This window comes from Equus przewalskii, chromosome X (genome assembly GCF_037783145.1).
Source record: "Equus przewalskii isolate Varuska chromosome X, EquPr2, whole genome shotgun sequence".
Lineage (NCBI taxonomy): Eukaryota > Metazoa > Chordata > Mammalia > Perissodactyla > Equidae > Equus > Equus przewalskii.
Window position 1 is genome coordinate 104,246,538 of NC_091863.1, and position 59,691 is coordinate 104,306,228.

The 59,691-nt window shown below is 52.8% G+C and overlaps 2 protein-coding genes, 1 long non-coding RNA gene and 1 other non-coding gene across 5 annotated transcripts; 3 read left to right on the plus strand and 1 right to left on the minus strand.

Annotated features, from left to right (window-relative positions):
* The first annotated feature begins 9,972 nt into the window (after nucleotides 1-9,972).
* Nucleotides 9,973-36,549, plus strand: XPNPEP2 (X-prolyl aminopeptidase 2). The gene is made up of 21 exons (XM_070604735.1): nucleotides 9,973-10,337; nucleotides 12,694-12,767; nucleotides 14,210-14,320; nucleotides 15,654-15,717; nucleotides 16,724-16,828; nucleotides 17,084-17,161; nucleotides 18,035-18,181; nucleotides 20,763-20,864; nucleotides 21,485-21,566; nucleotides 21,863-22,058; nucleotides 22,855-22,944; nucleotides 24,055-24,164; nucleotides 24,885-24,962; nucleotides 26,074-26,145; nucleotides 28,174-28,234; nucleotides 29,593-29,662; nucleotides 30,178-30,282; nucleotides 30,690-30,749; nucleotides 31,272-31,348; nucleotides 33,801-33,890; nucleotides 34,537-36,549. The coding sequence occupies exons 1-21, from the start codon at nucleotides 10,289-10,291 to the stop codon at nucleotides 34,729-34,731; spliced, it is 2,016 nt and encodes a 671-aa protein (XP_070460836.1). The 5' UTR covers nucleotides 9,973-10,288; the 3' UTR covers nucleotides 34,732-36,549.
* Nucleotides 11,677-11,738, plus strand: LOC139081236 (U7 small nuclear RNA). The gene has a single exon (XR_011536358.1). It is a non-coding gene; the product is annotated as a U7 small nuclear RNA (small nuclear RNA).
* Nucleotides 20,727-24,396, minus strand: LOC139081032 (uncharacterized). The gene is made up of 4 exons (XR_011535976.1): nucleotides 24,085-24,396; nucleotides 23,772-23,847; nucleotides 21,909-22,039; nucleotides 20,727-20,862 (listed from the first exon to the last, which is right to left on the minus strand). It is a non-coding gene; the product is annotated as an uncharacterized lncRNA (long non-coding RNA).
* A 7,834-nt stretch (nucleotides 36,550-44,383) lies between the features above and the next one.
* Nucleotides 44,384-57,510, plus strand: SASH3 (SAM and SH3 domain containing 3). Of its 2 annotated transcripts, XM_070604755.1 has the most exons (8): nucleotides 44,384-44,760; nucleotides 51,212-51,307; nucleotides 51,647-51,793; nucleotides 53,274-53,415; nucleotides 54,671-54,819; nucleotides 54,970-55,179; nucleotides 55,334-55,484; nucleotides 55,991-57,510. In XM_070604755.1, exons 1-8 carry the CDS (start codon nucleotides 44,704-44,706, stop codon nucleotides 56,179-56,181), a joined length of 1,143 nt encoding a protein of 380 aa, XP_070460856.1. In that variant the 5' UTR covers nucleotides 44,384-44,703; the 3' UTR covers nucleotides 56,182-57,510. The 2 variants fall into 2 exon arrangements, with proteins under 2 accessions (XP_070460856.1, XP_008509639.1); XM_008511417.2 differs by lacking the exon at nucleotides 51,212-51,307 and having other exon boundaries at nucleotides 44,511-44,760.
* The last annotated feature ends 2,181 nt before the right edge of the window (nucleotides 57,511-59,691 follow it).

A 59,691-nucleotide genomic window follows, 5' to 3' on the forward strand; every position in this document is an offset into this window, starting at 1 on the left:
GCTGGTGGCTGACCAGTATCTCTCTGTCTTCATCATGTCTCATCATATGGTCTCAGGGCCTCTCCAAACCACCTTTCTGCATGGGCTACTTTGGGCTTCCTGAAAGCCTGGAGGTCTCAGGGTAGGCGGACTGCTTACATGGCAGCTGAAGGCTTCAAAACTGAGAATCTCATGTTTCTAGACAATGGCAACAAATAATCCAAAAAGAACTTAAGAAAGCAATTCTATTGATAATAGCAAACAAAATAATAAAATATCTATCAGTAAATATAACCAAGGAAGCGAAAGACTCGTATACTGAAAAGTATAAAACATCGCTTACGGAAATTAGAGAAGACCTAAATAAATGGAAAGATATCTTGAGTTCAGGGATTAGAAGACTTGACATTGTTAAGATGACAATACTGCCCAAAGTAACCTCAAGATTCAATGCGATCCCTGTCAAAATGCCAATGGCCTTTTTTGCAGAAGTGGAATCGTTGAGCATCAAATTCATGTGGAGTTACAAGAGGCCTCAATAGCCAAAACAATCTTGCAAAAGAATAAAGTTGAAGGACTCACACTTCTCGGTTTCAAAACTTCCTACAAAGCAGCAGTAACCAACACAGTGCGGTACTGGCATAAAGACATACGTATAAACCAATGGAATTGAATCGAGAGTTCAGAAATAAACCTTTACATCTATGGCCGATTGATTTTCGACAAGGGTGCCAAGGCCACTGCACAAAAACTAGCTCAACATGGATCAATGATCTAAATATAAAAGGACAAATTATAAAACCCTTAAAAGAAAACATGAGGGTAAATCTTCATGACCTTAGATTTGGCAATGGATTTTTAGATATAACACCAAAAGCACAAGCAACAAAAGAAAAAAATAGATAAATTGGATTTCATCAAAATTTAAAACTTTTGTTCATCAAGGGAATTACCAAGGAAGTAAAAAGATAATGTATAGAATGGGAGAAAATATTTGCAAACCATATATCTGATAAGGGCCTAGTGTCCAGAATATATAAAGAACTCTCACAACTCAACAACAAATAAACCAATTTTGAAATGGGCAATGGACTTGAATAGATGTTTCTCCAAAGAAGATAGACAAATGGCCAACGAGCATGTGAAAAAAATGCTCAGCATTGTTAGTCATTAGGAAAATGCAAGTCAAAACCATGAGCTACCAGTTCACACCCATCAAGATGGCTATAGTTAAAAACAGAAAATAAGTATTGACAAGGCTGTGGAGAAATTGAAACCATCGTACATTGCTGGTAGCAAAGTAAAACGGTGTGGAAAACACTTTGGTGATTTCTGGAAAAGTTGAACATGGAATTACCATATGACCCATCAATTCCACTCCTACATATATACCCAAAAGAATTGAAAACAGGTGTTAAAACAAAAACTTACACAAAAATGTTCACAGCAGCACTCTTCATAAAGACCAAAAGAAACAGCTCAAATTCCTATCAATGGATGAATGGGTGAACAAATTGTGATATACCCACACAATGGAATATTATTTAGCCACAAAAAGAATGAAGTACTGACACATGCTACAGCATGGATGAACCTTCAAGACATTATGCTAAGTGAAAGAAACGAGACACAAAATGTCACATAGTAAATGATTTCATTTAAACAAAATGTCCAGAACAGGTAAATCTACAGAGACAGAAAGTAGGTTAGTGGTTGCCAGGGTGGGAAGAAGAAAGGGAGGAATAGGGTATGACTGCTTAACAGGCGTGGGGTTTCATTTTGGAGAGATGGAAATGTTTTGGAACTAGATAGAGGTGGTGGGTGCACGATGTTGTGAATGTACTAAATGCCACTGAATTGTTCGCTTTAAAATGGTTAATTTTATGTTATGTGAATTTCGCCTCAATTTGGAAAAAAAAAGGGGGAATGTTCCAGCAAACAAGGCAGGAGCTGTGTTCTCTTTTCTGACCTGGCCTCAGAAACGGCATGGTGTCACTTTCATCATACGCTGTTGGTCACAAAGTCCCGCCCAGCTTCAAAGGGAGTAGACATAATTCCCCACTCTCAATGGGAGAAGACCCCAAAGGTCATGGTCTAACAAGAGCACCTGTAGGGGAGTGGGAGGGACTAAAATCAGGTCACAGGGGGTGAGGGTGAGATGGAAAACTTGACCGAAGGGCATAAAATCCTGACTCAATGAAAAGACATGGTATGTTCCAGGATAAAAAGACTCAGTCTTATAAACATGGACATTCTCCCTAGATTAATCCATACAGTCAAAGCATCTCAACTTGAATCTTAAGATAGATTTTTATAGGACTTGAGGAGCTTATCTTGAGATCATCTAGAGAAGAAAATACGCAATTATGACAAAGAAGTATTTGAAAAGGGGGGAGGGAGCGTTGCACTACCAGCTCTCAAAGCATAACCCAGACTGTAGTAATTAAAGCAGCGTGATGCTGGCACAGTAACAAACAGATCACTGGAACAATCAGAGTCTAGTCCAGTCCCGTGTATATGTGCGAATATAACAGACACTGAAGAAAGCATCACAAGTCAGAGAGGAAAGCTATACTCGTCAATAAATGGCCTTGGGACAATTAGTTGTCAAACTGGAAAATAAAAAACAATACTGTTGAATCTGTACCTCTTATATCCAAACCTAAATTCCCGATGGAATAATGAGCTAAACACACATGCACTCACAAAAAAGAATCTAGAATGCTATAAGAAAATGCAGGATAATAGTTCCCTTTCAACTAAGTCATAAATCCTAGAAACTATAAAATAATACCTTGCTAGATTTTTTGACTCCATAAAAAAACTCAAGTTTCTAAAATCAAAAACAGACAAAGCTCAAATGGAGAAAATACTTGTGGTATATAAATATTTGTAATATGTCAAACAGATAAAGGAGTATTATGCAAAATATATAAAGATCTTTTCGGGGGCTGGCCCCGTGGCCTAGTGGTTAAGTTTGGTGCACTCTGCTTTGGCGGCCCAGGTTCCATTCACGGTGCAGACCTACACCACTTCTTGGCGGCCATGCTCTGGCAGTGACCCACATACAAAATAAAGGGAGATTGGCACAGATGTTAGCTCAGGGTGAATCTTCCCCAAAGAAAAAGAAGAAGATTGGCACAGATGTTAGCACATGGCGAGTCTTCCTCAGCAAAAAAACAAACCATAAAAAACATATCCAACCTCTACTAGCAGTTAGGTAAACACAAAACAATGAGACTAATTTTCATCCATCTAGTTGACAAAATTTTAAAACATTGATGATATCCAGTGTTGATGAGGTTGTGGAAACAGTTATTTGCATGCCCTCTTGGTAGGAGTGCAAACTGGTGCAGCTTTTCTTGGAGGCAAATTTGGCAAAATCTACTGAAATGAAAAATGCACACTTTTCTACTTCTAGATATGGATCCTAGAGAAATCCTTCTATGTGTGCACATATTTTCAGGCCACCTGTTTGAAATAATGCAAAGTCGGAAGTAACTTGAAAGTCCATCAGTCATGGAATGGAGGCAGGGTAGGGGTTTGAGGACAGGGTAAAGATCAGAATTGCCGACATGGGCAGCAGGAAAGGGAGCTGACCCAGGACAAGTAAAAGGATTGCCAAGCAGCATCAGGGAGATTGCTGAGGTTGGACACCATGAATCTGGAGTGACTCCAACCCACGGAGTTGTGATATTTTCTCCTGTGGAGAAAGACAAATGGTTCAAATGCCCTGGAGTTCACTCATGCATCAAACAAATATTATGAGTACCTACTAAGTGCCAGGCAGTGTTCTAGGCTCTGGGATACAGGGGTGAACAACATAAATAGGGTCCCTGCTCCCATGGGGCCTGCACACTAGTGGGGAAGATGGACAAAAATTATCAAATAGATGTATAATATAACATCAAGTAAACGCTCTCGAAGAATAAATAAAGCAGAGTAAAGGGATAAAGAATAACAGAGGTGCTGTTTAAAGGAGATCAGGGAAGGCTTCTCTGCAGAGGTGACATTTGAACGGAGGTCTGAATGAAGCGGAGTGAGCCAGCTGATATCTGGAAAAAGAGCATTCTTTTTTTATTGAGTTCATAATAGTTTACATTGATGTGAGATTTCGTTATTTCGTGACTGTCACCACATAAGTGCTCCCCTTCACCCCCTGTGCCCACCCCCACCCCGCTTCCCCTGGTGACCACTGAACTGTTTTCTTTGTCCCAGTGTTTGTTCATATTCCACATATGAGTGAAATCATCTGGTGTTTGTATTTCTCAGTCTGGCTTATTTCACTCAGCATCATTCCCTCTAGGTCCATCCATGTTGTTGCAAATGGGACGATTTTATCCTTTTCTATGGCTAAGCAGTATTCCATTGTGTATATATACACTACATCTTCTTTATCCAGTCATTGGTTGATGGGCACCTAGGTTGCTTCCATGTCTTGGCTATTGTGAATAGTGCTGCAGTGAACATAGGGGTGTGTGGGTCTCTTTGGATTGTTGATTTCAAGTTCTTTGGATGAATACTCAGTAGTGGGATAGCTGGGTCATATGGTATTTCTATTTTCAGCTTTTTGATGAATCTCCATACTGTTTTCCATAGTGGCTGCACCACTTTGCATTCCCACCAGCAGTGTATGAGGGTTCCCTTCTCTCCACACCCTCTCCAACGTTCGTTATTTTTGGTCTTAGTGATTATAGCCATTTTAACAGGGATAAGGTGGTATCCTAGTGTAGTTTTGATTTGCATTTCCCTGATGATTAGTGATGTTGAACATCTTTTCATGTGTTTATTGGCCATCTGTATATCTTCTTTGGAAAAATGTCTGTTCGTCTCCTTTGCCCATTTTTTGATCAGGCTGTTTGCTTTTTTACTCTTCAGTTGTGTGAGTTCCTTATATATTATGGAGATTAACCCCTTATCAGATATATGATTTGCAAATATTTTCTCCCAATTGGTGGGTTGTCTCTTTGTTTTGATTATAGTTTCTTTTGCCTTGCAGAAGCTTAAAAAGAGCATTCTTATTAGTGGAAACAGTATGAGCAAAGGCCCTGGGGTGGCAGCATGTTTTACTTGAGGATAGAAATTGGCAGGGTGGATGTAGCATAAGGACAAAGGGACGGGAGCACTAAATATGCTAGTAAAAGGGAGATTGGAGTGATGAGTTATGTAGTTTGGACCAAATAGGGAAGGAAGTGAGACCAGGAGATGCTGATAAATGGAGAGGAAGAACATAGGGCAAGTGACAGGAAGTTTTAGCGAGGTCAAAAAGCAGGTGTAATAGGAGTGAGGGAGAGAGGACTATCGCCAGAAGGATAGGAGGATGTGGTTGGAGAATGGGAGGTTGGACTTCATTTCACCAGAGAACAGTAATGCCAAGCAACGATGAGGCCCAAGATGCTGCTTTCCATGTGGGAGGCTGAGGAGGAGTAAAGGAGAAAGGGTTTTGAACTGAGGGGCTTTGAACTTGAAGAACTAGGACTGAAGATGGATCATTGACAGGAAGTTTGATGTCACCCAGGGTACTGGCAGACGTGTGGGGGAGAGGCAGCCCTGAACTGGTTGCTGTGCTCCTCTCCATGACTGGGGAAGTGTTGGGCGGCAGGCGACAGGAACTGTGACACAGATAGCAAGAGGACTAATAAGAGGATTTGACCTAGCCAGCGGGTCAGGGAAAGCTTCCCAGATAAAGTGTCACTTGAGGTGAGACTTGAAGGAAAAGGAGTTCACAGGGCAAGAGAGGAAGGAAGGGCATTGCAGGTGGAGGCAAAGGGCCTGTGGTAGAGGGAGCATGTCAAGTAAGAGGGACTGAGAGCAGGGCAGTGTGGCTGCAGTGGAGATGGTGAAGAGAGAGGCATAAAACGGCAGAGAAGTAAAGGGATCAGACTACTGAAGAGGACAGATGGTTGGGAGAGTGCCCAAGGACCACCAAATGGAGGCTTGAGTGGCATCGAGCGGAACCTTGGTGAGCCACAGTGGTGCTCCAGCCACGCATCCTGAAGTAGTGCAAGGCCTCCGAGGGGGCAGCACAGGTTTGTGACATGACTGGCTGGGCTTAAGACTCAGGCCGGGCTCGGATCTGACTTAGTCTGTGCCCACAGAACCGAACCAAGCTAACTAGATCACACAGGGCTCCAGCCAGGCCCACTGGGTCTCGCTAACAAAGTTCCTGGACCATGACCACCAACTTATTCCATGGGAGGAAGAGTCCTAGGCAGCTGGGGAGCTGCCGGAAAGGAGCTGCCCACTGGCTCCACCAACCACAGCGAAGGACAGTCCAACCCTCGCTCTCAGGGGATAAACCCCCTTCCTGCTGCCTGCCTGGCTCGGGAGTGAGGCTCTGGGTTGCATCACAGCAAAGACCAACTTCCAGGAAACGGACTCTCGCTCCCTCCCCTGTGACCACTCCCTACGCGTGTGAGCGCACGCACACACACCCCTGACCCAAGCAGGACTGGCTTTTTGTCAAAGCGGGGCAGGTGTGATGGAAGGGACACCCAAGGGGACCACAGCAGCCTTCTGGCGCTAGACAAGCGCCCTCTATCAGGGCGCTTTCGGCTTAGGATGAGGAGGCTGGACCACACATTGTTGGACTTTAGCATCAATTCACCAAACTTGCGTTGAGCCCACTCTTTGCTGGGCACTGTCCTGGATGCTTTGGTGCATGCAAAGATTTATAAAAGCAAGCTCCTGCCCTCAGGGATGGGTGACCTAGGAGGGGAGGGTCAGGAAAGCAAAGGGTTAATGCAAAGGTTTTTAAAACAGAGACTCAAACAAAATGTTATGGGAGCCCCCGTGGTGGAGGGATGAATTTGAGAAGGAGGTTGGGACTTGGCGGACAAGGTGACTTTTGAACTAGACTCTGATGGATGGAGAGAATGTGGACAAGAAGAGATGGGCAATGGGACATATCAGGGAGGAAGGGCTTGACCACTGGGCTGAAGAGATTGACTTCCGTCCTGAGGTCAGTGGGAGCCATGGAGGAACTTGAGATGGGGGCAACAGTGAGGCCCAATGGAAGGAGCAGGGGCTCTGAAGCACCCCCGATCCAGGTCTCAGGTCTGAGTCCCAGCTCTGCCACCAAACAGCTTGGACGCGGGCCAAGCCACTTTTCTTCTCTAAGCCTGTCTCCTCTTCTGCAGGTGACACTCCACCTGTCTCCCAGCATGGTTGACAAGCCTGATAGAAGGGTGGGAAGGGGCTGTGGAAGCAACAGCCACGTGCTATGTCCATGTGGCCAAGGGTGTCCAGTCTCTGAGCCTCTGAGGTCACCTCGACAGTTAGATCCGATGTCCCTTCCCACCTGCATAACTGCAGGCCCCCTTTTGAGGTTTCAACCTCAGGATCTTGGGACATGCCCAGTGGGGTGTTTCACAGTGCTCAGAGCCCCCTTGCGTCTCTGATTTTCCTGCTGCCATGGCTGCTCCAGGCCGTGACGCTGCCTGCCTGTGTTCTCTCAGGCTGCTGTTTATGTTGTTGCCACCAATCTGTCCCCTGATCACTGACTCCCCTGACGAGCACTGCCTGGGGTGCCATTTTTGCGCCCCTCCTGCGCATGTTCGCCCCACTGCTACTCCCCAAGGCTGCCAGGATGCCCTCTGCCGCTCTGGCCTGCTGGCTCTCATCACACTTCTCAGGCCTTCCTCGGGTTCCACTTGTCCAGAGGGTCCCACAGCAGAGCAGCTCATGGCCCCTGGTGCTAGAGCTCCTTGGTCGCCGGTCACCTTGCATGCATTCTCTCAGTCACACACATGAAATGAGTTGTAATCATGATCTGAACCGTGACACAGGACACCTATTGTCACCGACTGGGAGAAAATGCAAGTCAATTAGGTGCATTCTGGTAGAAGTTAGGTAGGCATTGGTGCCCAGAGAGGGCAAACCCAGGTAGGAAGGCAGGGTGACAAGCCTGGGGTGGGATCAGGTGCAAAAAAGGAGGTGTGGACTGGAGGGACCCTGAAGAACGAGTCATCTAATTTCAGAATTTGGCCTTTAGGCTAGCCTTGGGCCCAAGAGTGAGACAGGCAGAGATGAGCTGCCTGTGAAGGTCACAGCAAGACTTAGGGTTCTCCAAACAACTGTGATACCAGGACTCTTGGCCACTCACCCTCCCCACGCTGAATCACCTCTTCCCACTTCAGGCCTGCTGCCAACTTGGGTTCAAGTCCCCCAGACTGATGAGTAAAGACGGCAGTTTTGAGATAAGGAGATAAGGAGGAGCTGAGGCTGAAGGCATCCTCCCGAGACCATCCCCGGGGCAGAGTTCAGCAGGTGGGGGAGGGAGGCCCGCTCGGCCATTTGCTCCCAGGCGTGGCGCCTCAGCCCGGCTCATCTTCGGTGCAGCATTAACTGCCGTTTCAGCAGGGTTGCATGCCAGGGGCGGAAAGAACAAGGTACACATGAGACTGGGTTTAGTTCTAGTTATGTATTTGACTTAAACACTTAGATAGCATTTACTCATGGCAAGCACGTTCTGACAGCTTCACAAACATTAACCCACTTAATCCACATCACACTCCGAAGAAGTTAGTACTGTTAAGACCCCATCTCGCAGGCGAGGACACTGTGGGCTCCAAGAAGTGACGTCCCTTGCCCTAGACCGTTAAGCAAGTGGGTGACGGAGCTGGGACTGAAACCCCGGCAGACTGGCTCCTAGGCTCACTGGCGAAGGCAGGCCTGTTTGTCCTAAAAGGCTGTCTTCATGGTCCTGCCCCTGCACAACCCCATCAAGTCTGCCCGCTTGCCCTTCGGGGTGGCTAATCCAGCGCACAGGGGAGGGAAAGGCCTTTGAAGGGGCATTTCCCCAGTCGTCTGGTCTCTGGGAATAACTTCATTCCCACTTCTGGAACGGGAGGAGGGCAAGGAAAAGACAGCAGGTGCGTCAGCAGTCCCGGAAGCACACCGGGTTCCCGCAGTCCCTGTCCCTGGTCTGTCCTCTGAGGCTGTGGGCTCTGCCCTCCTCTGTGATTCCTGGACACGGACCTCACTGAGCCTCCTCCCTCATTTAGACTCCCTTCCTTCAGTGAGGCCTAGGAAGGCCTCCTTTTCCTCTTCAGAATGGTCGATTTTATTGTATTTGGATGGGTTATTTGAAAGCTGCCTTGAACTTGTTGTGGACATGAGCAGGGTGTAAATATATTAAAAATAAGATAAGAAGGAATGGGGTTTGCCTCTGGGGCCCTCCAGGCTAGGTGAGCACCCAGCCATTGGATCTGTTTGTCTCTCAGAAGCCTTCCTCTCTGGGGCATAAGGCCGAGGGTTCTGGAGGGCATGTCCCAGGAGCTGCTTTGGCGCTGGTGCAGCGAGCTGCCCTCCGATGTGGGTGGGTGTCGAGACGGGCTGGCCTCAGCTCCTCCACTTCCCCACTGGGATGCCGGTTAGGAGCCACCCGCTCTGCAGGGGAACCAAAGCCCTGTTCTAGAAGATATGGCAGAAAGGGCTTGTCCAGTTAACCAAATTTGTCTTCTGGGAGCCTCCAAACTCCCTTTTCTGGGTCTTCCTCCCTCTTCAGCGGCATCTCCTCTTTCCAACAAATAGGCCTTTGGGGCTTCGTTCTCTCTCAGGTGTGGATGGCACCAACAGCTTAGATCTCCCAGAGTGGAGGACACGCAGTCAAAGGGGACTCCATCAACCTGCTGTCCACAAAGAAGGGCAACCTTCCCCTCCACCTGTGGCTGCTGGCACCTTTACAGAGTGGGCTCTCCTGAGGGGACTCCCTCCGGCTCAAGGAAGGAACTCTTCGGCTATAAGCCACTTCCCCAGGGGCGCAGTGGGGCTTCCCAGGCACTAGGAGAGAGGATGCGGCCTTCTTCTGAGACTGGCCGGCTCAGAGGAGGAAAGATAAACATCCATCTCAAAGCAAAGGTGGGGCTTAGCCAGAGCCCAGGGTGGGGGACTAATGGGAAACAGCTTGTTGGAGGGAGGTGGACAGAATTCGGGAATGGCTAGGGCTGGGCTGCTGAAGAGGGGGCTGGGAGAAGCAGGCTGATTGAGACCAGCTGCTGCTCCTCTGTCCTGGAGATCTTTGGACTCTGCCCGGGGCGGACTTACACCCTATTCCGGGCGACTGGGAGCCAGCAGAGGCTGCCTGGGGCAACCGAGGCTTCTCCGCCACCCTGACTCCTGGAGCCCTCAGAAACAAAAGACCAGGGGGGACTCTCCATCCACCAGCCAAACGCCTCCTCCCCATCGCCTGCCCCCACCCCCTGGCTGCTCCTGTCCCGGAAAGGCCCGGAAGAAGAGGACAGGGAAACAGCCCTGCCTACTCTCCCCCGTCCCTCCATCCACCCAAGCACCGGCATCTGGAGATCCCATGGCCTGGGCTCGCTGGGGCTGCTGCCCCTGGCTTGTCCTCCTCTGTGGTATGTGCATCCCAGCCTCCCCCTCCCAAACAGGGAGGGCATGGCCAGCTGGAGAGCTGCTCTGGCCTTCCCCTCTGGGCTCAGAAAGGGTTGGAGTGAGGGCTGGGGCCCAGATTGTCTCTTTTTCTCTTGGTCTCCCTGTCTGTCTTGAGGAAGAGGAACCCCAGCCCTTGGGGCCCTCGAGACTCAGGTGAAGTCTGGTTTGGCACCTTTCCATTCCCACCTGTTAAAGAAAAAATGATTCTGGCATTTGTTAAAACAGTAAGGAAGATTTTCTTCAAGACTATTGCCATAGGGGCACTGCGATAGGGGAGAAAGATTGGGCTCAAATCTGAATACAGAGAAGAGGGCTGAGGACTTATAGCCAATGAGAAGAGTGAGGGGGTCAGTGGATGGAAAATTACCAAGGGGAAGCATCAAGGGCAGGGAGAGTCTTGCTAAACCGACTTAATAGGCAGGCCAGCTGATCAGATCCCAAGGGCCGGCGATGAGGAATTTGATCAGATATCCAGGATGATCAGACATTAAGGGTGCGGGATGCTCTCTCAACTGACTTAGCAGGATTCTTGCTAAGACTGGGCAATGCTGGCCCGGCAGAGACAGGGTGGACACGGAGTGCCTAGTTGACAAGAGGACCCAGAGGAGCCTAACTAAGTTTGGTCTTTGTCACGCCTACAGTGCCCTGTTTGTCCTCTTTGGTCGCAACTAAGTGCCCAGCTCAGCACCCTCCATACCCACTCCACCTCTGGCCTTAGGGAGGCCTCCCCTCCCTTCGCTCTCTGTCAGTAGGACTCTCTTCATTCATTCCACACCCAGTTTCTGAGGACCTCCCCAGTGCCAGGCCCTGTGCCAGGGGCCACAGAGTGGTTCGGCTGCAGAGCCTACCCTCGGGAGCCACAGCCCTGGCCTCACAGAGCAGGAGATCTGGATGTCCAGCAGGACATAGGGTGGCTGTGTTCCGCTTCTTGTGTTGGTGTCTTAGCCCCACTATTTTGCCAGAGATCCGTTCCTACAGAAATGGGGGTTTATTTTCTTGCATCAACAGTAAGGGTCTCATCTCCCCCTTGAGTTTATGAGACCAAGACAGCCAGGCAGGGCATTCACGGTGTTAGACCCAGCCACCCTCCTTCCATCGGCAGCTCAACTCGCCCAGAAGGTAAAGCATAGTGTCTCCCCAAACTCAGACCCCCATTACCCTCTAAGGAGATTACCCCTAAAAGGTGGGGGACTAGACGGAAGAACTATCAGAGACGACTGAACTTTCACAGCGGGAAGGCCCAGAGCCCATAGGACTTAGCCCAGTACCTGGCACACAGTAAGCACTTAGAAAATGTTTCCTCAGTGTTACGGATCTTTTAGGATTTGTCTAGCAGCTTTTCCCATCCTGACCGGAAGACCCCCCACCAAAACAAGACAAAACAAAAGGTTTGCTCCATGAATACGGGGTGACTGTCCTTAGGTCACATCAAATTTGAGACAGAACCCAAATTGGAAACCGAATTTCCATGCAGTCTGTCCCTTCTGTGGCACCGCCCTTCCACGGTCGGCTTTTTATACTCAGACAGCCTGGGTTCAAATCCCGCTCTACCACTGACTCACCATGGCAAAACTTGGGCATATTACCAAATCTATCTAGGCCTCAGCTTCCTTCTTTCTAGAAAGTAGACAAGAATACCCACCTCACAGCATTGTCGAATGTGTATCGACAAGCATTGAACGAGACACTGCAGATAAATCGCTGAGTGCAGTGTCTGGCACATAGTAGGAGCTCTTTCAATGCTAACCCACCTTTCCCCACCAGGCGACCATGTTGGACTGGGATCACCTGTCTTATATATTTAAAATGAGCCTGGAATGATAGGCAGAGATTTGGGTGGTAAGAAGTGGAACGAGTGGGCTTTGCATTTAAGTAAACTCAATATATATAAAATTAGATTTAAAGAAGGGTAAAACTAAGGTGGGGATGATTATTTAGCAAGATCCTCTAGAGCATTTCAAAGAAAATCTGATTAGAAAAATTTAATTTACACACAACTTTTCCAGGTCGATAGACCCTGAAAAGACCCAATTAGATTAGAAAGGGAAAATTGACTTAATGAGAACTAAAACCCATGCAAAAGTGGCAATCGCTTGTCAATGAAACAGGATTCTTTGATTGTGACCCAGCGTGCCATCCAGTTCGGCCTGATTTCCCATGAAACGTGATTATTTTCATCCTCAAGTAGAGTTGGACAGCCTCTCGCGATTCAATGGAGGCCCTGCGGGGACAGGGAGGGGGGTTGGAGGAACACGTCCCTGCACTCTCTAGGAGCTATCTGGTCTCCAAGTGACCCTGGATTTTTCTCCCCATTTCTAGCTTGTACCTGGGGCCGCCCAAAGGCAGCGAACCTGACACGAGAGGATGTGAGAAACTGTTCCACCAGCCCTCCGGTGAGGCCCTGGCCCCACCGGGGCCCCAGCAGGCCACCCTTTAAAGCTCCCATCATCCTCCCCATCCCGCATTGGCTGGGTTGCTAGCCTCTCCCTCTATCAGCCCTTCTCCTGGCTTCCGGACTCTGGGGCCCCTGTTTCTGATTAACATCCCTCAGGGCAGGCAGCACATTCTCAGGTGTCTGCCATCCACCCCCACATGCTTCCCTCCCACCCTCTCCCACAGCAGGTTAACTACTTACGTCCGGGCCGGGCTTGGGCAGCCCCCGCTAAAGTGAGGGAAAGAGGGCAGGAAGCCCCTAGCTAGCCTTTGGCTGAGGCTAGGCAGAGGCCAGGAGGAGGCTGGGAAGAAAGAAAAGAAAAGTTCTAGAAGGACAGGGTAAGAGGGAGGCACAGAAGGGAGGAGGGAGGAAGAAAGAGGGCAACGAAAGGGCAAGAGAGGGAGGCATAGGGTATGAAGACTGGGAGAAGGCCCGCCCGGCATATTGGAGCCGAAAGGGCGCCAGCTTCCTGGCTGGAGAGCAGAGTGATCTTTCCACAAGCAGAGCAGGGCAGCGCTTCTCCAGGCAGGGGCGGGCCAGAAGGTGACAGCAGTTCACTCCGCCTCGGGACCCAGCGGGAACGTCTGCTTGCAATGTCCACTTTATGAGACCACTGGGACAGGCAGGTGGGCGGGCAAACCTCCTTATGTTTACATCAAAGCAAACACGGATATATCGTTGAGTAGAAGGCAAACCAAACAAACAAACACAAAAACCCCACGTTTTTTATTGTAAAGCTAAAACAGCCTTTAAAAAAATGTCAGGCTTGGAGAAGAACTTTATAGACAATGTCCCAAACTGCTGAGGATACTCATTCCCTCTCCTCTGCATGTGAGACCAGTGAGTGCAAACTTGAAAAAGCCCGCAAGGTAGGGTTGCCAGATGACACATAGCATGCCCAGTTACATCTGAATTTCAGGTAATGAATAATGTTTTAGTGTAAGTATGCTCTAAATAGTACATGGGTCATACTCATACTAAAACGCTATTGCTCTTTATCTGAAATTCAGATGTGACTGGCTGGGTGTCCTGTATTTTTATTCGCTAAATTGGCAACTCTACCCCAGGGTATCCAAAGAAGGACCATCCCCCTGGCCAGACCCGGCGCCACAGCTCAGCCCCCCACCCCAGACTCAGGTCCCATTACTGTCACAAAAGGTCCCTCTCCAAGTTCTTCAACACCCCCAACACCACTCAGCCCAGGCACCTTAATCTAGACTAACCCATAACATCAGCTGCCACCCCATCCCTCTCCAGGCCGGCCCAGCCTACCACCTCCAACCCCTGCCTGCAGAAAGGCAGGTGGCTCCTCTGGACGCTGGAGGCCCAGGCATCATCTTCTCTGAACAATGTGTGTCTGTGTGTGTGTGTCTTGGTGTCTTCCTTCCTGTCACCCGTCAGTACATTCCAGTTACTGCGGTCAATACCACAGAGCGGCTCACGGCCCTCCGCCAGCAGATACAGATGCTGAATCTCTCTGCCTACATCATCCCGGACACGGATGCCCACATGGTGAGGGACAGCTCTTCTTCCCTCCCAACCCCACCCTCTCTGCTCCCCCAGGCTGGCCTATGCAAAGGGAAGGAAGTGGGGAGCTTGGACACAGGCGTTTTAGGGCAACTGAAAGAATGTATGCCTTTACACAGGAGAGAAGACACCGCCAAATTTCCTTGCCCTCCGGCAATGAAACAACAGCTTCAGAATCGATTCCTGGATGGCAGATCCAGAATGAGGGTTTAGGGCGCCCCCTCCGTAGGAGGTTACAATGTGGGCTGGGAATTGGACTGGAAGAGCTCTAAGCTCCCTTCCAGCCCAGCCCTGCCCACAACCTGATAGACAAAGCATTGAAATGATCCAGAGTCCCAGGTTCAGACTACACGAGTTTGGGGTGTAGGCTGGGGGAGGAGGAGCAGACAGGAAACCAGAGGGTCCGAACAAGAACTGCCCTTCCTTGGGCCGGCCCTGTGGTCGAGTGGTTAAGTTCGGGTGCTCTGCTTCAGTGGCCCAGGGTTTCGCTGGTTCGGATCCTGGACGCGGATATGGCACCGCTCGTTGGGCCATGCTGAGGCAGCATCCCACATGCCACAACTAGAAGGATCCACAATTAAAATATACAACTATGTACTGGGGGGACTTGGGGAGAAAAAGCAGAAAAAAAAGAAAAGAATTGCCTTTCCCAAAGCAGCGCCCCTACCCACCAATCCCACCCTTTCCCACCACTGGTTCCACCTCCACTCTGTCCACCTTCCCAGCAACATCTGGGTTAGAGGAGAAAGCATTCTCGGTGTCAATGAGATTACTTGAATTAGTTTTCCCACCTGCTAGGGAGGGCTAAGGACCTTGGGTAAGTGTCTGAACTCCTCTGAGCCTCAGTTTTCTCTTCTGCAATATGGGAATGCTGAGATCTGGCTCCAAGGATTATGAGGATCAAAATACAGTAATGTGTAAAGCTCTCTGCAGAAGTTATTTATGATGTACCCGGTGTCCTGTGCTAGATGGGGAGGAAAGGGGAGAGCTGGAGAGGAGAGCCCGGATGAACCAAAAGACATCATCCCAGACTGCCCAGAATTTGCATTCTGGCCAAGGAGACAAGACTCCTTTGCAGAACAGTCCAGTGCTGGACTGTGGGGTTTAGACTCCAAGAAATATAGTTGTTCAAAAGAAGGAAAGATCCTGAGGGCTGGGGGAGTTCCAGAGGGTTTGCTGGAAGAGGTGCCCAGCGTGCTTGGGCTTGTAGGACTGGTTGAATCTGCACAGACAGAAAGAACTGGGATGTGGTTGGGGGCCTTCCATGTGGAGTCTGAGTCCATGAAGAAGGCTAACGGAGCTGTTGTTGATTTCCTAGAGCGAGTACATCGGTGACCATGACAAGAGGCGTGCGTGGATTACAGGCTTTACGGGGTCTGCAGGTGACAGCCATTACCCAACCCTCATTGCTTCCCTTGGTAAACCCAGAGGCGGTCACAGAGGCCCTGGTGTGGCTAGTTCTCAACAGCCAGGACCCCAGGACCTGGTGTTCAGAGGCCCTGCTACTCTCTCTCTGCCTGCCTTCCACCAGTCCCAAAAGGGTCACCAGGGCACACATCTCATAGCCCACCAGCCACACTTCTGCACAAGGCAGACGGCCCTCCTGGCTTCCTTCCCATGCTCCCTGCCTCTGCCGCAGCCAAGCACAACTAGCACTCCCGGAGCTCCATTTCTGGGACAGTTTCTGCTTCTATACCTAGCCTCTAGGAGCCCGCTGATTCCTTTCACACAAGGTCCCATTTGGGGACAAAGTTTTACTTTGCCAGTCCTTTTATAGACAACATCACCTCACATGGCCAAATGAAATACAAACGTAGAGAGCTTTCATGGGGTCCCAGTTTCTGAAGGGGCCCCCATCCTGATCCTGGCCCGTTGAATAAAATCTAAGCTTCTTTGCTGATCCTTAAACATTCCTCCCCTGGTCTTCAAGCTGCTTTGCCCATCATGGGCCCTTCTTCTCTTTGCCAAAGTCGCTGGGTTTGGCTTCTCTGCCTGTCCTCAGCTAAGCCCCTGGCTTAGCGTCCCTATCAGCCACCAAGTCTTGATACTGACTGCCACACCATCTTTCCTGAGAGCACCTGCGTGAAGCGTTGACTCTCTTTGACTGCCAAAGTAGACCCCACTGGTCCTGGTAAAAGTCCTAATGGCCCCCTTAGCAGAGGCCCTCGACACAAAGCAGAGATGCCTGACCCAGGGCTCCCTTTCTGCTGGCTTCCCCTAACGCTCACTTGAACATCTCCTGCCTCACTTCCTTCCAATAGAGGAGAGAAACCCTTCCCAGAGGCCCCTTGTCCCGTTCTCAGAGCCAGCACTGTAACGCACACGCACTGACTAAAGCCATGTTCCTCACCGTCCGCCTCACCTCCGAGTGTCTGTGTTCTGCCCCAGGAACCGCAGTGGTAACCATGGGGAAGGCAGCTCTCTGGACCGACAGTCGCTACTGGACACAGGCTGAGCGGCAGATGGACTGCAACTGGGAGCTCCATAGGGAAGGTGAAAGGGGCTCACAGATTTGTCCCCCAAGCCCTGGACCCTGAACTAGGTTTGGGAAGGTACAAGTGAGGGGGTGCACGCAAGGCTGTGCTGAGCCCCTCTGGGGAGCTTGGGAAATTTGAAGCCATCCCTAACCTTTGAGGCTGCTATCAAGGAGGAAGCACATGGCAGGACTATCACAGACAGAAGCCTGGCTGGAGGGCCTGGGACTGGCCCTGGAGATGACGTCTTTGTTCCTTCTTGTGTTTCTTTCAGGCAACATTGTCACCTGGCTTCTCACTGAGGTTCCTGTTGGAGGGCTCGTGGGCTTCGACCCCTTCCTCTTCTCCATTGGTAAGCTCTCCTCACAGTCCTGCATTTATCCGCGCCGGCGAGAGTGACTTAGCTCCCCCGCGGTGTAAAGAAGCATACCTTGTTGGAAGGAGGGGCAGGGTGGCTCAGGAGAGAGTGTTTGAACTTGTACTTGCAGAATATTTTGCAACAAGGATGTATTCATGGATTGTTTAATGAAAACCTATTTAAAAGAATGAATACAGATTTTTTTTTTTGAGTCATGAATGCAGAGACCCAACCTAGAAGACTCAGGGAGTCACTAAGGTCTAGCGGATGACTAAGCTAGGATGTCCTTGAACCCTGAACCATCCTCCATGCCGTGGAACTCTATCAATTAGGGCACTAGAATCACTTGGTTGCCCTCTTCTGGAAGGCAGCTTGGAAGGGTCAAAGGAGTTGAGAGGGCCTCTGAGTAAAGAAGCACAGTCCCCACCCCAGGGCTAGCCAGCCTGTCCCCAAGGATGGAAACCTCATGAATATGTACTGAAAGAACCCATTTCAGAACTGGCTTCTTTGCCAGCCTTTCTGATGGCCTGAATGTCACCATTCCTTTGGGCTGTGACGTTGAAGCTCAGTTAAAATTGGCAGTACCAAAAAGAGGGCCACACAGCCACTGGCACTTAAAAAGAAAAGCTTAGCCAAGTGGCTGTGGATGGTGATGGTGCGGGCTCAGGGCAATTATGCTTTGAAAGCAGAAAGAGGAGAGGAAGGTCAGAGGACATACCCTGGAGAGCCAGACTGCCTGGACTGGCTCTGGACAGCTGCAGGCACAGAACGGGAGGCAGAGCAGATAAGGATTAACTTTGCCTCTGTCACGATTTTTCCTGAGGTGTAAATGGGCAGGGGACAAGTGACTCCTTCGTGTCTCTGCAGACTCCTGGGAGAGTTATAACGCAGACCTCCAAGCCTCTGACAGACAGCTGGTGTCCATCGCAGACAACCTCGTGGATCTGGTGTGGGGATCAGAGAGGCCTGCAGTTCCAAGCCAGCCCATTTATGCCCTGCAGGAGGCGTTCATAGGTATTTCCTAAGCTGCTTCTCTTTCCCCACTTGTAGTAACACGGGTCACGGCTACTGCCCCTTTGGCTGAAAAATTCTTCCTGAGAGGTACCAAAGCAATGGTTCTCGAACCTTCATGTGAACCCGAATAGTTTGAGATGCTTGTTTAGAATGAAGATTTCGAAGCCCCCTCTCCTAAGAGAGTCTGAATCAGAAGGTCCTCAGACCATATTTAGAAAATGCTAGAATAAAGAGTGTTAGGATTTAAAGTGAGAGGGAAGAGAAAGGGAGGAAATAAAGGAGTCAAAGAAAGATGAAAAAAGAAAAACCCTTTGAAGAGAGAAAAAACAATATGAGTTGATTGTCTGGTAGTAGAGACTGGTTTGTATTGAATCATTCAAACCTGGACTTCTGGACCCTCTATGAGAGGAATTTAGATTTAAGGTGGCTGGGGTTGGGTGGGCCAAGATGGACAAAGGAAGCAAATTAGGGTTCAAGTTCTGGCCATACTACAAAGGAAAGTTAACTGACCCCCCCAAATTCTAACATGAATAATCTTGACCCCGTTGACACCATCTAAATACGTCATAAAAGTACAGTCTGTTCTATGATTCTTGTAAGTAACTAAAATCCTGACCAGGACCAGGCTGCCGATTATGAATCAGTGTCTTGGCCACCACCACCCCCTACCTCCCTGGGAATCCTGAGTGAGCCAATGGACTTTGACTCCTCGGAATATTGGGCAATCAGAGAGGCCCCTTTCCACACACGGGTCCATGCACACGCTTGTTTGGAAAGCAGTCAAAAAGGCAGGAGGGAAATTTCAAAATAGCAGGTCTGATGAAAGCGGTTAAAATTGTGTCCAATTTTCTTTATCCATCCTGATGTAACTTGCGGAATCATTCTTTCTGCATCTCTACATGGTTTCTGAAGAAACTTGCTACCCAACACTGTTCAATCATCAATAAAACTCATCCCGTTCAGATCAAGAAGGGCACAGTGATGTCTGGAAGAGGAGGAGATAAAGGAGAAAATCTACCAGGAACTGGGATAGAATTTGCCTTGGTTTTGTCCCCTCCCACAAGTGAGAGGATGCTGAGCTGTCGCAGGCTGTTAGTCTTCAAGGAAAAGCCATCCAGAGCCAGAACTGGGCCTGGAAGGCAAAGAACAGAGCTCTTGAGTCCCTAAGCTTATAGAGACGAGAGAGACTTTCTCTCCAGCGAGTCATAGGGGGACAAAGGGCAAAGGGAAGAGCATGGAAAGTTAGTACTCAAAGATATCTGTAACGCATCAGACAATTAAAATTTGCTTTCATCTGTTTTCTCAAAAATGTGTCACATCCTTGAACCTTGAAAACATAATTCTGAGTCAAAGAGCCAGCCAGAGCAAGCCCCATATTGTCAGATTCCATTTGTATGAAATATCCAGCGTAGGCAAATCCATCGAGACGGAAAGTAGATTAGTGTTTTCCAGGGGCTGGGGAGAGGGGGGAATGCCTTTTGGGGTGATGAAAATGTTCTGGAATTCAATAGTGGTGGTGGTTGCACAATCTTGCGAATATTCTTAAAGCCACTGAACTGTGCACTTTGGTTAAAATGACCAATTTTATGGTATGTGTGTTTTACTACAAAAAAAATAAAATAAACCTAAAAAAAGTATCACACCCGTTTGCATACAGTTTTTTTTAATGGTATTAAGTTATTTATGCTAATCTCTGGGTCCAGCTGGGACCCTTAATGCTTATGACCTTCTGCCAGGAAATCCCAGCCCTGCCTGGGGACAGGCTCTTTACACGCATCACAGGGAGCAGGAATAAACGATGCAAACTAAAGTCAGCTCTATGACACAGAGATTACGGACAAGTTTGGAGATTGAGAATGTTAGCAAGATAGCCCAATGTCTGTACAGACTAAGGAGTATGAGCTGTGTAGTCAAACAGACCTGGGTTTAAATCTCAGCTCCACCCCTTGTCAGATATGAAACCATAGATTAGTCATGTCACTTCACTCTCTGAAGCCTCAATTTCCTTATCTGTAAAATGGGCCAAGTAAGGATGAAAACAATGGACAAATGGCTTAGCCCAGACCTGTGGCTTAGTAAGCACTGGGTTACTGCAGGGGAGACACTTGACCATGGCCCAGCCCCATCCTCTCGCCCTTCAACTAGGGTTGCTGTCCTCATCTCAGTTCTGCATGCTTATTTATTGATCAGAAAGTTAGACCAAACTTCTCATACGCCAAGACACCCTTCTACGTGCATGACCGATATTAATTCATTTGATCCCTATAACAAATCTACTGAGGTAGATACTCTTATTACAATCCATCTCCATTCTACAGATGTGCAAAATAAGACACAGAGGGGTTAAATAATTTTCCCAAGGTCGCCCAGCTAGTAATGGCAGAGCCAGGATTTGAATGCAGACAGTCTGTGTCCAGAGCCCATGTCCTCAATGACTACACGAGTAAGAGTTTGGTTGGAGAAAGGATTCTACTGCTTTTAAAGAAATGGAAAACTATTGCCCTAAGGGAGCCCTCTCAGGAACAAAATGGCAAAGGGAAGCTACCTCACTCACACTTTCTTTGGGCTCCTTCGCTTCTAGGGAGCACCTGGCAGGATAAGGTATCTGGCATCCGCAGTCAGATGCAGCAGCGTCGCGAGGCCCCGACTGCCGTCCTTCTGTCAGCGCTTGATGAGACAGCCTGTGAGTATGGACGCATGGCCACAGGTGGGCGCCTGGGTCCCCCCAACCCCCAAGCCTCCTGGGCCATGCAGCACAGGACTCGTCCTGCAACCCCCACATACCCACCGGTTCTGAGATCTCTGTGGCCATGGCCTGTGAGAACAAAGAAGGGCGGGAGCAGAACCTCGTGGCTGCAGAAGAAAGAAACCAGGAAGCCCAGAGCAAGTGGGGGCCAGCCCACAGGCCACGGGAGGGATGGACCTACCCCAGCAGCAAGGGCTTCTGTCTCATGGAGGGAAAGAGGCCCAGCAAACTGCTCCCACAGCCTGGCCACTACCCAAGGGCGCTCACACCCGCAGCTTTAGCTTCTCGCCTGACCCCGGCACCAGGCCTCAGACATCCTAGGAACTTGTCCTGGGAAAGTGTCCTGCCTGCTGGCTGGGTATCTGCCTTCCTCTGGGAGAAAGGATCCAGAGCTCTCATCAGCACCTCAAAGAGCCTGCCGAAGACCGAGAAGCGCTCCGAGCAGGCGTCCAGGCCTGCTGCTGGGAGTCTTTGGGAGCCAAAGAGTGGGCAGAGGTGTCGCACGTGCTCACCTCAGGCAATCAGCCTCAACCCGGCACCATCAATTCTTTCCCCAGGGCTCTTCAACCTGCGCAGCAGTGACATCCCTTATAACCCCTTCTTCTACTCCTACACACTGTTCACGGACTCCTTCATCAGGTATGGCTTGTCCTTGGCTTGCTGTCGGGGACTTCCTCCAACTTCCGTCCCCTTGCTGCCCCACCACTCACCCAGCCTTCCCATGAGCACTGCGCCTGCCCCAGCAGGACCCTCTGGGCAGCCTCCAATCGGCTTTTCCTGACCCCTTGACCTCTGCCCTCATACTGGAAATCTGGTCTCCTCAGCTCCTTGGCACAGGCTGCTTCTCACCTCCGGGGACAAAGGGCCTCTGGTCCTTTGCATTGACCTTACAGATCCTCCAGACCGTGCCCGTCTTCCCTCCCAACCCGACCCAGGTTATTTGTAAACAAGAGTCGCTTGAGCTCCGAGACCCTGCAGTACCTGAACGCTGACTGCACGCTCCACATGTGTGTGCAGCTCGAAGATTACAGCCAAGTCCGGGACAGCATCAAGGCCTATGCCTCGGGGGATGTGAGGATCTGGATCGGCACCAGCTACACGACGTACGGGATCTATGAATTGATACCCAAGGTGGGTTTGCCAGGCGCCAGCTTGTGGCGGGCACCACCCCCAGCTCTGATAAACCTCAAGCTAAAGTGGGGCCACAGCCCCTCGGCCATTCAGGCAGTTGGGTGGTCAACAATGGTGCAGGAAGTCCCCTTCTGGCCCCCCTCCCCCCCACCCCCCCCACCCCCGCCCCGGGAAGAGGCGGAAGAAGCGGAAGCAGGATGTCTGTCAGCAGAGAGCTCAGAGATTGTCGAGGCAGCGAGAGAGAGCAGCCTGGTAGAGCAGAGGCTTTGAGGTCACCAAACCTGAGACTAAGTCCAGGCTCTGCCCTGAACTGGCTGTGCAATGACCTTGGACAGGTGATTTAGCCAGCCTGGGCCTCTGTTTCCTCCCCTGTAAAATGGCCATGAGAGTCCCGACCCCAGAGTTGTTGCTCCGAGGAGCTTTCGAGGAGCTGGGGCTTGCAGAGCCCAGCCTGGCACACAGCAGGCGCTCACTAAACGGTGGCTGCTATGATAGGTGCAGGAAACTCACACTGACAGAACAGCCCGGCGACTGGCAGGGCCAGGTTCTGGTCCATCCCAGAGGGCTGCTGGGATGCAGGGGCAGGAAGGGAAGGGAGGAGGGAGGGAGGGAGGGAAGGTTAAGCTGGACACAGACAACTGGGAAAGACCCGCATGGCCAGAAAGCACGAAAGGAACAGTCACTGCCACTATAGGGAGCGGCAAGTCTCTCTGCAGCCCGGCTTTCCTGCCAATCCTTTTCAAACGCCGCTGTGCCTGGAGAGGCTCCCAGCCCTCTTCCCCTCTGCCCGTGACAGGAGAAACTCGTAGAAGACACCTACTCCCCAGTGATGGTGACCAAGGCGGTGAAAAACAGCAAGGAGCAGGCCCTCCTCAGGGCCAGCCATGTAAGTCCGTGGGCAGGCACGCTCGCCTTTCGGGAGCTCCTGGTCTGAAGGGGTAGAGAGGAGGCCCTGCCAGAGGATCCTGAAGAAGCCCCCCAGTGAAACAGAGAAGTGGACACCAAACTGTTGGGCACCTGCCTGTGCCTCACCCCCTTAGTGCCAGCATAGCACAGTGGTTTAGAGCACGGGCTCCGGAGCTGGAGTGCCCGAGTTCATGTCCCAGCTCCTCCGCCCACCTCCTCGCTGGGCGACCTTGGGGAAGGCACTTCACCTCCCTGGGCCACAGTGACCTCATCTGCAAAATGAGGATCATGATAGTAATCTGCAGCATAGGGGTATTGTGAGGATTAAATAAACTATACTTATATTATATAATAAATATTAATATATATTTGGATATATTAATTATAACATATAATCATAAATGTGTGTACATATATACGTTTACACACACATGTGTATATACATATAAATATATTATAATTATACAAATACATAATTACATACATATAAATGTAGTTATATAATTATATATATATTTTTTTGCTTTGAGCACCGCCTGGCACATTCCAAGGGTGAAATAAGTGTTAGCCGTAATGATTTCCTCACCCTGGCAAGAGGAGGGCTCACTCTTTTGGCTATTCCTCTTAAAATTAGGATAAACCACCTCATTTTTAAAGACTTTTCCTTATGGAAAATTTTAAACATATACAAACGTGGGCAAAATAGCATAACGGTCCCCGTGCACCATGGGCCAGCTCCAACAGTCGTCAGCTCGGGGCCAATCCCGTTCCATCTACGGCCCCACAGTCCTTATCCGCCCTTCTCACCCTCTGCCGCTGGATGATTTTAAAGCGAATCCCAGAGAGCATATCGTTTCTTCTGTCAACACTTCAGGGAGTAATTCTAAAAGATAAGAACTCTGTAAGAAACACGGCCACGCTATGATCATATACATAAAAAACAGGAATCCCTTAATACCATGAAGCAGCCAGCGCCGAGCCTGGCGTCTTGAAAGCCCGGCTCCCGCTCCCGGAGCCGCCCTCCGCTCTCCTCCCCCGGCCCCGCGAGCGCCCTCGGCAGCCGCCTCCCCGCTCCCGCTCCCCGCTGCAGGTGCGGGACGCCGTGGCCGTGATCCGATACCTGGTCTGGCTGGAGAAGAACGTGCCCTCAGGCGCGGTGGACGAGTTCTCGGGGGCCGAGCTGCTGGACAAGTTCCGAGGGTGAAGGACGTCGCCCCCCTTTGCGGCTGACCGCCTTTTAGTGGGGGCAGGGAGGGGGCATTGGTCTTCTTACTTAGCGGGCAGGAAGACCTTCCTTGTATTTAGGGGCCTCTCTGGGACCAGGAGTGATGGGGTCTTGGGTGATCGGGGAGCTGGGCAGGGGGCATTGGACGACATTCCCCAGACCCGCGACCACTTGATGGCCACGGCCCAACAGCGCCCCCTAGTGTCTGCTTCAGGCGTGGCCTCTCTCCCTGCAGGAGGCGGGCTCTGCCGGGTGGGCCCCTGGACCCCTTGAGAATATCAAGTTGGGGAGGGAGCCGTGCTGAGGACATGCTTCCCCAGACCGTGGGAGACTGTAGGTCTGAGGTGCAGGATGCTGCTCCAGGGGTGGGGAGTTCTCGGACTCAGGGAGCTAGGCTTCTTCACTCTTGCTTTATCACGAACTCACTGTGGGCGGCACGCGCCTTGCTTTCCCCATCTGTAAAATAGAGGGGGAGGGGAATAATTGGTGTCTCCAGCCCCTCTTTCTCTGACCTTGAGTGCTCTGTAAGTGGTCAGGGCTTGGGAAAATGGAACCAGGAGATGTGCTGGGAGGAGCCAAGTGGAGTCTGGCGGAGGCAGAGACAGCCGTGACCTTCATTTGCCCTTGTTAGCGATCCTGGGCCCAGCCTAGCCCCTGAGCCCATTTATTGACCATTCCTGCCTTGTACTTTGCAGAGAAGAAGAGTTCTCCTCTGGACCCAGTTTTGAAACCATCTCTGCTAGTGGCCTGAATGCTGCCCTGGCCCACTACAGGTACTTTAGAAGAAAGAATTTTCTAGGGCTCTGTGGGGGGAGCCTGGTGTATGTGGGGGGGGGGGGTGGAGAAGGGAATGCTCTGGGATCTGAGTCCATGTTTAAGCTTTGAGGCCCTTGGCACTGCAGTGGCTGGGGGTGGGGGTGGAGCCCAGTCGGGGGTTGGGAGTCTCCTTGGAATGAAAAGGCCTGAGCAGTTTTCCCCCCCAAGTGACTGGGACTTTGTGAGCGTTCAGGGCTGAAGGATCTGGAAGGGAGGCAGAGCTGCTGCTGGATGCATTTCCTTGGCTCACTATGAGTGACCTACGTTAGCTAATTCTTAAAGCTCGTGAGCACATGGGGAGAAAGGCCAGTTCGCTCAGCTGAACCAGCCAAAGTGGGCCCAAGATGTAGGCTGGCCAGATGTTTCACTCCAAAGAAAACACCTGCAACCCTGCCTGACAAAATTGGGGGTGCCAAGCTGACCAGATGCCTCAGCCTGGCCTGGGTACAGCAGGGAGAGGTCAGACCCCTCCAAGGGCCCACCCAGCCTCTCCCAGAATTCCCTCCCCAGGCGTCTCCCAAGCCTTCAGCTGCTGTAGCTCAGCCCCTTCACCCCACTAGAGAGTGGCAGTGTCGGCCCCACCAACTCTTGCTCTCCAGCCCCACCCTCAGGCACCCTCCCTTCCTGTGCCCTGGCTTCTCAGGGCCCTCTGCTCTCGGAGGCAGCAGGAAGTTAGAGAAAGGGCTGGGGACTGAGCATCTGGTCCAGGCGCAGCGTGCTCACAGCTTTGCTGCGTGGTCTCGGCGAGCTCCTTCTCCTCTGCGGGCCTGTTTCTCCTCCGGAAAAGGAGATGGCCGCACTGCGTGCCCTCTGAGGCTCTCCCAGCCCCCACATGCTGGGCTCTGTCCCTTATCCCCTCCCTGGGGCCCAGAGCCTTGATTAGTGAGGCGCAGGATAAACAGCTGCACACTGAGGACATTCGCAGCAGCAGCTCAGTCCTCGCCCAGGGCCGTTTGGGAGAGGATGACTTCCCCAAAGGCGTTAGCGTAGAAGCCCAACCCCCAGGACCCCCACCCCACCCAGCTCCGGGTTGCGCTGCTCCTTTCTCAGCCTCTCTCCCCTTCCCAGCCCGACCAAGGAGCTGCACCGCAAGCTGTCCTCAGATGAGATGTACCTGGTGGATTCTGGGGGGCAATACTGGTATGTACTCCCTGCCCCCACTATGCCTGGCTGTCTCAGCTCAGACATCCTGGGCTGGCCAAGAGCCGGCCAAAGCTTCCCCTTCCTGGGCGGGGATTCTTCATCTGAGAAAGGACAGGCCTGGACTGAATGAGCCTGAGCATCCTTCCCATCTTCACACTTCGGGGCTTCCACACAGTGGGAAACACACCGAGGCCAGAAGAGTGGGGCTGCCCGTGTAGCACCTCTATGAGAGTCAGGGGACTCCCTTTGCTCGAGTGAAATGTTCTTTAAGCCCGTGTATTATCACGCATTCGGAACAGCCAGACCTAGTGGCCCTGCCTGGCTGCACAAAACACTGCACCCATATTCTCAACCACTCACGCACACCCTGGACATGGCCTGCACACCTCCAGCACTGTGCATCCTCCTCAGAAGCCTCTCCCCCAACTGCATGGGAGAGGGGACATGTCAGGGGAGGGGCAGGATCAGGCCTTGAAGAGCAGCAGGCAGGTGAGAGAAGCAACCTCAGGGGGTCACCCAGAGCACAGTTGGGACGGGACACACCCATCAGCATAGGTATGTGTCTGTGAGGAAATATGTGTGCGTGCTCTTCTGGGTGTGTGCGTGACCACATATAGGGTTATGTGGGAGGGCATGCTCCCCTGCTCCAGGACTCCACAATCTGTATGTCCACTTGTGTGCACTCGTTGAAATTAGTATATAACTATGAAGTGAACAGCACCCCTTTAGATGTGTTACCCTTGTACAGTGCACAACCTGAACACCTAGACATGACAGACGTGCAGAATAGGCTAACCCCTTTGCTTCCAAATATGTGACCAATCCTTCATACAGGAGCTGAGATGGGATGAGCTGGAAGATTTTGCCTTCTCATCTAGGATGCAAGTAGACTGCGGGAAGCTTAGAGGGGGAAAGGAAGGGGTGCGCTGAACCGATGGAGGAGCAAGTCTTTTGAACAGTTTCCCATCCTCTGTCCTGTGGCGATGGTGAATGTGCTGAAGACAGACGCTCTCGGCTTGTTCCTGGCGCAGCTCTGGGAGCCAGCCTGGCAGTCTTGGCTACTCACAGGCGCAGCACTATGTGAACTTGAGATGGCCAGTGTGCAAAGGGGAAGTGAATTTGTGGGGCGTTCCTGGACTGGGGCTGCTCAGAGCAGGGTGAGGCCCGGGAAATGGTCACCTCACTTCCCCTTCTCTCCTTCTGAAGAAGTCGGCCACGCCCTGTGACCTGCTCCCAAGAAGGAGTCCCCAGGGCCCTGAGACCATTTCTCCCCTCCCCCTCCACCAGGGGTGGCCACAGGTGCCGTCCTGGGGGCACAGCTGCAACCGGTGTTTGGGAGTCAGACTTTTTGGCTCCTGCCTGCGGTTCACAGTGACTCTGAGCTAATCCCTGGGTCAGGCCCGCGTTTACAATGGAGAGAACTGTGTGGAGAGTCAGTGCTCGCGCCAGGCCTGGCTGCACTGAGGCTCGGAGAGGGAGACGGCCTCGTGGCCTCAGTTGCCTCGCCTGTGAAATAGGGGTATTGAGGCCTGCCCTGCCGTGCCCTCCCTGCCCAGGGAGCTGCAAAAGTGTTCTATAAATGGGGAATAACTATATGAATGTGTGAGAGTGTTATGATCTCTCTGGCCTCAGTTTCCCATCTGTAAAAATGGGACGATCCCCGCCTGCCTCTCAGGAAGCCCGGAAGAACCCTTGCTTTTAGAGCCAGGCTGCCCGACCCAAGGAAACCCAGATTTACAAAACAGCCCAAATGAGTGGCGTAGGGGTGGAATATGCCTGTGGAGACTGGGCATTGTCAGACAACAGCGATTTTGAACTTGGCGGCTCCGCAGAGCCCCTTGGCGCACAGACGCTCAAGATGGGAATTCAATAATGGCAGCTCTCTTCTTCCTTTCACCTCTCACCCCTCCCCATCCCAGCCCTGCCACTCAAACCCCGGGGGAGAGCACACGAGAAGCACATGGCCACAATCCTTACCCCCAAGTGTTCAGCAGAGCTGGGCATGTTGATTTTCCTTCTCCCCAGGGACGGAACAACAGACATTACCAGAACAGTCCACTGGGGCACCCCCTCTGCCTTCCAAAAGGTAAGCACTGGACCCAGAGTTCCCTATGCACCCTCACCCAAGGGACACCCAAGCAATCATTTCACCAAGAGCCCTTTCATTTTACAGCGAATAAAAACGAGGCCCAGAGAGGCTGAGTAGTTTGCCTAAAGGCACACAGCCAGTCAGTACCAGAAAACCCAGTGCCCCCAGCTACTCCCCCAGAGATATTTCAGGCCAACAGCAGGGCCTCAGCCCAAGCTTATCATCATGCCATTTCAGTAAATCAATGAACAGATATTTATTTAGTGCTGTCTGTGTGCCTAGCCCTGTGCTCCGCAGAAAGGAGGAAGAAAGGCATTCCAGGTGGAGAGAAATGGCACATGCAAAGTCTGAAGGTGGAAAGGAGCTGGAGGTTTTCAGGAAGCAGCGAGGGCTGGTCCCCCGGGGCAGAGGCTGGGACAGTGTCTGTGTGCGCTGAGGAGTGTCTGGGAGAGCTGGGGAGCAGGGGGCCACATTCCTGCACTCAGCAAGCAGACTGTGGCTCCAACATTGTGCTAGAAAGAGAAAGAAAAAAACAAATGCTGGTCAGGACTCAAGGAGCTCACAGCTTAGCAGGCTGAGTCTACTGCCCCAGGCTGTCGCACAGATGACAAGCCTGTGCGTGTGTGTGCGTGTGGGGTGTGTGTGCATGCACGCGCGTGTGTGTGTGTGTGTGTGTGGTGAAGGAGACTGACCACATCACCACAGGGAGTGACCAGAAGAGGCCACTGTCAGCCCACCTCCTTCCCTCTTTCCACAAGGTGACAGCCCTGACAGGGCAAGGCCAACCCGCCAGATTATCAGTCCTCAACCGAAACTTAAGGCCTTAAGAAAACTCAGGGCTGATCATGATGATGGCAATAAGGGCGCCCACCTCCACTTGAGCGTTTACTGTTTGGAGCACCTTATGTGAATGAGTCTACCTACTCCTCCCAGCAACCTTATGAGCTGGTACTGTGGTCGTCCCATGACAGATGAGGAAAGTGAGGCACAGAGCAGTTAAAGTCACTTGCCCAAGGCCAAGGCCTCAGTTTGGGAGTGGCCAAGTCAGGATTCCAGCCCAGGCACTTTACTTCCCACTTGCCTACTGTCACGGCCTCAGCTCACCACCACCTACAAGCGTCCCTGTGGACCAGCCCAAGAAGCCACACAGACCAAGCCCCAGTGTTGGGCAGGCCCCCCTCGGCCTCCTCTGGCCATCTTCCAGGACCTGGGTGATCACACATGAGCATGCACCTCCCCCCAGCCACCCCGCCACAGGCTGGGCCCCCGCACCCACCTGTACACACGCTGAGCAGCTGGAAAGTCCCCAGGCCCCTCGCCCTGTGCGCCACATTGCCTCTCCCCCTCCCCATCAGGAGGCGTATACCCGTGTGTTGATAGGCAACATCGATCTGTCCAGACTCGTGTTTCCTGCTGCTACATCAGGTGGGTTTCAGAGACCAGGCTGGACCCAGAGCCTCAGGCCCCGATTTCCCTGGACCCAGACCAGCACCCTGGGAGGCTTGTGGGGCGGGGATTATGCCATCATCCCATCCACCGTGTAGATTGGATAATCCAGCCTGGAGAGAGAAAGCAACTTGCCCAAGGTGCCACAGAGGGTTCGTGAGAGAGACGGGCCTTGAACCCGGGCCTCCTGCCTCCTAGTCTAACGCTGGAGCTCAGAGGCGGGGGAGGTCAGCATGGGCTGTGGCAGTCAGGGGAGGGTCCCTGGAGGAAGTAGGTGTCCTGGTGGCCGGGGAGGAATTGCAGTAGCGTGATCAGTCCAGGTAATGGGTACAACGTAGAGTGTGCTGGAGGTACTGTGTGCTCACCTGCCTCTCAGGAGCCACTCTCTGCAGGTACCATCCTGGTAGGTGGCTCTGGGACAAGAGAGCAGGAAGGGGTGAGGTGGACGACAGTCCGGGGTCCAGCTGACTGACTGGAGGCCATCTCTCTTCCAGGGCGAATGGTGGAGGCCTTTGCTCGCAAAGCCTTGTGGGACGTTGGGCTCAATTATTACCACGGGACAGGCCATGGCATTGGCAACTTCCTGTGTGTGCATGAGTGTAGGTGTCTCCCCAGCACTCCCCTGGGGTCCCCCCTCTTACAAAGGAGGTAGAGCATTTCACAGGTATGGAAATGACCAAGACCCACAGAGGTGCAGTGACCCACCCAAGGTTGCCCAGCCGGTAAGAAGGGACACTTCACAGGGTAAGTGAGAAATGCTGGCAGCTGGCAACTCCTGCTGCCTGCTTGGCATCCAGGAGGCCCCACAGAGAGGAGCGGCGGGTCAAGGCCTAATGGCTGACTGGCATGGCCCCCAGAGAAATGAAAGCCAGAGCCAATCTGGCCTGTGTAGCCCCAGGTAAACAGTAATGCCCAGGGATCCCCAGTTACCTGCTCCCGCCAGAGCCTGTTCGTTTCCAAGCTGGTGAGTACAGGAGAGCTGACGTGCCTACATCTCCCTTTCCAGGGCCAGTGGGATTCCAGTCTAGCAACATTGCCATGGCCAAGGGCATGTTCACTTCCATCGGTATGGCTCTCGGGTTCCTCCGCCCCCTCCCCACCCCAAGACTAGTCCAGGACTGCAGTCTAGGGAGCTCCAGCCTTCAGGGAGCATGCCAGGCACAGGCACTCCCTCACCTCCCCACCCCCAGCCACAAATGGACTGCCCCCTCAACCCCAAGCCCCTTCAGCTCATGCCCTCATTTTGCCCTTGGGAGTTGGTTCCCAGCTGTACATCCAAAGTCCGGAGTCTCCAGTCAAATTCTGGGGCAACAGGACAGTGGCCCACAGGGAGACGGGAATGCCTCCAGGACCCGAGTGGGCTCTTAAATCATCCTGGCTGGGCTACAGGGGAGGCTGGGGGATCTGAGGCCCAGCAGGATGTCTCTGCATAGCCAATGAGCGTCTAACAAGTGGTGGGTCTGCCCCAGCCAACAGCCAGGGGGCGGCCAGGCAGCTGGAACCTTCCAGCCATTCCTCAATTGGTACAGGAAGCCCGGGCCTGGGTCCACCCCGTGCTTAACGCCACCAGTATCTCTGTGTCTCCCAGAACCTGGCTACTATCAGGATGGAGAATTTGGGGTCCGTATTGAAGATATAGCCCTCGTGGTAGAAGCAGAAACCAAGGTAAAGTGCCACTGGGACAGACTGGAGGTGTGGACAGCATGGCAGTGACCTTGGGCCGTGGAGGGGGGGCGCGGGTAAGGAAGGTCAAAGGAAAAAGGCATTTAATGTGTGGGCATGAATTTATTTGGAATCTTCCTTAACTCCAGAAAAATACCAAACATCAGTTTCTCAAACCTGTTTGCACATGGGAATATTAGAATCATCTGGAGAGCTTTGTTATTAAAATGCCAATGCCCAGGCCCCTCTCCAGCCCAAATGAATGAGCACCCTGCCCTAAATCATTGGTTCCCAATGCACAGAATAATCCTGGGGGAGCTTGTTAGAAATAAACATTCCATCTAATAGCGCCAGCAAGATAAAACACCTCGATATAAACTTAAAAGGACTTACATGGAGAAAACCTCTTCTGAGAAACATAAAAAAGATTTACGTAAATGGTGCTCACTGGAAAGAAGCCTCAATATTATGAAGATGTCAATTCTCCCTAAATCTATAAATTCAAGACAACCTCAAGTTCAATGCTAACTGGATACTTTTGTAACTTCACAAAAGGACAGTAAAGTTTATTTGTAAAAACAAACATGCAGAGATACCTAGGTAACTAGGAAAATTCTGGAAAAGAGGGGCAAGAAGGGCAACTAGCCCTTTCAGATGTTAGCACATACTCAGAAGCTTCCAGAATGAAAACAGTCTGACCTCAGAGATGGGAGAGACAGAATGGTTAGCCCAGAAGTAGACCCTCTAAGTTCCATAAGTGAAATGGGAATTTACTTTACAACAAAACTGGTGTTTCAAAACAATAAAGAAGAGAGAAATTGTTTAATAAATGGGCAGGGGGAACAAATCGCTAATAATTTAGGGGACATTAAATTCAAGAATCTCACTGTTACACCCAAATAAGATTCCAAATGGATTAGGATTTAAAGGTGAAACCATAAAAGATCTAGAAAAAAGCCTATATAAATTCATTTGTAATCCCAGGATGGCAAAGGGCCTTTCTATGCAAGACCCAGAAACCATGAGGAAAAAGATGGGTGATTCTGACTAAATTCAATACAAAATGTCTATAGGGAAACGCTACTGTAAAGTCAAAAGGCGTATGACGAATATAGCACATATGTCAGAGAAAGGGTGACTTTCCTTCTATTATTACCATCCGCTTTTACAAATCAATAAGACAAAAATAGGGAAAACCGAAAAAAACAGTCAAAGGATATGAAGAGGCAGTTCACTAAGATCAACACAAATGGTCCATAAAGATGGAAAGATGCTCAGCTTTATCCTTAAAGAAATATAAATCAACCACAATAGAACACCACGTCTCTCCTCCACGATTGGTAAAGAGGAGAGCCTTTGGTGATCCCCACGGCTGGTGAGTCTCGGGGAGGCGGGCACTCTCTCCCGCTGGGGGCGGTACAAATCCCCACAACCTTTCTGGAGAGCAGTTTGACAATATCTATCAAAATACCTATTAAAAATGCCTGTGCGTTTTGTCTCAGCATTCCCTCTGCCGGGTACGTCCCTTCTGCATATAGTCCCAAAAGGTCACCAAGATAAGTTTATGCAACGATGTTGATTGTAGTATTGATGGTAACAGTTTAAAAAGTGGGAACAGCTCAAACAGTCGTCACTGCATAAATCAATCATCATCCACATTCTGTGGACCTTTATGCGGCCCCTATAAAGAACGAGCTGGCTCTCCGGGGGCTGACATGGAGCGCTGGCCTAGGCTTACTACTCGGCAGGGGAAGGCGCAGAAAAGTGTATGGTGGGATCCATTTTGCATGACTTGCTAAAATATATCCATGTATATAGGGTATATGCCTAAAATATTTTCAGGAAAGAAACCGGGAGGGGAGGACACTGAATTTTTATTGTGTATCTTTTTGTAGTTTGAATTTTCTAAGCATGTACATGCAAGAGCTCTCTGGAAGATGGCAATTTGGGGCTATTTTTTCTTCTTTATACTTATCTCTATAGATAGATCCATCGATAGATACATAGACAGAGATATGGAGAGACAGAGATAGAGATATATAGATAGAGACATAGAGTAGACAGACAGATATAAAAACCTAATACTTATCTTTAAATTATTTAAATCTAGGCTCCCAGCACTGCCCCGGAGATTGTCCCTCCAGTGGCCTGGGGTTGGGCCCTGGAATCCACTTATTTGACAAGCTGGGTGCAATGGATGTGCACACTTTGAGAAACACAGCCCTAAGTTTACCTTCAGGAATCAGGAGGGAAGCAGCAAAGGCAGGGCACTAAGTGGTAGACGGGGGTGGCCGCGGGCACTGTGGGGGACTCAGGCCCTCCTTGAGTCTTGGACTTGACAAAGGTCAGTTCCTTGTGCCCTCAGCTTCTGGGTGGAGGGTTCTGGCCCCCCCTTCAGCCTAGCTCCTCCTCCTTGCTCACTTCCTGCTTTCCCACCTTCCCTGTGGCCTCCCAGTACCCAGGGACCTACCTGGCCTTTGAAGTGGTGTCCTTGGTGCCCTATGACCGGAATCTCATCGATGTCAGCCTGCTGTCCCCTGAGCAGGTGAGTGCCCCTCAGCACTGTCCACCTTCAGTCCATGAACCACTGCCTGCCTTCTCCCGACCCTGGGCCCCTCTCACCTCTGCTCCCCCTACCCCAAGAACCTCTGCCCCTTCCCCTCCCCTGGGGAGTTCCACACTGGTGGCACCTGTAGGCACACACTGGGGCTTCCCTCCCCCACTCACTGGAGACCTCAGAGTTTCTAGAACTCTCCAGTCAGACTAGCCTGCCCAACCCCAGGTAGTGAACTCCTGGGGAGTCTGAGACTGGGTTTCTGGACTCTGCCACCTCAAGTCCTAGAACTATAAGCAATCCCTTCCTCTTTCTGGGCCTCAGTCTGCCCTTCTGTAAAATGGGGGTGATAACGCCTTCCCTACTTACTGTCATTCCTGGGCCTGAAATGCACTCCCGCCCCCACCCACCGCATGAAATCACTAGGACATTAAACAGCCACCATGGTGCACTGCCTCTGGAAAGCCCCAGAGCGTGCCTGTGGCCTGCTGATGTCTGGGGACCTGTGGGGACCTCTGGGGACCTGGGCTAAAGTGGGCAGCTGGAGTACCGCAGCAGGGGATGGGATGGCACCAAGACCTCCCCTCTTGGCAGCAAGGCTTGGGGGGGTGGGGCTCACCCCTTCGACCGTTTGCAGCTCCAGTACGTGAACCGCTACTACCAGACCATCCGCGAGAAGGTGGGCCCCGAGCTGCAGCGGCGCCAGCTACTGGAGGAGTTTGCATGGCTGCAACAGCACACAGAGCCCCTCTCTGCGAGGGCCCCGCGCGCCGCTTCCCTGGTCTCTCTGTTGGCAGTCTCTGTGCTTGCCATCCTCGGCTGGAGCGCCTAGAGGCTCGGGACTCCTCTACTGACCCTCTCACTCAGCTCCCCTCACCCTGCAACTCCCATGCCCCAAGAGCCCCTGCCAGCCCACTGCCTGGAAACCGTTGCCCTCAGCCTCCTCCCCAGGACCAAGCCCTGGGGACACAGGGCTTCTTGGCCCTTCTTACACCTCATCCTTGGCTCCCAACCCCCAGCCCTGGAATAGGAGAACCAGCTAGTCCCTTTCCCACTGTGAGCCCAATAGGCCTAACCTATAACCTGGAAGAGCCTGCTGCCGCTGCCCCCCCAAAAAAAGGACCAATATGGCAGTGCCCCACCCATGGCCCTGGGCGAGCCCTGCCATCACCACCTGCTGGATAGACCAGAGCTGTTCCCACCCAGTGGCTCCTGAATTCTTGGTCTTCCCATGCCCTTGAGGCTGCCTCTGGCCACCCCCGCCTATCCCCGCCTTACAGTGGCCTCCACAATGGCTGCAGCCCACAGACTGAAGGAACAAAGAGCTCCCTACTGTGCCTGTAGTGGGAGAGGAAGGGAGGGTGGCCCAGTCCTCTGGTTTCATACTGCCACCCCAAGGGTCAGGGAGACCAGTCAGAGAAGGGGCACATACAGCGGCCCCCTCCATGGGTGAGCTCAGCACCCCTAAACGCAGGGTGGTCCCGTGCCAGTCGACAGGATAGGGAGTTGCGCCATAGCAATTTCTCCACGGGGAAGGAGGGAATGCGGGGAGCCCTCTGGAATATGGCCCCACCCGAAGGTGGGAGCAACCTGAGCGGTGGCGCCCAATCACTATCCCAGACTTCCCAGCACGCAGGTGGCCCTTTTAACTTTCCAAAGTGCAGCCACAGTGACAGTGCTGTTCAATCCTCCAGGATCCTTGGATGGCCTTTAAAACCTGGGTGGGCAGAGTCTGATTTGGCCATTTTATAACCAGGAAAGCTGAGCTCCATCCAGGCGTGGGACCTGCCCAAGGACCCCCAGTGTTTGGGTGGAACCTGGTGGGACCAGAATGGGCTGCCAGTCCAGCTCTTTTGCCCTTCAGCACCATGCAGAATCCCTTAGCTTGCCTCCCGCCCCCTCCTCGTTCGCTGAGCCCGCTGGGGGTTGGGGGGAGGTGAGAAGTTTTCTCCGGCTGGCGCAGCCGTTAGCCACCTGGGCTCACATCCTGCTAGATGCTTAAAACAGCCTGGCAACGAAGCCTGCCTCTGGGTTTTGCATTGTGTCTGCTGTGTTGCTGGGGACTGCTGTTACCTGTGGGTTTTGTGGTGGGGGAAGAAGGGGAGGGGCGAGGTGGGGGCGGCGATGTGCAGCTCCCAGAAGCTCGGCCGGGCGCGCATGTGCTTGAGAATGTGCATGTGAGCATGCGTGCATGTACGTGTGCGAGCGTTCATCTATTCACATGCATGCCACGCCCAGCCAAGCACCTCCTGTGCTAAAGGTGGTATAGCCTTGTGGAGGGGACAGGCGGGAGTCCCACACTGAGGGACTTGTTGAATGTGGCCCAGGAAAGTCGGGGCTAGCACCTTTGCTCAGCGGAGCACAGTCAGGGAGGAGAGAGCCAAGTCTCTGGGGTAGAGTGCTGGGCAAAGACACCCGGCAGAGGAGTCCTCCCGCCTGGGACCAGCAGGCCTAGTTTGCCAAGTGTCAGGGTGACCTGTGACAGTTACCACCACCGATGCTTGCATCCGAAGGCCCCACCTCGGACCCGCCCTCGCTGAGAACCTGTAGCAGCCAAGAGGCAGCCCCTGGGTGCCGAGTCATTTGCTCTCTCCCCTGCTTGCCCCACAAAGACAGCTACTACTAATAAAGTTCATCGTCATCAGCAGCATCAGAGCTGCCATGCACTGAGTGTTCAGTATGTACCAGGCACTGCGCTGGACGTGCATTCATTTTTAAATTGGTTTATTTTATTGTGGTGAGAACATGACACATCGCATCTGCCCTCTTAATCAATTTTAAGTGTACAAGACATTATTTCATTTTCCCACTTGATCCCCACCAGCTATGAGAAGGTACCTTTATTATTCCCATTTTACAGGTGAGGGAACTGAGTGAGGCTCATAGAGATTAACTAACTTGCTCAAGGTCACTCATCAAGGAAATGAAAAAAGCAGGATTCAAAGCAGTCTGATGAGGGGCAGCCAGGTGGCGTCATGGTTAAGTTGGCGGGCTCTGCTTCCGCGGCGGCTGGGGTTCACAGGTTCGGGTCCCTGGCCTGGAACTACACACCACTCATCAAGCCATGCTGTGGCAGCGTCCCACATAAAATAGAGGAAGACTGGCACAGATGTTAGCTCAGTGACAATCTCCCTCAAGCAGAAAGAGGAAGATTGGCAACACATGTTAGCTCAGGGCCAATCATCCTCGCCAAAAAAACAAAACAACCAGTCAGATGATTCCAGAACCCACTCTCTTAGAAAAGGGCAAGTGGTATGGCTCTCACCATTTTACAGATGAGAAAACCAAGGCTGAACCAGGATCATAACGGCTGGTGAGAAGCAGAGTTGGGACTCAGACCCAACAGGTGTTCTCCAGACCATCCCGCTTCCCCAGGGCCTGCAGGCCAAGGCCTGCACTTTGGAGCCCTGACACTCGCTCCTGGGACTCCGGCAGGCCATGGGCAGCTGGAGGACCCGGGTGCCTGACCAAGACCCACTCGCAGGCACTGCCGCCCAGGGCAGCTCACGCGTTCCCCTTACTCCCTTCAGTGCACGACCCTGGCCTCTGCCTCTTCTCCTCCTCCTAACTTCACTGCCCCTGCAACCCCCATCTTGGGATGGAGAACCCCACCCAGAAGCATGGCTGCAGAGGGGGCCGCTGCCACCCCAGCCCCTCCCTTCCTGGACCCCTGATGGTCGGCACACTGAGCATCCTGCTTTAAGGGCTCCACTCTGGATTGGGCAGGATACATTCAGGGCACACCCAGCAGGGCTAAGACATGCAGGGGCACTTGAGACATCATGAGGAATTGAAGAGAAATAAATGCCTCCTTGGGTTCTGATCCTTCGTTTTTATGCTAGAGGACAGAGCTTACCAAACTCCTCTCCCCTGCTGAAGGCCACTGTGGAGCGGGCCTTGTGGAAAAACTCCTTTTCCTGGAGTTAGGATTCTGGGTTCTAGTTCCAGTTGTGCTAGCTGTGTGGCCTCGGGCAAGTCACTTCACCTCTCTGGTCTTCAATTACTCCTTCTGTAAACTACCTGTACCGCCTTCCTCATGAGGTTACAGTGAGAGGCCCAAAAGAACAGGATGTGCCAGCTCTGGGTAAGCCAGGAAGCCACACAGACAAGAGATGGTAACGCTATTATTCACTCAGCATGAGTTCAACTCTTGCCTTACCTTTGGAGGCAGGTAACGAAAAGGTTTGAGACCCCAATTGTATATATAAATCATCAAAACTAGACAGGCTTTTGAGCAAGTATCTAATTTGTCTTTTTCTAGCTATGCTCCCTCGAGCCTGAGGTTCCTTAGAAATGCCACAAGGGCTGCATGGACAGCAGAGCTCCCGCCAAAAACAGCCCATGTAGGCTTCTCATAAAATCGTATTGGAAGTGGTTACAAGGCCAACTTCTGGGGAATTGACCTGTGCCGTCGTGCAGGGCCTTGTGCTTAGAAGAGCCCCGTGCTTGGTTTAAGGCTCCACTGTCACCATGTGGAAATTTTTAAGAATTCTTGAACAAGGGGCCCTGCATTTTCATTTTGTACCAGGCCCTGAAAGTCCCACAGCCATCCCTGACTTGGAACCCCATGATCAAACAAACAAGCAAAAAGCCACTTCAGCCCCTTCAGTGTACAGACGAGGACACTGCAACAGCAGTCCAGAAAGGGAAGGGACTTGCCCAAGGTCACACAGCATGTTGGGGCCAGAGCTGGGATTAAATCCCCAGCATCCTGACTCAGCTTTGAGCTGGCCCCTCTCTCGCTTTCGGTGTGAGCTTCTGTCACAAACTTGCCACCTTCTAATGAGCAAGCTGAGGCCCAAGGAGACCTGTTTGAGGTCACACAGCTGTGACACCAGTGGTGATGATGGGACTGAGCTGCATTTCTGGACACTTTAAATCTTGTTTGGAAAGAGCACGCGTAAGTTGATACATACATACATACACAAAGTCTAAAACCATAATTCAGTCAGTCCTGTCTCACTTGCCAGCCAGCCAGCTCCAGCTCTTCATGGGCTGGGACGATGGAGGGGACAGGACTGGCTGCTCTTCACCCCGCTAGACCACGTCAGCAGTGAATTTTACCAACTCACTGGGCACTTCCTCAAATCAATGGCCGGGTGCTCTTGGTACGAAAGAAAAAAACTAGAAATATGAAAGATTCAATAGCAACTGTTTCTTCCCTGTGCATCCTTGCCCTCCAGGGCTCTCAGCTCGGAGTGGGAGGCACTCCCCAACCTGCTCAGCCAGCCTGGCCCTGAGGCCGACCCATCTCCTCACTTCCTTGTTTCTTTGTGAAACAGGAACTGAGCAAGCAGCTCAAGTGGGGTGGGATGGGGGGTTGAGAAAGCCCCAGGGGTCCATGGCAAGGCCATGAAGCTGACAAGATCATTTCCCTCCGAGCGTCCCAAGTAGTTGTAGGCCCTCTCGCTTGTCACCCCTCCTGTGTTCTAGAATAGCTTGGGCCGAGGGACCCTGCCCTTGACAAGGTAGAGAGACACAGGATATGGGCCACAGGGCCTTGCAGTAGCGATTCAGATGGGGCCCAGATGAGATGTAGAAGCAGGTGCCAAGGCAAGAGAGAAACTCCGAGTGGAGCCTGGAGTGAACTGATGCACAGTTACCCACCAGGTACCACACCTTCCATGAGCTGAGTGCTGGCTGAGGGCCCTCTTTCTGTACGTGTCATCTGTTAACTGGTTACTCTCTCTCTCACACACACACAGGCATGCACATACACACGCACACCCCCCACTCCTCCCCACAAACACGGCCCGCATTATCACTGTTCCTGTCTTCACCAGAGCTCTCTGCCCAAGGTCATGCAGCCAGTAGGCGATGTATGGTGATTTGAATCCAGTTCCACCTGCCTCCATTTCTGGGAGGTGTTCTCCTGCTCCCCTTCTTCCCAAAGCCTTAGACAATCGTCCCCTAGACTGCTCAGCGACCTCTGTCCTTGTAACCTTGGGACAGAGTCCTAGGCAGAGGAGCCCATGGAAAGGCCCTGCAGTGTGAGTGTGTTTTCATCCGAGCACCAAAGCCCGGCTGCCTCTCCTGCTGCTAATTGTCACAGCTGCCTGCAGGTGTTTTTTGTTTTTAAACCAAGACCTTATCACGAGTTCAGAGATTCAGAGATGACTGTCCTTCCCTCCCATCAGCCCCTGCTGCCAGGGGCTCCCCAGGGCTGCCAGAGCTGCCACCTCCGCGTGTGCCGTCTGTCCGTGTGCATGAGGAATGGGTGCGTCCTGCCGGCCGCTGTTGCTCTGCTCTGCCCTCGTTCTCCCACCTGCACTTTTGTTCTTCTTGCCCTCCCTGCCCAAGATCACCACCATTAAATCTGCTAACGGGTCGGGCTACCAAAGTGGACTTCACTTTGGAAATGCCCAGATATTTCCAAGAGACTATATGGTCTCTGCTTGAACATTTTTAGAGCCAGGAAGCTCACTTCTTACCAGGGCTGAACTAGTACCATCTGAATATCAAAAATGCCTTCCTTGGAATGAACCCAAACCTTCCATTTATCTGTTTCCCATCATTCCTGGCCACCCGGAACCCATCCCCCTCCCCTACATGACAGTTGCTTGAAGTCAACTTGCTTCCCCACCCCAACCCTCCAAGCCAAATACTATTACAGGTGTCAAGTACTCCCCAGGTTGACAAGGGCTCCCCTATAGATCACCCCCACTTAACCAGCCCGAGCAATCCAGCTGTTGTGCATATGATGTGACTTCCAGATGCCCTCCCCATCCTCTTCACTCCTCTCTGGGGCTGCTTCAAGGTGACCCCATGGCACCCGAACCAACCTAGGATGCCCATTCTCTCTCCGCCTCCTTCAGGAACTCAGCATCAGATGCGCTGAACCTACTGGTTAACAGCAAGGGCCCGGGACCAAGATCCGACGTTTGTTTAAAACTTGGCTCCTGCCACTTTCTAGCTGCGTCGTCTTAGTTTGCTGAACCCCCTCTGAGCCTCAGCTTCCTCCCTGGAAAATGGGGATGACGATGGTGCCAGCCCCATAGGGTTGTTGTAAAGCACACCGCGTGCCACGTAGTGTTATTATTTTCAACTGGATGTGCATATGTGTGGCGGGGAGAGGTGCGACTAAGAATCATTTGAGAAGTTTTTCCAAATATAGGTAGCTCTCCCTATCCAAACCCTCACTCTCTCAAATCAGGACCGTACCCACTCAGAGAGCAAGGGGCGCTTTCACACCTGTCTGGTCCTACCTGCCCCCAAAATCCCCCGCATGATCTTCTACCAAACTAGAATCTCTTGGGGCGTGCGGGGTGGGGGGCTGCTCTATGCCAATGCAGCCTACCATGACCTTTGTGTCTTCGCAGCCCTCCCTCCGTGGGTTCAGACGGATCTCATTGTCAGTGGAAGCCCTGCAATATCGCTGCTGAATCAAGGCTCTCCCGCCCCACGTCGATAGTGGGCACGTCTTTGAGATAATAATCCCAGCTTAAACGACTTACCTCAGGGGGTTGTGGCAGGATTAATGGAGTGCTTGGCAAACAAGTGCTGGGCAAATGTAAGTTTGCCGCCCTGCGCCCTGCGTAGGATGTAAGCTCCTAGGTGCAAGGGACCTTGACAGCTATTTATCTCACGCCTACTCAAAGCGCCATAGCACAAGGCTCTGCCCAGAGCTGGCTCCTTGATCCTGTCTGCCAGCCGGTTATCAAGTTTGAGGCAGCCTTGTTCACTGAACTACTGACCCGGATCACTTCTTAGCTGAGGGCTCTGTGTACCTGGAACATAACCTATAAAATGCAAATGTGCTGCCCAGAAGGGAAACCTATTACAAAGTGTTTAGGACCCATTAGCCAGCTGGGGCTTGACCTCATGGGACTCGGGCCAAGGCAATCTGCTGGGAGGGAAAAGTTGGGGGAAGGAAAGCCCGGATGGGGTGCCCTGGACCCCTAGAGCGGGGCGGGGGGCGGGGCTGCTGACCGGAGGAGACAAATCTGAAAAGGAGACAGAAGGGCGGGGCTGAAAACACTCGCTCCCTCGTGCCCTGAGGTCCCTCTCTGTACTTCTGTACTTCTGTACTTCTCTCCGAGGTCCCCTCACCCCGCCTCCCCCCCCCCCCCCCCCCCGCCTTTTCCCAGGCCTCGGGCGACCGCCCTGGTTAGATGGCTGCCTTTGAAGCTTCTGCGGTTAGTGTGTGAGCTCGGCTCGCTGCCGGGCTGAGCAAACAGGAAGCGGGGCACATCCTGCGTGCGGGCCGGGGACACGCCGTCGCGGCGCAGGCCCGGAAGGTCCTCCGAGTGGCTCCCTGCCTGGCCAAGCCCCAGATGCCCCGCGTCCCTGCAGTCGCGTCCCCCACCCAGCACCCCGCGGGGCTGCCCTCCCGCCCTTGATTGCACCGGGCACTAGCCGGGCCCGCACATCGCGGCCAGCTCCTTCCCACGCCGCGAAGCCTCAGCAGTTACCGCACTCGCCTCCCGGGGCGGCCTGTGGGGGGCTTTCAGGCTGGAAAGCTCAGGCCTGAGGGGAAGAGAGCTGGAGGCGCTGATCTTGTCATGCGTCTGCCTGGCAGGCTGGGTAGGACCGACCAAGCCAAAGAAGTATGGTTTCAGCTTGGGGGAGAAAGGCCTTGTCTTTCCTGGGCTCCCTCCCACGACCACGGAGGGATGGTCGAAAGGCATGGGGCAGGCTGGGGGTGGAGGAAGGAAGTCACGAGAACATCTTGGGAACAGGGGAGTGCCGGCCCAGGATTTCGCAAGTACCACAAGTGGAAAACTTTAAACAGATGCACACCTTTTACTCTAGAATTCTCTTTCTGGAAGTCTATCCTAAGGAAGAAATCGTGGATGTGGATATTTACCTTAAGGATGTTCAATGAAGAATAAAATAAGTAAGCCAACCTGAGCCCATCGGCAGGGCCCTGGTGAAAGCGTCCTGCTACGTTCACAGTGGGCTGCTCGGCGGCCATTACGAGTCACATAGTTGATGAATATTTCCTAGCCTGACAACATCGTGATACTATGTTCAGTGTGCCAAGCAGATACCAACATGGTTTGTGAAGTGTGACTTTTTTGAATTTTTAAAAATTTTAAAATAGCTTTATTTAGGTGTAATTGACCTACAATAAACTGCACCTTTTAAAAGTGTGCAATTTGCTGAGTTTTGACAATGTGTACACCCATGAAACCATCACCACAAGCAAGATAGTAAACATATCCATCACCCCAAAAGTGTCCTGGTGCCCCTCCTGGTCTCTCGGTCCCTTCCCCATCCCCTCAAACCACTGATCTGCTTACTGTGCAGTACAATTTTTGTAAAAAAAAAAAAAAAGGAGAGAGAGACAGACAGATAGTTAACTGCTCAAAAACAGAAAAGGATATTCATCTAAACACTATGGAAGATAATTATAGAGAGTTTTTGAATTTTTTATCTGTTTGCTAAATTGTATATAATGAATATGAATTCCTTTTGTAATAAGATGTCATTAAAGTTATTAAAATATCTGCCACATATAACCCACAAAATGAACATTCTAAACTTAGCACGTAGGCATTCAAGAAATGCCCGTTCGATGGGACATTTGCTGGTGGTGTGGAATTGCTTGCAAATGCTTTTTTTTCCATGGTGATGGCTGTGGTGGTGGTAAATATGTGGGTGACGGCCAAGGGGTGTTGATCTAGGTGTGACTGCCCAGGTGGGGATGGCTGTAGGCATGCTGGTGGCAGTGGGCATGATGGCTGTAGGGTGATGACTGAGAGGTGATGGCTGCAGGAGCTATGGTTGTAAGGGTGAGGGCCTCGGTGGGGCTGACTGACAACAGTGACAGTGTCTGTAAGGGTGGTGGCTGGGAGGATGATGCCTGTGCAGTTCATAGTAGCAGTGGTGAGGCAGATAGAGGCAGATGGCCGAGGGGGGTTGACTGTGGGGTGGTCGCTCTAGCAATGATGCCTGCAGTGGTGCTGATGGCAGTGGGCATGACTGCAGGGGCGATTGTTGCATGGGTGATGGCTGTAAGGTGTTGGCTGCAGGGATATGGTGATGGTTGCAGGGGTGATGGCTGTAGGGATGGCGGTTGTAGGGGTAAGGGTGTTTTGTGGGGGTGACTGGCCATAATATCCATAAGGGTGACAACTGGTGAGGATGATGGTTGCAAGGGTGATAATGGCAACGATGATGACGGTAGGGGTGATGGCTTAGGGTATTGACCATAGGGCAGTTGCTGTAGTGATGATAGCTGTAGGTGTGCTGATGGTAGCGAGGATGACTGGAGGGGTGATGGCTGTAAGATGATGGCTACAAGTAGGAGTGATGGTTGTAGGGGTGATAGTAGTGGTACTGATGGCAGTGATGACCTTAGTGATGCAAGGTGACCAGGAGCATTGGCCCAACAGGCAGAGAGGTGGTCGAACTTCTGGTTTCTGGATTGTGATCGGTGAGCTAACAGGCCTGCCTAGGCCACATAACATCTGATTGATTGGCCACGGCGGGGGAGATGGAGCAGAAGGACTGGTGATGATTGACATGAGACGGCAGGGTCAGGACTTTTCTCTGCTTGTTCAACCCAAGAGCAGTCTGCATCAGAATCTCTGGAGACTGAAGCTGGGACTTCCTTCCTCCCTAGGGGCCAGCAGGGGCTGCGATTGCTGTAAGAGTAGGTCACGTGGCAGGGCTTCCTGTACTCTGCTGCTGCCGGGTGTCCATGGCCCTCACCCCCAAGCTGCCACTGCAGCAGTCAGAGTGGCAGCCAGAGGCTCGGTCCATGCTGTGCCCCTGGATGGTGCTGGTGAGGCTGAGCAAGAGGCCTCCACATCTCGACACCTAGGAGAGCAGGGACAGCGTGCCACCAGGGTAGAGGACCATGTTGCGTCGTAAGCCCTCCAATGCCAGCGAGAAGGAGCCCACTCAGAAGAAAAAGGTGAGGAACATCTCTGGGAACTCACTTCTTCCTTCCCTCTGCTCTCTCAACCCATCCCCTCCAGGACTCTTAGGAGCGGGAAGAGCCAAAGACCATATGTTGAGTCTGTAGGCGAGGGCCATTCTCCCAAGAGGAGTGGAACAGGTTTACGAGTTTACTAGAGTAACAGAAGTACAGAAGAGACTTCCAAAATTCTGGAGAAATGGAGTTACAGAATAAACTCTTAGAAGTACCCGACAATGGTGGGACAGAGACCTAAAATTGGAGGCTAGAATCCCAGACTAGAGGTCGAGACTTACAAGATACAATTCTCAAGTTGAATCCTAAGACTGGACTTAATTCTCTCTCCCCTCTGCTGGTCCTGCCACCACTTCTGCCTGAGCATGGCCTCTCAGGAACCATCTCACTCAAAGGGCCCCATGGGCCACCCAGCTGGGAGTCATGATGCTCCCAGGGCCCCTGCCCTCTGGGCATAGCCCAAACTCTGCCCACTTGGCTCAGCTCTCTTGCAGTCCACTGAGATGGGACCTGAGGTGATTTCCAGACTCAGGGAAAGGGCCTCCAAGCCTGCAGTGGGATGCAGGGGACATACAGGTTCTTCCCAGGTGGGGAGAAATTATTTGTGAAGACTGAGAAATGAGGCTGATGAGATGGGGTGTAGGAGTGAGGGCTGAGGAAGAAAATTTCAGTGGGGTGATTTTAAAGGCCAGGAAGAAAAACAGTTGTCATGGACAGCTGAGGTGTTCATCTTCCTGGAGCAGAGGCTGCACTAGAAGATTCCTTGAAGACTCTGCCAGATCTAGATTTCTCTGGCTGGATTTGAGGATTTCTGGACTTAATTCTTTGATCCAATTGTAGGGTTCTCCCAGGCAATCAGCTAGTACATCCTGCACATCCAGCGGGATCCTGGGACCACCCCAAAGCAGGCCTGAACCAGATCCAAGAGGCCTAGGCCTACCCCAGGCCAAGGTCGGGGCCTCCAGGCCCTCACCGTGCCCTGCCAGTTCCCCCTGGAGCTCAGCCCAGGTGCCCTGTCGGGGAGTCCCCTTGTCAAGGGAGCAGCTCCCGGGTGAAGGCTGAACCAGCTGAGACGATGAGCCTCAGGGCACCGGGGTGTGCATCCTGCCCCATCTCAGGGCCTGGGGTGGCTGCCATTTCCGGCTGTACGCTCCCCACACCAGCTGCTTCTCTAAGGTTGCAGGGGAGGTGGGCAGAGGGGGGAGAATCATGAGTCTTCACACAGGCTCTGTCACCCTCGTCCAAGCCCTGCACGGTGCTAGGCCCAGCAGACTTGCCATTGGCTGCCACTCCTCGGCGAGTGGGTCCACTTCCCCTTGCTCTCTGGCTGATGGGGGTGGGAAGCAAAGACTGTTCTAGACGCTGCTGGGCCCCAAACCACAGGAGAGCTGAGCTGAAGGAAACAGTCTGAGAAAGAACTGATACTTTGACACTGGGACCTTGTGCCACCTCAGGCAGAGGTACCCAGGGGCACACAGAAGCCAAAAGTCCCCGTCTTCTTCCCAACTGCCATCATCCAGATTCTGTGTTTGGTGCCTGGCCTCTGGGATCTCCCCCAGGCCTCTCACAGGAGAAGCAAGGTCCATGTGGCACTCTGACGTCCACATCCTCTAGAAGAGGTTTGTCCAGGCAAGCCCTACCTCACCCCTGCCAGAGCCTGGGCCCACCTCCAGAGCCACTCTCCAAGCCTCACACCATGGAAGTGCCCTTAGAAAAGCCAAGCTTCCAGAAGGTGGAGACAGCATCTCCCCTATGCCTGGAGGCAGTAGCTCGGCTCCAGCACTGTGACCTTGGGCAAGTCCCTTCCCCTCAGAAGCCAAGGTGACACAGTGGAAGGGAAAGCACAAAGACAAGCGAGGTCTCTCCTGCCCCTGCTCTTCCCCCTGGGCCTGCCCGATGGAAAGTGTTCTGGGCAGGGGGCAAGCAAGTTGGAATCCCACAGGTTCTAGCCGGAGGACCTTGGACAGTTCATTGGCCTTCTTTGGGCCTCAGTTTCCTCATCTCGGAAAAGGCGGATAGCTCCTGATCTGCCCACCAGGAGGTTGCACGGATCACCTGGGACAATAAATGCGAGAGTGCTCTGTCCCATGCGTGAATGTGCAGCTGTAGGCGGGAGTGGGGAGCACAGGGCAAAGGAGACTCAGTTGGGCCCAGCCCTGAAGTGGAGAAAACAAGACTTAATAGCACTAAGAGCCAGCACTGAGTGAGGGCTCCTTGGGCGCTGGGCGCTGGGCGCTGGGCTGTGCACTTTACTCATCTCTTAGCGTGTTGACTCCTCATGACAGCCTTGTGAGGGAGGGGCAGATAATGTCTGCATCCCTATTTTATGACTGAGCCTCAGAGAGGTTAAATGACTTACCCCAGGTCCCACAGCTAGTAAGCTGCAGAGCAGGGATCCAAGCCAAGATTAATCAGTCTCTAGAGTCTTAACCGCTTCTTCTTCTACTCTCTCATCCCCCCACTGATCTCAAAAGCACTAGAAGATTCTGATGAGCATAAAAGACTCAACCCATCAGTAGGTGAGCTCTGTAAGGCAGACCCAGAAGGCCGTAGAATTAGTGACCTTCCAGACAGAGGGGGAAGCAGGCCCTCTGAGATGGTGGGGTCAGGATGTGGCACCTACTGTAGGTTACGAAGGATTGGGGATGCCCCAGATGGAGGGGGGCATAACCCTTGGCTGCCCTTTGGCGACTTTGCCTCCCTCAAGCCCTCTCTCTGCACTCCCTTTGATCTGATTTCACCCAAAGGCCAGTGTTGGAGTGTAGGGAGCGGGAAGGTGTTTGTCCTGGGACCTGTCTCCCCTAAGGATGGTCCTTCCCCAACACACCCCGACTTTCCACCACACCACAGACCTCCCACCGGGGGAAGTGGAGAAGAATCTAGGCTCCATTCCAGTGCTCAGCTGTTCCCTACTTCCCATCTCTCGTTGCCCCTCTCTCCCCCAATCCCAGCATACCACTTCCCCCAGGGTCCCTTCCTACTGCACACCCCTAGCATGACACTCCCACCAGCATGCACTTCCTATGTCCGGTGGCTCCTTATTGTCCACAGGCTAATGCCCAAGCTCCTTGGCATGGCTGGCAAGGGTCTTCCATGGCCATTTATGCTCCACCTCCCACCACACGCTCTGGTGTACTCACCGTTCCATCACTGCTGCGAACATCCCTAACTCACTCTTGTTCAAACCTCTCCCAGCTCCACCTGGAGATATCTTGGCTTTCCTGCATGGCCCAGCTCAAATGCGCCTCCTCCACGAAGCCCTCCTGAGCCCTTCCTCCTCCGTGCTCCCACCTGCTCTCCTGGTAGTGCCCTCCAAACACCACCGTGGTCACCATTGCATCTAATCCATGTCTATACTGGAGGGCAACTTTATGAGCTCTCGGCACAGCAACATGGACGGGCTACCAGAGTCACAGACCTGAGTTCAAACCCCTGCTCTTACTGCTACCAGCTGTGTAACTCTGCCTAGGACACTTCATTTCTGAGTCTCAGTCTCCCCAGCTGGGCAGTGGGGATGTAAGATGGGCCTGTGGTGAGGCTGTGGTGATGGATTAGTTTGGCCAGGTTTTGAACTTTCCATCCAAGGAAACATACAGCCTCCTTTTCGGTGGCAGCCCCTTCTGCTCACCAGTGTATCTGTAAGATTCATCCCCATTGTTGGGAGAGCTGTACTTAGTGCATTGCTATGTACTATTCCCTCGTATGACTCTGCCACAATTCATGGATGCATTCCACAGTTGATGGGCATTTGGGGTGTTTCCAGTTAAATTGGATTTTGAAGGAGGGGAGAAACTGTGATTGACAGAGAGGAGGGCGGAGTGTTCCAGGTGGGGAATGCCCTGGGTCAGAGGCTGGAGGTGGATCATAGGAAAGGCCAAGCACACACGGACATTGCTGAGGGGTTGCTGTGTCAGGCACTCACTCCCTTCATCCTCACAATCACCTGATGAGGCAGGTACTCCTGCCTTCATTTCACCCATGAGGAAATGGAAGCCCAGAGAAGCTGAGGAACTCACGAGGCTTCACCCAGCCGGGGAATGGCAGAACCAAGATAGGAACTCTTGCCTTGCTGACTGACAGAGACTGAGGTTTGGGGACATTAAATAACTTGCTGAAGGTCACATATCCCAGAGTTGAACCCAGCAACGTCTGAAGCCAGACAAATAGTTCTTTCCACGATGCCCACATGCTCTCCTTAGACACGACAACTGGAGGCCGGGCAGAAAGTCCAAAGGGGCTCCAGGATTTCCACTCACACCTGGGTGAGGGGTCACTTCAGGGTCACCGAAAGGCATTCAGGGTATTTGGGGCTGCCCCTGCGGTTGGAGGTAGGCCAGGCAGAAGGCCACTCTGGCCAGCCCTCATGCTTAGTCACCCAAAGAACTTGTCTCATCCTTTCCATGTCCCTGGGCTGAGGAGCGGCCAGCTATGCCCAAGTCCCAGCAGCACCCCCACAGCCCTTTTGGATTATTTCTTCCTGCTTTTGGCTAAAGCTGGGACAGAGGGGCCCTGACACAGGTCCTGGGAGCCAAAGGCCCCCCTGCCAGCTCCTAGACTGCAGATTAATGACAGGAAAAGGAAAGAACTGTGCGATTAGAGGGCAGCCTGGCGGTGAGTTTACTCTTCCCCAACAAAGACCACTTCCGGCCCCACGCAGGCCCTCCTGCTTGCTCTCCAGGCTCCCAGTCCCTGGGGCTTCAGGGGCGACTCTCGGCCTCCTGGTCTGCCGACCAGGCTGAGGGGTGGTGGAGAAAAGGCCACAATAGCCCCATTGGCCTATAAATAGCAGCCCAGCCTGCCCTTCTTGGGCCCAGGCCAGCCTGGTGCCCACCCTCTCTCTGTTCCCTCTTTTCCAGGCAATAAGTGGAGGAAGTTATCCAGGCAGCTGCATCCTAGCCATACAAGAGGAGGAAATAAATGGAAGGTGGAGGAGAGAAGGGGAAAGAAAGGGAGAAAAAGAGGAAAGAATAGTGGGTGGGGAAAACCAAGGAAAGAGGATGGAGGAGATGCATGGGAACCAGCGCGGTCACCCCACGGTCACACTTTCCCCTCCCCACTCACAGCCCCCTTTTCCGGCTCCTAACGTGGCATGGAAGGGGCTTTCTGACTGAGGCTGCAGGTGCCCCACCCGGGAAGCCCTCAAGATGGTGGTGTCTGCTCCGCCTGACCGCTGACCTAGTTTCTGGTCAGCTAGCTTGCTGCGACCTCTAGGAAGGTGTGGCCCTGACCCTGATTGCTGGTTTGCCTTTGGTCCAGACCCACCAAGAGAGGGGAACTCAAGTGCTCTACTGCAGTCCCAGGCGGCAGAGCTAATTGTGTGTGTGGTGGGGGCACGCAGGTGATATTGCCCCTGCCCTGGGGGGTTGTCACTGGACCCCCCTTTCGTAGGAAAGAGGATGTGAAACTTTCGGCTTTGTGTGGGTTCGGGGCTTTGCTTCCTCAAGCCCTTATCTCTGGTGTCTGCAGTCTATCCCGCTCTATCTGTCTGGCCATCTGTGAACCCGGTTCCTGTGTGTATCTCTGGTCTTGACTGTTGATCTTGATTCAGGTTCAGCCTCCTCTCCTGTGTGGGAAGCCTGCCCTCCTTACCTGCCGGGCCCTGGTTTCTGGCTGCTCTCTTGGCATGTGCATGCATATCCAGTTCAGAAAGCTCACTTCCTGAAAACAGTCTCTTCAGTGCAAACCATAGGTCAGGCCCGACGTCCGAACACCGGCCCACGCCAGCAGCGGCCAGCTCATCACGTTAGCGGTTAGGGTGAAAAGCTGAGATGAAGAAAGAGAAAATGGCGGCTTTCTTTTTTACTAAATTAGCCCCAATCGTTCATGTCCCAAATCTGTGGGCACACAGTCCCTACTGTCATTTTCCAGAAAGCGTAATGCCAGGTCTTGCTGGCTTCTGGGGGATTGTTTTGCTCCTCTTGGGACACAGATGCAGCAAGCTGGAGGTCCCAATATGTTTGCCCCAATTCACTGTGACGGGAGACCACAGGAGACATGCTCGGAGCAGCCCAGAGCCCCGAGGCTGGAGCGAGGGGTTCAGAGGGTTTGCTGCCCGGTTATCTAACGATGATGCTATTGTCCGTGCTGAGGGCTGTCTCTAGCAGGAGATAAGCGTTTACTCTGACTCTTTTAGTCTTTCACTCCAGGGTTCTGGGGGCCAAACTTCAGGTACTGGGGGAAATCTGGCATTAGGCCGAGGCCTGCTGAGGTCAGGAGCTTGCTTCATTAGGGTCCCTTTACCACGGAAGATCAAGATAAAGCCAGGTAGCTCCAAGGACGTCTTGGCACTTCACTCATTAGCCCTGGGCCCTCAGGACACGTGCGACTCTGCCCAGGGGTGGGCTGTGTGCGTGCGTGTTGGGGGTGGTGGAACAGCTCCTCACTCTGCCAGCCATTTTAGCAGCGCTGATTGCAACACCTCTGCTCCTTCCAGCTCTCGCTGCAGCGCTCCAGCAGCTTCAAGGATTTTGCCAAATCCAAACCCAGCTCCCCGGTGGTGAGCGAGAAGGAATTTAATCTGGATGATAATGTGAGTCTCAGAGCCTCCTTGGGGGATCTGGCTGCACGTCCTGGCGGGGGCGGGGAGAGGGGAAAGAGGCGACTTTAAGATTGTTGAGGCAAAGCCCACCTCTCCCACCCACCAAAATTCTGGGCCCTCAAAACTCACCTGCATTCTTTTCAATTACAAATTAATTGCCAAATTAATTACAAATGAACAGGGTTGAGGACAGGGCTGGGGCTAAGGGGGAGGGGGGCCTGCCATTCTCACCTCTCCAGCCTCTGTCCAACTGAAGCCTCCTTTGGCCCCCAAGTCCTGAACCCAGACAGGGTCACCAGGACCCCTGCACCTCCTCCTTTGTTGTTACAGATTCCAGAAGATGACTCAGGCGTCCCTAGCCCAGAAGATGCTGGGAAGAGTGGCAAAAAGCTGGGGAAGAAGTGGAGGGCCGTGATTTCCCGAACCATGAACAGGAAGATGGGCAAGATGATGGTGAAGGCCCTGTCGGAGGAGATGGTGAGGCCTGGGGATCCAGGGGAGACACAGGGGACAGGGAGGACAGGCGCCACTCTGACAGAGTGTGAGCATGGTCACCTTGACAGCCAGAGCCCCGCGGCGATGCCTGAAGGCCTGACTCAATACCAGAAGGGTCACACGGGAGGGGAGCTCGCTCTCAGCCATGGATGTGGCAGCAAGACAGGGTCCTGAGAGAGCAGTGGTTGAGTTCAAGGAGAGGTGAAAGTCTGGGTAAGAGAAGCTTCCTGGGAAGGCAGGCCTGAGCAGAGGGCACGGCTGAAAGGGAGATGAGATCTCCTGAGGTAAATTCATCCACTTCAAAGTTTTGCTTGGAACTACCCCCAGGGTTGGGAAGGCTTGATTGGAAGAGGGGCCCTATGAGAGAAAATAGAGAAGGCTGGCTTTGGCCCAGGGAGGGAGGGCAGGACAGACAGCTGCGGGGCTGACACATCCAAGTAGCTGAAGTCATGTAATGAGTCCGGTGTGCTTGTGGCTCTTACAGGAGGTGTCCCAACAGTGGTGTGCTGGAGTCAGCTCCTGCTGGCTCATACCAGCTCAGGACAGCAGTTGGTCAAATTTCCAGGAAGTTTGTGAGCCAGGTGTGAAACATAGCCATTAGTAAAAATTAAATTATGTGAACTTAGAATTAAATAAATTATATTAAAAATAAAGGGAATACAGTCAAGCTTCAAAATTCATCACTTCCTAATTCTTAGACTACCTTTCACTTTTCTCTACACCCTTGAGGTGATTTGTACCTATAGTCTCTGTGCAGTGGAAACAGTTGATGATAGTGTGCTGCTCGTTCAGAGACGTCACAGTGGTAGCTTGACCTTGACCATGGCAGGTGTATTTACAGTACAGGAATTGGCAACTGCTGCAGGTCGGGGTTCTTATGCCAGTGAGCCAGCTGTGAAAGAGTTACTACCACTGTGCTGAGGCATGGGGAGGTGAAGGGGCCCTGGTACCAGGCCCACTTGGTTGTGGGCTTCTGCGTGGCGTTGGGGAACATTCCTCTGTTACTTCTCATCTGTAGACTCGGGACAATCAAGCATTTACCCTCAAGTGAGGATTAAATGAAATGACAGGCATGCCTGGCACATACAAGCACCGTCAAAAGTGTGACTTTCCAGCACCATGGTGTGCTTGCCTGTGCCCCAGGTGCAGTTCAGAGTCGCGCTCTGGCATCACGGCCTTTTCTGCACGTACATCGGCACTTTAAGCTGACACAGCACGTTCACACGGCACCCTAGGGGAGCCTCATTCCGTGAGGTAGGCCGGGCAAGGACTGTCATTCCCACTTTACGGAAGAGGAAATGAGGGCTCAGAGAGTGCCGTACAGCCTGTTGGGGCAGAGCTGGTGCTCAAGCCAGGCCCCAGCTCTCCACCGAGCCCAGGCCCACTTCCTCTGCACCCAGGGCTGCCCCAAGTGCACCCTGGCCAGGGCTGCTTAGGGCTTCCTGCCTCCCCTCCCCTGCAGGGAGACCCTCTGGAGGAGGGCTCAGCCTCCCCAACATCTCCAGACTGCAGCCTGGACAGCCCTGGCCCTGAGAAGATGGCGCTGGCCTTTTCTGAGCAGGAGGAGCGTGAGCTCCCAGCACTTAGCCGCCAGGCATCCACGGGTGAGTAGGGGAGGTAAGGGGACACCTACTGAGTCCGCAGAAAAAAGACTGAGTTAGGACCATGCAGGCAGCTGTCTGGGGTTGGGGGGTAAGAGAAATGAACCTTCACATTTGCCTGTTGGGAACTTTCCCAGCTCTCCTCACGTTCAGTCTTCTCAGCGACCTCATGGGGCCGGCACTGTTATTGTCTCCACTTTATTGATGCGAAAACTGAGGCTCAGGGAGATTAAGTGACTTGCCCAAGGTGACCCAGTCTTGAACTTAGGTCTGGCCTAGAGGAGCTGCCACTTGCTGTCCCCAGGCCCTGGACAGGCCCAAGAGCAGAGGAAGAGTCTCATTGCCCTGTGGGACCAGGCCACCCCCACCCTTCCAAGGGGAGCTAATGGCTACAGCTCCCTGGACCTCTGACATCCAGGCGGGGGCTGGGGGTGTAGGGTCTCCAGCTGTGAAGACTCAGCGTCTTGGATGCCAGCCCTTGGTTTGCTGGGCTCAGGGCATGACTTGGCATCTTCTAGATGTCCGTGAGGCTGGATAGGAGGTTCTGGCAGCCCTGCCTGGAGGCGGGGCTGTGGGCCATGAGCTGTAGGCCCACTGCGCCCTGCCTTTCTCACCCCTGGGGCTAGTTCCAAGTCCCCTGCTCTCTCTCTGGCTCCACAGACACCTCCCTGCCCCCACTGAAAGCCATTTAAAACCCCCTTCGTCTTTTCCCCTCCCCAGAGAGAAAGAGCCCATCTGAGTTTCCATGTGATGTAACTAGACACTGAATCTTATTAAGTAGAGAAAGTAAAATAGTGATGTAGGGTGTGGCTCCCTGGGTGGAAGGAGCACTGGAGTGGGAGTCAGGAGACCTGGAGTGGAATAGACCCAGTGCTGCCAATTAGAAGGTGAGAGGCCTTGGGCAAGTCACTTGGCCTTTCTGGCCTCAGTTTTCCTTATCTGTTCCTTGGAGTGTTGGCCCAGTTAATGTCTAGAGGCCCTACCCATTTTCCCATTCTTTGGACTGTGAGCCGTTTCTCCTGCTTTCAACTGTTTTCATGTCTGAGGCCCCCAGAGGTGAAGCTGTGCTCCTGCAGGGTGGCCGAGGGGCTGATGGGTAGGAATCCCTTCCGCAGTGTGACACTTGCCAGAGCCCAGCTTTCTTCCCCAGCATGTATCCCTGGGACTTCCAGCCAGACCCCCCGGAAACCCCCTGCTGGGCACTGCCCCAGCTGTCCTGGGACAGAGGTGACCCAAACCCCTGCCCCATCTTCTGCAGGCAGTGAGCTCTGCAGCCCCAGCCCAGGCTCTGGCAGCTTTGGGGAGGAACCACCTGCCCCCGAGTACACAGGGCCCTTCTGCGGCCGGGCACGAGTCCACACTGACTTCACTCCCAGCCCCTATGACCATGACTCGCTGAAACTTCAGGTAAGGTTTGCATCCGGGCCCCACCTGAGCCGGGAAGGCTGTACTCATAAAGGAGGCTGGACTGAGACAGGGTAGGACAGTGTCAGTGGAGGCCAAGGGACCACCCCTCATCTCTCCCCTACTCTGCTCTGCTCTCCTTTCTTCCCACAGAAGGGAGATGTGATCCAGATCATTGAAAAGCCACCTGTGGGCACATGGCTGGGCCTGCTCAATGGCAAGCTGGGCTCTTTCAAGTTCATCTATGTGGATGTGCTGCCCGAGGAGGCTGTGGGGCCTGCACGCCCCAGCCGCCGACAGAGCAAGGGCAAGAGGCCCAAGCCCAAGACTCTGCATGAGCTGCTGGAGCGCATCGGCCTGGAGGTTTGAGCTGGGACCGGCACTGGTGTCTAGGATCAAGGGAGGCACACATGTCCCAGGGATGGGGGCCAGGGCATGTCAGCTATAGGGGGAGGGAGGGATCCCAGGCAGGGGTGGCTTGTAAGCGGCCTTGCTGGTGGCCTACCTCCGCCCACAGGAGCACACATCCACCCTGCTGCTCAATGGGTACCAGACGCTGGAAGACTTCAAAGAGCTGCGGGAAACACACCTCAATGAGCTGAACATCATGGACCCGCAGCACCGGGCCAAGCTGCTCACGGCCGCTGAGCTGCTGCTGGACTATGACAGTGAGTGGGTTTAAGACTGGAGAGGGTGCCCACTGGTATCCCCCCCACCCCCACCGCTCGGCCCTGCAGCCCTCTGCAGTGGGAAGGCACTTTGCACATTTGAACTTCAGTCTCAGGCAGTTCATGGGCAGAAGGGGTTTTAGGGATGATGGGGCCCAACTCCGTTTGGGATTATAAGGAGACTTAAGGCCAGAGAAGGTGAGGCAGGTACTACAGCCTTAAAGCTGGGTGGTGACAGAGCCAGGATTCGGGTGCAGATTCCAGGTCCTGGCCAAGAGCTAAGCTTCAGCTCCGGGGCCAGGCAGCCAGTGTGGAAACCACTGCCATCTGCTTCTAAGCCAGAGCGGGCAAGAAGGGCAGGGGTGGTGGTGGGCCAGAGGGAGGACTGCCTGCAGTGGACTTCCCAGGGTCTCTACCCCGACGCGGGGGCTCCTTGGGGCTTCTGAAGCCGCCCGCTAAGGCCCACGCCCCCTCCGTATTCTGTCTCCCTCCCTCGGCCCTGGCAGCCGGCAGCGAGGAGGCGGAAGAGGGCGCCGAGAGCAGTCAGGAGCCAGGGGCGCGCACGGTGTCGGAACCCAAGGTGGACATCCCACGCGACTCGGGCTGCTTCGAGGGCTCGGAGAGCGGGCGCGACGAGGCAGAGCTGGCGGGTGCCGAGGAGCAGCTGCACGGCCTCTCCCTGGCCGGGGCGCCTTGAGGCGGCGGCGGCGCAGCCCAGGCTGGGCCCGAGCAGCACGGCCGCGAGCATGGACCCGGCCTCCCGCGGTGGCCGGCCCGGAGGACTGGCGCCCAGCCTGGGCCTGCTCTCCCGGGGGCGCCTATGGCCGCAGAGGCCGGCCAGGGCCCTACAGGCTTGGCTGGAGTGGATGAGGAGCAGCCCACGGGCACATTCCACCTACCTGGCCCCTTCCCTCCACCAGCTGCTGACAGCACAGCCCTTCCAGGCACTGCCCGCTCCTAGTGCGGCCACAGCAAGTGGGACACCGAAGGGCCACCCTGCCCATGTCCCTCACCACCAAGGCCTCCAAACTCTCCTTGCCCCCACACCACCTTCCCCTGTCATGCTGCTCCTGAAAAGGGGACCAAATCAGTGCTTCAGGTCAGTCTCAAAACCCTAGGGGAGCTGGCCATTTAAAAGGACCCTAACTGATCAGGGCTAAGTCCAGAATTCCCTAAGTAAGGTTTGAAGAAAGTCATACCGACCTTTCCTACTTTCCTTCTCCTTAACTTTCTTAGAAGTTTGGCCACTAAATCACTATGTGTGTTGAACCAAGTGCCTTCCCCAGTCTGGGTCTAGGGCTGGTCGGGATTAGAATGGATAGTTACTGAGGGCCTTGCCAGCTCTGACATTCTGTGACATTAAATGTCTGCTTGCCTGTTACCTGTGGCCCAGGACACCAGTGGGGTTTGCTGAGGGGGCTGGAGGGGCCTTGGACTCCCAAATGAAATGGCTCCTCCTGCTCATCCGTTCTGTACCTCGCTACATAACTCAGGTCCAGCTGCAACTTCCCCCAGCTTAAAACAATGCCCATCCTCACACAATACACACCCTTCTCTTCCACTCCTGGCCCCTCCGATGGCACTTTCCCCCAGGCCCATGGCAGACTGTCAGACCTGGCTTCCAAGGACAGAACAGCCCCTCAGAAGCCAAATGCAGGTCTGGGCCCAGACTTAGCAGTCATGTGGGTCCACACAAGCAAAAAAGAATGAAGCTTGACACTGAGGAGTCAACTACTTTGCCCTGCTAAAGATTTTGACGTACCCTGAGCTCCAAAAGGGTAGGGAGAGTACCTGTTGATGGGCGCCTCCCTTGATCCCAGCCCTGAATTCCCAGAGTAACCCTTCCCCAGGGCTCACCTGGCCCAGGGACAAACTACCACTATGTCTAAGACTGCCTGCTTGGTGAACACGTCTGGCCCTACTACCAGGAACCTTGGTAAATGTCAGCTTGGGGAAGGGTTTGGGTGTAAATATGAGCAGGGTGGAGACAGATAGGTTGGCAGCAATAAACATAGGTAGAACTAAATGACCGTCTCCAGTTATCTTTCCTATGGAGCGAGGGTGGGGGGAGAGACAGACCAGTCTTCTTCAAAGTCGGACGCCGCAAGATGTCCTCCATTGTCCTTTCAGGGCCATCGGCCCCTTCCCTGAAGATGCTTACTGCTCTTGATCCTGCTGACCTAAAGCCCCAGTCAGAAGCCCTAGCTGGCTCTGTCCTCTCCACTAACAAGGCCCCCTCGGAGCTCAGGCTCCTGTGGCCACAGGCCCTGCTGGGGTCTCCGAGTGGGTAGCTACTTCCCATTTCCTAGAACTATTCACTTAACAAGAGTCTTGAAGACTTCCACCCCAGTGAGGAAGGGCCTGCACTGGGGGCTGTCCACGTCCAAGAGGGGAAGATGTGCATTCAGCATGGCCTTCCCTCTGAGGCCACCTCTTCCTGGGCCCCACCCTGTGCCCACTGAAGCTACACCGTCTCCTGTGAGGTGGGATAGAGACGACGACCCCTGGCTTCCTTTGTTTCTGCTGGCATTAACTGCATTAGGGAGGGCAAGTTGGAGGGAGAGCAGCCACCAGAGTGAAGACAAGGTCACTCTGCCTCCAGGCTTTGTTCTGAGCTACACTCATCCCACTGCTCTTAGTGGCTGTGGGCGTCAGGAAACTGCAAGCATGATCCTCACCAAAGAAAGGAGGAGGAGCCCAAACGGCCTCAAAGCCCCAGTGGCACGAATAATTGCTGTCATTTAGTGAGCACCGACACGGGTGCCAGGCACCGAGCGCTCTGCATTGATTCTCTCATAGAATCCTCATGGGACCCCCTGAGGTAGGTACCGTTGTCTTCCCATTTTACAGAGGAGGAAACTGAGGCTCAGACAGGCTGAAGAAGTTGAGCAGGAAGCCAAACAAGCTTTCAGAGGCCCCCATCCTCCAGAGGGCCATCTGACCTCCGTAATGCACACACCCTTGGTTTGACACAGCCATTCCTCTCCTAGGCTTCCATCCACAGAAAGAGCCACATGGGTGCACACAGATATATGGACAAAGACATTTGCGGCAGCTTTGTCTGTAAGAGTAAAACGTTGGAAAAAGCCAGATGGGGAACTAGTTAGATACATTATGGTTCATTTACACAATACCTTGCAGCCATTAAACATGATGTGGTAGAAAAATACTTAATGACAAGGGAAAAATCTTCATGATTTTTTATTCTTTAATTTTTGATTTTAAAATTATACCAATAAGGTACAAACTTTCTCTCTTTTTTGTGAGGAAGATTGTCCCTGAGCTAACATCCATTGTCAATCTTCCTCTTCTTGCTGGAGGAATATTGTCCCTGAGATAACATCTGTGCCAATCTTCCTCTATTTTATGTGGGATGCCGCCACAGCATGGCTTGGTGAGCAGTGCTAGGTCTGCGCCCAAGATGTGAACCTGCAAACCCCAGGCCGCTGAAGCAGAGTGCACAAACTCAGCCACTATGTCAGCGGGCAGGCCCCACAAACTTTCTTGTTGCAAAAGAAGTCGGTGCTATATCAAGGGGAAAAACAAATACTGAAACATTGTTTATAGGGTGATTCCATTTTTATTTAAAAAAAGGAAAACACACACACAGAATAAAGACTGGAAAGATCTGGATCAAATGGTTACCAGTGGTGATCTTGTAAGTTGGGTGGGGGGGTTGGGGGAGTGAGAGAGAGAAGTGTTCACTTTCTATGTTCTTGTTTTATTTGAGCCTCAAAAGTATTCAAAAATTAAAAGGAACAATATTTTAATTTTTGAAAACAATAAAGCTAAAGAAACAAATAGGCCCAAGCCTCTGGCCTCCAATTTGGGGTAGCAGCAAAGTCTTTATCCTACGGCCTTTTGGCACAGGCTTCTGGAAAGAGGGGAGTGGGGGGTGAACAGGCCCAAAGTGCTTAAAATAAACACACACCAAGAGGACCCTATCAGAGGAAATTCCTAAACCTTTAAAACCCCTGAGTAATACTATCTATTAGCTCCAAGCTGGGGAAAGAAAACTATCAGACAAAGAGGAATGACTGAAGAAACAACCTTTTGAAATCCTCCCCTGTCCTGGGGAGGGGGACGGGGGATCTGAGAGTGATCGGGCTGCAGCTGGTCTGTTGGCCGAGTCCAGGCTGAAAGTAGCCAGTTGTGCAAGGGCTCCAAGATCACAGGACTTTGAGAGGGGCCGGGGAGGAGGGGCAAG

Excerpts from the sequence above, each read along its gene's own strand:
- SASH3 (XM_070604755.1), top strand. The coding sequence starts at position 44,704 with ATGTTGCGTCGTAAGCCCTCCAATGCCAGCGAGAAGGAGCCCACTCAG. Across the intron at positions 44,761-51,211 it reads AGCCCACTCAGAAGAAAAAG|CTCTCGCTGCAGCGCTCCAG; the intron begins GTGAGGAACATC and ends TGCTCCTTCCAG. Across the intron at positions 55,485-55,990 it reads GCTGCTGCTGGACTATGACA|CCGGCAGCGAGGAGGCGGAA; the intron begins GTGAGTGGGTTT and ends CGGCCCTGGCAG.
- XPNPEP2 (XM_070604735.1), top strand. The coding sequence starts at position 10,289 with ATGGCCTGGGCTCGCTGGGGCTGCTGCCCCTGGCTTGTCCTCCTCTGT. Across the intron at positions 14,321-15,653 it reads CGGACACGGATGCCCACATG|AGCGAGTACATCGGTGACCA; the intron begins GTGAGGGACAGC and ends TTGATTTCCTAG. Across the intron at positions 22,059-22,854 it reads TCTATGAATTGATACCCAAG|GAGAAACTCGTAGAAGACAC; the intron begins GTGGGTTTGCCA and ends TGCCCGTGACAG.